At 37.9% G+C, this 70,449-nt stretch overlaps 1 protein-coding gene across 1 annotated transcript; it reads right to left on the minus strand.

The window, feature by feature from the left end:
• Positions 1 to 402: 402 nt before the first annotated feature.
• On the minus strand, positions 403 to 48,834 carry ZFYVE16 (zinc finger FYVE-type containing 16). The gene is made up of 18 exons (XM_080678097.1): positions 48,672 to 48,834; positions 35,384 to 35,489; positions 32,483 to 34,725; positions 31,231 to 31,327; positions 28,159 to 28,323; positions 26,044 to 26,186; positions 23,554 to 23,935; positions 22,208 to 22,330; positions 21,328 to 21,483; positions 20,395 to 20,619; positions 16,900 to 16,982; positions 15,300 to 15,404; positions 14,770 to 14,917; positions 10,822 to 10,902; positions 8,654 to 8,816; positions 7,673 to 7,778; positions 6,380 to 6,547; positions 403 to 3,385 (listed from the first exon to the last, which is right to left on the minus strand). The coding sequence occupies exons 2-18, from the start codon at positions 35,451 to 35,453 to the stop codon at positions 3,224 to 3,226; spliced, it is 4,620 nt and encodes a 1,539-aa protein (XP_080534223.1). The 5' UTR covers positions 35,454 to 35,489; positions 48,672 to 48,834; the 3' UTR covers positions 403 to 3,223.
• Between the last annotated feature and the right edge of the window lie 21,615 nt (positions 48,835 to 70,449).

Below are 70,449 nucleotides of genomic sequence, written 5' to 3' on the forward strand. Positions count from 1 at the left end.
ATGCCCGAGGTGCAGGCAAACCTTGGATGGCAGCTGCCCAGCTGCCCAGGGCTGCCTGAGGCTTGTGCTGCCAGCAGTGGCAGCAGCAGAGGTGTGATGGGGGCATCGCCTTCCCCTGATCACCGGGTCGCCTCCCACCCCTGAGGGCTCCTGGACTGTGAGAGGGGGCAGGCCGGGCTGAGGGTCCCCCCCTCTAGTGCATGAATTTTCATGCACTGGGCCTCTAGTTTACTTATAAAACAGTATCTAAATCCAAGCTGTTATAAACTTGGGCATTTGATACCATGTCAGGCTACTACTTTTATAATAAATTATAAGGTAAGACATTCACACAACACAGAAGACTTTATTTTAATCCTCACCCAAGGATATTTTTCCATTGACTTTTTTTTTTTTAGAGTGTGGACGAGAAAGGGAAAGACAGAGAAATATCGATGTGAGAAAAACACATCAATTGGTTACCTCCTGCAGGAGCCCTGACCAGGGTGCCAGGGCCAGGGAGGACCTTTCAACCAAGGTACATGCCTGTGACTGGAATTGAACCCGCGACCCTTAGTTCCACAGGCCGATGCTCTATCCACTGAGCCAAACCAGCTAGGGCACAAAAGACTCTTTAAAGTAAATTGCCTTATGAGGGAAAGTTTGGTCTTTTTACATATTACTTTTTAGATTTTCAATTCTTGCCTAGACAAGTTTAGTGCCCACCATCTAACAGGTTCTCAGGTTGCCTTCTCATTATTGGTATAGTTATCCTCCTGGGTTATTTTTCAACCACCTAGACTAGATCTATATTTCTATTACAGCAATTACTTTAACTTTGTTAATGATCTGCTTCACACATTCAGCTTCAAGAGGGAAAGAACTATTTATTCATCTTTCAACCAGTGAAGGCTAATAAAGTGCTCTGCAGATAGCGAGTATATATACGCAAAGTTTGTTCGATGGCTGCATAAAACAATGAGCTGGATTTTATTTCACATTTCAAAATTCAGAGAAAGAGAGTAGTATTAAAAGGCATAAGACCAAAAACAGATAGTTGCAGACTGAATACAAAGAACCATTTCTATTTTTTCACCTTTAAAAATTAAAAATTTTAAGTACCAATATGAAGAACATGACCAAAATAAGCAACAATGCATTCAGAGACATACTCTACAAAGAATACTTTATTTTCTTTTTATCCTCACCTGATGATATTTTTCCATTGATTTTTAGAGAGAGTGGAAGGGAAAGGGGAAGACAGAAACATCGATGTGAGAAATACACATCGATTGGTTACCTCCTGCAGGAGCCCCAACCAGGGCCCGGGGCCCGGGAGGAGCTTGCAACCAAGGTACGTGTCCTTGACTGGAATCTAACCCGGGACTCTTTGGTCCACAGGCTGATGCTCTATCCACTGAGCCAAACCAGCTAGGACTACAAAGAATACTTTAAAAGATGCCTCCAAAGGCACATAATTCCAATTTTTATGAAATGTAGATTTTTTCAAAAAACAAATCAAAAGCTATCCCATCGTGGAAGAGCCCTCCATTTATTTTAAATTCAGTATTCACAGATTGTGCAATAATTTATATTGCAAAATAAACACACTATATAAAGAAAACATAAATTGAGTTTGATATGTGATTGCTTTTACCTTATACTATTGCAACTAATTTCACAAGTTATGTGTTATTATTTTATTTAATATTTGCAACATTTCACACTGTTTTTGAAGTAGCTACTTCCATACGACTGATATTCTCCTCTATACTGTCTTTGGCTAATACTACAGATGTGATTTAGTAGGAACCATATGACCAATCTGATTAAAATTCTTAGCCTCTCCTAACGTAAGACCTCTCAGTTCCTGAGTTATAACCGTTTTTTGGTCTTCAAGTTAAGATACTTCCTAAATATTTTTCTTAAAACAGGGCTCTTTAGTGTAATTTCTTTTTCTTGAGATAAACAAGTGTTTTATGCAAAAACATATATATTTCACTTAAGAATAAAAAAAGCATCAAAATATGATTATATTTTATATAACTTAAATGACAGGACTAACTAAAAATATACTCATTACTCTCTTTTTTAACACAACATTTCTTATTTTGCTGTTTGAAGTAAAGAGGAAAGTTCTGTAATAGTTTTAAATACATAGAATTTAACTTATGTTAATATTCTGTTATAAAAAATAACTACCATATAAAGAATTTAAAATATGCAAAAGTAATTAGTTCATTAAAGTTTATAATAAATACATTAGTGTCAATGAAAATATGTAGACTTGCCAAGAAACTTCTAAAGTTTAAAGGCAAAGTAATAAAAATCTGTTTCATGCTTCATTTTATTGCTACATAATGACTATTTCAAGGGTCATCTGGCCTGTTGTCAATCACTTTTTATATAAGTGGCAAATATAGTGGTATACTTTGGAAAGAAATGAGGAAAAATAATATAGTGCAATACAAAAATATTGCCTATTTATAAATTATTAAAGATTTATAAAACACATACCAAATCACATGTTCTCACTATAAAAACAATATACTTAAATATAGAAGCACAGAATCCTGAAGCACCCACAATTATTTTAAGAATACCCATTTAATCAAGAGAAAACCATATATGGAATAATTTGAGAAGAAAAAGGGAAAATTCTGATTTTAATCCAAACAATCAGAGTTTATCTAGTCACGGAGGTAGGTCTCCACTCCAATTATATAAATAAGTTGTCTGCCTTATTCAAAGAACATCATATTAAGTCTAATATGGAAACTGGTCTGCGCCATTGAAGTATATTTTTAACAGACTTTAGAAACCAGTAATCTAACTGGCATATACAGAAAACAGATATTTCCCTTTATAAGGTTACATCTGAAAAAGAGCCTTCATTAAAATTGATCTTGGCATAAAGAGGTATTACTAAGTGCAGATACTTGGCATAGCATTTAAATAACACAATAAATGCTACAAATTTCTTGAAGACAGAAATAATCCTTGTCTTTTTAGAGTTTTTATTAAGTGTAAATCTTCAAAAACTGGATCGCATAAATTTTTAGAGATTGGAATTGTGCTAATGATTTTAAAAAGATCATTCCTGCCTATAAAGCAAAACTTCTATGTGTTTCAAACATTAAACATATTTACTTTTAGTGTTCGTGGCATTTTAGATTTAGTGCTGGAGTTAGTTTTAACAAATCAGTTTGCAATATAAATAATATGATTCACTAATATCTTTTCACTAAAAAAGATTTTCTATAATGAAAAATACTAATTCTATTTCTAATGGTAAACTAGTAGAGTTGGAGGTTCCGCCATGAATCACAGGTATTAGAGCACTATCAAGATCATTTAGATAATGCTGAGGAAGAAGTTGGCCTTCAGATCCTGCCTGAAATTCAACCTGGAAAAAAAAAAAATCTTGATAAGTCAACTCTAGAAAGTGAGCAATCTTGTTTAGCTCAGCAGATGAATGTAAAATAACTAAACTAAAAATATCATCCAGTTAAAGCATGTTAAGAAAATAATTGACATTTTATATCCATCTATCACATAAACTGTAATTGTTCCTCCCACATATCATTAAAATAAAAAAATTGCCAGTAATTCATATTTTAAGTTTCTTCTCAATGAACATGTAAACACATTGAAGGGCTAGAATTTGAATGATTACCAACATGACTTAAATGCAAACCCCATGGTATTAATAAAAATAATCTACTTAAAAATATTTTTAATTTGTTGTTGCATAATATTTAATATTTGAATTTAATGTTGCTGATGAAAATTGTATTTTAATTTGCCTAAAGAAATATTAACAGTGCTTACTCAAATACACAAATGTCAGACATTTCCTTGAAAAAGGAACTTTTAACAGTGAGTGAGATGAAAATATAAGTTCTTTCCAGTAAGAACTCGGAGTATAACACATCCTGACTGAAGTAAATCTTCAGCATTTGATCTCATTCATGTTTAGATAAACCATTCTAAAGAAGAAACTGCTTTGAAATTTATTATGTTGGATGTTGGAAACAGAAATGTGCATTACAATAATACTGGAGTATTATTTTTTACCTATCAAATTGGTAAAGTTCAAAAGTTTGATTACATACTGCTTGATAAGTATGTGAGGGGAAAGAACACTCTCACAAATTATGGTAGAAATATAAATTGGTATAACCTCTATTTTAGACAGTATGGTAATACTTATTGAGTACATTTTCGGACCAGACAATTCTAAGAATGTTTCTGATATACTCACACTTACACAAAGGCAAAATATTGTGGGTAATCTAAATATCAATCAGTACATATAAAAAATGTATAAGAATCCTATCTAATAAAGAGGGAATATGCAAATTGACCATCACGCCATCACAAAGATGGCGGTGCACAGTCCCCTCAGCCCGGCTCGAGTCCCCCAGTCCTTTCAGCCCCGCAAGGGGTGGGGGGGTCATAGGCGCACGGTGCGGCTGGACCTGCCCTCAGCCCCCCAGCCACCCAGGGCCAGCCCAAGGCGTAGGCAAGCCTCGGATGGTGGCTGCCCAGCCAATGCCCAAGGCTTAGGTAACCAGGGCTGGCCGAGGCTTGTGCTGCCGGCAGTAGCAGCAGCAGAGGTGTGATGGGGGAGTTGCCTTCCCCTGATCTCCGGGTCACCTTCCGCCCCTGAGGGCTCCTGGACTGTGAGAGGGGGCAGGGCAGGCTGAGCGACCCCCTGCTCCAGTGCATGAATTTTCACGCACCGGGCCTCTAGTTAGTTAAATAAGAGTACACTTATATAATAAACTACTACTATGCAACTTAAAAAGAATATGTGGTAACGTGAAATCTCTCTTAAGGAACATTAAGTTAAAGAAGCAAGGTAAAAAAATACACTGTAAAAGGGGACATGAAAAGGACACACACTTACTTGCTTGTACATGCTATAAAATCACAAAGAATACATAAAAATGGGTATCATTTCATTGCCTCATCAGGAAGAATAAGAGGGAGTATTGAGGTGGATAAAAGGGTTTGGAGTTAAGGATGGAAGGAGATCTTTCCAAGTCTATTACTCTACTGGGCATCATTTACATTGTAGCCAGGAATTAAGGCGCCAATTACATAGACTACAAAGGGAATGCTGTATTCTAGAGATGTCCAATGAAGTTGTACTGTTATGTATACGCTTTTAGAGTAAGTTTAAATAGTTTGAATATAGAATCTACTCAGAATAATAAATTGAAAAAAAGAAGGACTGTTGTGGGGCAGGGTGTCAGCAAACTATGGCCTGAGAGCCAGTCGGCCCACTGTTTTTTATAACAAAGTTTCATTGGAATAGAGCCGAGTCTATTAGTTCACATTCTATCTATGGCTGCTTCTGCACTATAATAGAATAATTGAGTAGTTGTGAAAGAAATCATTCAGCCCACAATGCCAAAAATATTTACTGTGTAGCCTTTTACAAAAAAAGTTTGCTGACCCATTGTGGAGAATCCTAGCTAATAAAAGAGTAATATGCAAATTAACCATCACTCTGCTACACCCACAAGCCATGCCCACCAGCCAATCAGGAGAGAGTATGCAAATTAACCCAACCAAGATGGCTGTGGCCATGGAGCCAGCAGTAGGCTTGGGTTTCCCCGGCAATGGAGGAAGCCAAGCTTTCCGCACACCCTGGTGGGCCCAGGCCTCCAATCAAGGCTACAAAGTTTCAATTATAGAAGATAAATAAATCCCAACAAAAATGGCGACAGCCACAGAGCTGGAGAGAGCAGGAGGCTTGAGTTGCCCCTGGCGATGGAGGAAGCCAAGCTTTCCGCAGCCCTGGCCTGCCTTGGCCTCTGCTTAAGGCTACAAAGTTTCAATTATAGAAGATAAATAAATCCCAACCAAAATGTCTGCGGCCACGGAGCAAGCAGGAGGCTTGGCTCTGCTCAAGGCTACAAAGTTTCAATGATAGAAGATAAATAAATCCCAGATCCCAGGGCCTGTGCTTGGGTGGCTGGGGGGGCATGGCCGGCCTGCAAACCACCACAGGCCCCTCGCCCAGGCCATCCCACGCCCCAAGGGAACCCCCACCCTGATCTGGGACACCCTTCAGGGCAAACCAGCCAGCCCCCACCCGTGCACCAGGCCTACCGGGATCGGGCCTAAACGGGCAGTCGGACATCCCTCAAGGGGTGCCATATTGGAGAGGGTGCAGGCTGGGCTGAGGGACACACCCCCTGTGCACAAATTTCATGCACCAGGCCTCTAGTAAAGGAGATAATGTACATGAAGTGTGTGCACACACTGATATTCAACAAATTTTCATTGTCTTCATTCATCCCAAAATAAAAGGTTAAAGAAACATCTTTTGATTATTTTAATATATGATAAATTCATTTTAAAAATACATCGCAAAAACATGCCTCACCATATCAGTGTCAATGGAAACTCTGAGGCCAATTTTATTCATCCCATTACTCTTTAAAGTTTTCAGGTGAGGGCACAGTGCAGCACTACAAGCCATGGCTATTTCTTTTGCAAACTGGTAACGAGTTGCTGAAATAGATACATCCTGGTCCTTTAGAAAGTAGAACACCTGAAATTAGGAAACAAGTCATGATTTAAAAATGCAACAATTGCTACTTTCATTTCAACTTTATTAATAAAATTCTAATGCTAGTACCATGAAATTCATTAGCTTAAGAGCAATATATATATGAGCATTACACATGCACACACACCCCATGATCTACACACACAAACAAACCATGATCTATATTATATATAAGTTAACTTAAAACCAAAGGTTATGGAATTTGGAAATGACTTAGCTATTTTTGCCTAAAGTTAGCCTGTAGCAACGAGAGCCTTGTTAACTCAGTTTAGAGAAGGGTACTAATGAATCTACCCTGTAAGATAACCTTCCTATAAGGACATTTTAATAAAGTTAAGATTGAACAAAGTAATAATGTTCTATAATTTCTATATCCTCTATAGTTTCTATCTTGTGCATGCATAAAATAAAGAATACATATGCAGTAAGTAACACTGATTGCCTGACCTGGGAGGTAGAGAGAGGGTGAGTATGGAGGTAGACTAAGGGTTTAGAGGTCTATAATTTCATGTCCCCTTCTTAAAATAAAAGAAACTTTTAAAAATAACTTGTATATGTGATTATAAATTAATGTCAACAAAATCTTTTAATTTTTGTTAAATAAGAGAAAAATGAAAATAATATGATCAAACAATATATTTATTTATAAACAAAAATGGAAATGCTGCCAAAACTTAACTGTGAGCTGGCAGGCAGTGTCATCATACAATAGCCTGAAATAAATAATATGGAAAACCAAATTTGGCATTATAAAAGTAAGTCTGGTAAGAAATATGTGTCTCAAGATATAATGTAAAAAGTGTAATATGCTGTACTTAAACATTCAGAACAGCCTTGGGCAAACTACAGCCCGCGGGCCGGATCCGGCTGTTCTATCCGGTTCTCTTGCTTTCCCCTCCGCTCCTTTACTTTGAATTTATATTAGTTCACACAAACACTCCATCCATGCTTTTGTTCCGGCCCTCCGGTCCAGTTTAAGAACCCATTGTGGCCCTCAAGTCAAAAAGTTTGCCCACCCCTGATTCAGAAGTTGAGTAGTGCAAAATCTCCCAGTTAAAAAAACAAAATCCCAGCATGTAAAGGGAAGGCATTTTCTTCCGCAGTTACCTCAGTACACTTTACAATCTTCTCATCAGTTTCAAAATCTGCTTCCAGTTTTATTTTTTCACTTGGAAATCCTTGTAATGATATTCCATCCACAGAACTAATAACACTATAGAATAAAATGAAATACAAAAGAATTATTACTACTACGGTACTTCTTATGACATGAATTATTAGATTTGAATAAATGGAATAAGGAGAAAAATTATGAAAGCTATAAATTTAAAACAGCAGTAAGATATCTCAATTACATATAAAATAATTAAAACTAGTTTATATTCATTTACCAAGATTTCTTGATGTGTAGCAAATTTTATCTACTTTTTCATATGCCCAGTTCATACCTGAGGTTTAAAATATCTTAGTCTTTTAACAGAAAAGCTGTCTCATGAAATTTTTTAAAAATCTATTTTAGAATCCTTCAGCATTAGCCCTCTTCTTTCTTTGCTCCAGACCCCTTAGTGATTCGCCAAAAAAAAAAAGAAAAAAAAGAAAAAAAAAGAAACAAACAATTGAAAAGAGGAAGGAATGAATGGCAGTAATATTCTGTAAGGCCTCTAAAGTATATATTATTAAATTCAGTTGTTTGAATTTACAGTGAGTCAGTATAAAAACAGAATAAACATCCAACGGGAATCCTTTACTTACTTGACAAAAATAGGTATCCTACCACAGAAAAAGTGTCTTGCCTTTCTCAGCCCTGGCATCAAGCCCACACTGCTACACAATGGACATATTGTCATTGGCCCCCTCCCAATTGACCACCCTTCAATAACTGACAGCATCCTGGCCAAGAAAACACACATGAGACTGGTTAGGCATATGTTTGAAAAACAGATTGAATTCATTAATTGAAGTATAAGCACTGAAATTCATGGTATAATTCTATATTTATTCATAAAATAATTCTTTTTATTAAGAAGATGTTTTTATCCTTCCCTTTTCCATCAAATCAATTACATTTTAGTAACAAAAAGTTCCTACCCTTTGTTTCCTTTTTCTTCAGGATCTACCCAGCAGATGTCCACATATTCTCTCAGGTCTACAGCATCAACTTTCCCACATGTAATCTTAAAGTCTTTTTGTTCTCGTAGAGCTAGTCGCAAGCCATCCATGGTCTCTGGAGTTATTTGCACCATTAAGCCATCTGAAAATGAGAGTTATGTTTCATATTTATTTTACTAAATATCAATTTATATGTCTAAGCCATAAAATTTATACCAAAATACAAATGTGTTTTGTTCTTTGCAAAATTTTTTAACTCATCTGTTAAATCATTTTAATCATTGTTTGCTATTAGGAAATAAGAAAACTATTTCACAAAGTTAAAGATTTATTTTTTAATGGTAAATAATTTTTTTTAAATGAATGGTTAAAAATTTTCCACTTCTGGCTGTGATACCAAACTAGCTCTTTCATAATAACCAACCATAAAACTAGACAAAATGTATGAGGCAACTGTTTCAGTAGTAGACAGTAGGAAATGCAATACCGTGATCCCTATAGAAAAATTCAACAAATGAGCCCACAATTGCCCAGGCAAAGTCTTGGGACAATGTCTACATGGTGATCCATTAAGCTGCAATGGCCCTACTGGCTTAAGAAGCCAAAAATAACAGACTGGAAAGTCCTTGAATCTGAGGTCAAGACACTAAAGAAGGGGCACCAAAAGACTTTGTGTAAGGGTCACTTTGCATCCTTGGACTAGAACTGGGGAAGAGCGATGGAGGTTGAGTTCAATTAGCAATAGCCGATTACTTAATCAAGCATGCCTACATAATGAGACTTCTACAAAAATCCACAAATATCAGGGTTCATGGAGCTTCATGTTGGGGAACACATCAAGGTGTTAGAAGGGTGATGTGAAGGAAGGGTGGTGGTGGTACACCTGGAGAAGGCATGGAATCTTCATGACCCTTTCCCCATACTTTGCCCTGTGCTTATGTTCCATTTGGTTGTTCTTAAGTTATATCCTTTATAATGCTTTATTATAAACCAGTAAACATAAATAAAGTGTTTTCTGAGTTCTGTAAGCTATTCTAGCAAATGTTTGAACCTGAGGCAGAGGTAGTGGGTCCTCTGATTTATAGCCAGTTAGAAGTATAAGAAGCCCTAGACTTCTAACTGGTATCTGAAGTGGGGGGCAGTCTTGTGGGACTGAGCCCTTAACCTATGGGGTCTGTGCTAACTCTGGGTGGTTAATGTCAGAATTGAATTGTTAGACACCCAGTTGGTGTCAGAGAACTAGAAAATTAACTGAAGTGAGGGAAAAAACCCACACATTTGCTGTGAGTAAAAAACCTCTCTCATTGGGAGAACTGAATCACTGATGCTGTATCAATTCCTATTCGAATGCAGAAAAATGTCAATGGGTCCCTATCTGACACATGCATATTAAAGGCAGAGCTTTAAATCTTTTGGAACAAAACAGGAGACCATCTTTTTAACACAGGATGGAAAGATTTCTTAAATAAAAAACATTAACCATAAAAGATTAATAAATTACATTGTATTAAAATGAAGACTTTCTATTAAAAATGCGCTATAAAATGGTGTAGGAAATCTACAGTTTATAAAATATATTTAACTATAAATCAGAAAAAGATACAAAACGGGCAGTCGGACATCCCTTGAAGGGTCCCAGATTGGAGACGGTGCAGGCTGGGCTGAGGGACACCCCCCACCCCCATGCATGAATTTCATGCACTGGGCCTCTAGTATTTAATAACAGTGAAAATACACCATAGTTGCTGGCAACAACATGGATAAATTTTAGAGACATAATATTGCATAAAAATAGTAAGCTCCATAAGACTGTGTGAAGAATGATATCATTTTTATAAATCTCCAAAATAAACATAAACAATATATTATTTAGGCATATTTTTATACAGTGTAAAAAAATTAGCAAGAGGATAATAAACAGTATTTAGTCTGGTAGTTAATTTTTGGAGAGAGAAGGAAGAAGGTGTAAATAAATCCAAATATTGATCATGTTTTGGGGCTGCAGAATGATTTCACAGAAGTTTGTAGTACTATGGAGAATATGACTTATAATTTACATATATCCTTTTACATAAATATCAAATATAGTTTCAAAAAGAAATCTTTACACCTTTAAATTAAAACAATCTTAAAGATGAAACTCCTACCTTCAACTATGCTGGACTTAGCAAGAAATCCTGAGGATGATTTTAGAGCTCCATTGAATACTACAAAACTTGCACCTGTCACTGATAAAAAAAAAAAAAAATACAACAATTATGTTTTAACCTGCTCTATTTTATGTTATATGATATTTGTTAAATATATAATGTGGAGCATGGCACATTTTAAGTACCTGATAAATGTCATGCCCACACCACTTAAATTAGAAAGCTAATAAATAAATAAGAAATTAATGGTATGGATACAATGTTATTCACAGTATCCTATATAAAAAAAAGTAATATGCAAATTAACCATCACTCCACGACAAAAATGGCGGCCCCCATAGCCACAAGATGGCGGCGCCCAGTCCCCTCAGCCCCGCTGCTGGAGTGTCCAGGCCTGTCAGCCCCGCGGGGGTTTGCGGGGACCAAGCGGCGAGGCTGGATCCGCCCCCAGACACAGCAGACAGAGCCCAGATAGCAGGGCTTGGGGGCTTCCTTAGCGCAGCGGCAGTGGGGAAGCCCCAGGCCCAGCAGACAGAGCCCAGACAGCAGGGCTTGGGGGCTTCCTTAGCGCAGAGGGGCGGGAACACCCCCAGGCCCAGCAGACAGAGCCCAGACAGCAGGGCTTGGGGGCTTCCTTAGCGCAGAGGGGCGGGAACACCCCCAGGCCCAGCAGACAGAGCACAGACAGCAGGGCTTGGGGGCTTCCTTAGCGCGGCGGCAGCGGGAAAGCCCCAGGCCCAGCAGACAGAGCCCAGACAGCAGGGCTTGGGGGTTTCCTTAGCGCGGCAGTGGCAGGGAAGTCCCCAGACATGGCAGACAGAGCCCAGACAGCAGGGCTTGGGGGCTTCCTTAGCGCAGAGGGGCGGGAACACCCCCAGGCCCCACAGACAGAGCACAGACAGCAGGGCTTGGGGGCTTCCTTAGCGCAGAGGGGCGGGAACACCCCCAGGCCCCACAGACAGAGCACAGACAGCAGGGCTTGGGGGCTTCCTTAGCGCAGAGGGGCGGGAACACCCCCAGGCCCAGCAGACAGAGCCCAGACAGCAGGGCTTGGGGGTTTCCTTAGCGCAGAGGGGCGGGAACACCCCCAGGCCCAGCAGACAGAGCCCAGACAGCAGGGCTTGGGGGTTTCCTTAGCGCGGCAGTGGCAGGGAAGTCCCCAGACATGGCAGACAGAGCACAGACAGCAGGGCTTGGGGGCTTCCTTAGCGCAGAGGGGCGGGAACACCCCCAGGCCCCACAGACAGAGCACAGACAGCAGGGCTTGGGGGCTTCCTTAGCGCAGAGGGGCGGGAACACCCCCAGGCCCAGCAGACAGAGCCCAGACAGCAGGGCTTGGGGGCTTCCTTAGCGCAGCGGCAGCGGGGAAGCCCCAGGCCCAGCAGACAGAGCCCAGACAGCAGGGCTTGGGGGTTTCCTTAGCGCGGCAGTGGCAGGGAAGTCCCCAGACATGGCAGACAGAGCACAGACAGCAGGGCTTGGGGGCTTCCTTAGCGCAGAGGGGCGGGAACACCCCCAGGCCCCACAGACAGAGCACAGACAGCAGGGCTTGGGGGCTTCCTTAGCATGGCAGTGGCAGGGAAGTCCCCAGACATGGCAAACAGAGCCCAGACAGCAGGGCTTGGGGGCTTCCTTAGCAAGGTGGTGGCGATGGGAACACCCCCAGGCCCCACAGATAGAGGCCGGACAACAGGGCATGGGGACTTCCTTAGTGTGTCGTGTCGGCGAAGCCCCCAGGCCTGGCAGACAGAGCACACTGCAGGGCATTGGGGCTTCCTTTGCATGGCGCATGGTGGTAGCAGGCAGAGAGTGGACAGCAAGGCATGAGGGCTTCATCTCCATGGCTGCAGCAAAACCCCCAGGCCCCACAGAGAGCAGAGAACCATGGGAGTGGGCCTAAGCCATCAGTAGCTCCTGGATTGTAGAGGGTGCAGGTTGGGCTGAGGGACCCCTGTGCATGAATTTCGTGCACCGGGCCTCTAATTCTATATAATAAAAGGCTAATATGCAAATTGACCAAATGGTGGAATGACCGGTTGCTATGACACACACTGACCACAGGGGGCAGACACTCAACCCAGGAGTTGCCCCCTAGTGGTCAGTGTGCTCCCACAGGGGGAGCACCACTCAGCCAGAAGCCAGGCTCATGACTGGTGAGCACAGCAGCAGTGGCGGGAGCCTCTCCCGCCTCCACGGCAGCGCTAAGAATGTCCGACTGCCGGCTTAGGTCCACTGGGAGCAGGCCTAAGCTGGCAGTCAGACATCCCCTGAGGGCTCCTGGACTGCAGGAGGGCAAAGGCAGGGCTGAAGAAACCCCCCCCAAGAGCATGAATTTCGTGCACCAGGCCTCTATTATTTTATAAATAGCCAAGGACTGGTAAAAGTTATCTCCACCAATATAAAGGACAATTAAATGAAGTACACATATACTAGTAAAGTGGAAAGTTATGTAGAATATGAAAATTCTTTATATGCTAACATTGAATAATGTCCAAAGTATGTTAACAAAAGAAAAAGCAAGGTGTAGTCTGGAACAAATGACTTATTTAACAATGTCTCAGAAAAGATGTACATACTGAAACTGAAAATACTGGTTTGGTTGCCTATGGGGAGGAGCAGAGGGTAGACTGAGGGTCAAGGAAGAAGAGACTTCGTACTTAAATATTTATATCTTTTGAACTTAATACCTCATAAATATAGTATACCTATTCAATAAATATTAAATACTTGTTAAATTTTAATGTAAAAAATATCAGTGACATGTTAAGTGAAAAAAACACAATACAAAAGTATAAATATCCAGTATTATATCATCTATTTAACACAGATATTAATATAAAAAGGAAATACAGTAAAAATATTAACAATGGCTATATATTGGCACTTTTTTCTTTTACTACTTTTTTCTTCTTTTTTCTTTTGCTACTTTTAAAAACATATTTTCCAAGCTTATTACAAATGAGTATAAATTACTTTTATAATAGAAGAAAAAACTGTATTAGCTGACAGATGTTAGAATATTTTAAATTTGTTATTATATTATTTTTATGGAATATGTACTTCCACATAACTTTCCATTGGTTAGGCTCTCTACTGCACGAGTTTAGTAATCTAGCCATCACTGAGATCATTCAACCAGAACTGAGAGTCATGTCACTCAGACCTGCTATGTACTCTACCACTTTTATCATTTTTATATCCCTAACCACTTCAGTTTTATAAATTATTCTACATTCTTATCTATCCTGTGCTCTCCTTAATTAAGAGAGTTGGAGCAAAATGCATGTAAAGGTAAAAAAACCTCATTCAAGAGACAAATATCGGGGGGGGGGGGGGGGGAGACTCCCACCATATGGGACATACTAAGCCTGAATATCTATACAGTGTTCCAAGTCTTTAAACCTAATGTAGCCTAAAAGAAAAACACAAATCAGAAGCAATTTTAAAATATTTTTGTGTGTTACCTCGTAGGAGTGGCTCAATTGTTGAGCATCAGCCTATGAACCTGGTAAAAGTTATCTCCACCAATATAAAGGACAATTAAATGAAGTACACATATACTAGTCAAGTGGAAAGTTATGTAGAATATGAAAATTGTTTATATACTAACATAGAATAATGCCCAAAGTATGTTAACAAAAGAAAAAGCAAGGTGTATGGTTCAATTCAGAGCACATGCAGGCTCAATCCCCAGCAGGGGGCATGCAGGAGGCAGCTGATCAATGATTCCCTCTCATCATTGATATTGCTATCTCTCTCTCCCTCTCCCTTTCTCTCTGAAATCAATATATTCATATATATATGTTTATGTAGATAAAATTTTAAAGCATGTTTTATCACTGTCAATTCAGCAAACATGTGTAATATATATATATATTTCCCCTTTGAAAAGAAATCTATTTATTGAGGTGGTTTAATGGATCAACACTAGGAACCAACACTCACCTTTTCTAGCGTGGCCAGTGGCACTGTTGGCCTGTGTTTGATAAACTCCATCATTCTGTACACAGACTAGATGAGAATCTGCTTCTGTACTAAAACTAGCTCCAATGCTAATGACATGCTCATTAGAAGAATTTATTACTTTCATTACCTAGGGGAAAAAACAACACTCATTTAGAAACACTTATACTATTTCATGCCTTTATTAATTACACTAATTCAAAGAGTCACAGTTCTGACCAGCTTCATAAATCTCAAACTTTGGTCTGGAAAACCCCCAAGAATGTGATAGAAACAAATGTACTAAGATAAAATTACCTCAATGAATAAACAGTAAAAAAAAAAAAAAAAAAAAAGATGAAAGAATAGAATTAAACAAATGCCTTGTTAGGAAGCAAATCGAAAACTTCAAAAATAATATATTTTGCCATTATATATTAGTCTGATTCAAAACAAAATTAATTGACATACTTCTAAGGAAATCTAATGTTCAATGATTATCTTCAAAATTTTAATGAAGCAATTATACTTACATCATTGTATTTTTTCCGAGGTATTTTTATGCAGCTCTTCCCCATTTCCATATGAATCAATAGCTGATCTATATTATGCAAGGTATACTGGTAATTTCGAAGGTCCTATATAAGATAATGACATTTCCATAAACCTTAAACTACTATTCATGCACATTTAACCATTCATTAAATCCATTAAAAGTATCCACCATTTTAAAACTTGTGATACATAACTGAAAATGCCATCTAAAAACTAGTACTAACTTATAAAACCAACTAATCCAGCTACTCCACCGAGTAGTAAACAATATAATTCCCAGGAAGAATTCTATAGTATTTGGGGGTGATCTCCTCTTTCTATTTAAAGATCATTCAAATAGGTCTTCAAACTGAGTATTATAAACTAGAGGCCCAGTGCACGAAATTCGTGCACAGGGGTGTGTGACCCTCAGCCTAGCCTGCACCCTCTCCAATATGGGACTCTCTAGGGATGTCCGACTGCCCGTTTAGGCCCGATCCTACCAGGGCAGTCGGACATCCCTCTCACAATCCAGGATTACTGGCTCCCGATTGCTCGCCTGCCTGCCTTCCTGATTGCCCCTAACCACTTCTGCCTGCCAGCCTGATCACCCCCTAACCACTCCCCTGACAGACTGATAGATGCTTAACTGCTCCCCTGCCAGCCTGATTGCCCCTAACTGCCCTCCCCTGCAGGCCTGGTCACCCCTAACTGCCCTCCCCTGCAGGCCTGCCCCCCCCCCAACTGCCCAACTGCTCTCCCTGCAGGCCTGGTCCCCTCCCCCAACTGCTCTCCCCTGCAGGCCTGGGTCCCCCCCAACTGCCCTTCCCTACAGGCCCGGTCACCCCCAACTTCCCTCCTCTGCCAGCCTGGTCACCTCTAACTGCCCTTCCCTGCAGGCTTGATTGCCCACAACTGCCCTCCCTTGCAGGCCTGGTCCCTCCCAACTGCCCTCCCTTGCAGGCCTGGTCCCTCCCAACTGCCCTCCCCTGCTGGCCATCTTGTGGTGGCCATCTTGTGTCCACATGGGGGCAGCCATCTTTGACCACATGGGGGCAGCCATCTTGTGTGTTGGAGTGATGGTCAATTTGCATATTACTCTTTTATTAGATAGGATAAAACTAAGTCCACTGAAATACTTTTCTCTGGTAACAGGTAAACACAAAATTCTAGAAATCTGAGGTGGGAGGGAACCTGAGATATGGTCTATTCCAATCCTTCCTAAAGCAAATGAGGAAACTTAGGCCACACTTTGCTCACAGTCACCAAACTTACTAACTTTACAAACACTTTTACATCTTCAAAAGCTTCAACATCTGTGTAGATCTCACATTACGTAAATATGTAAGCATCCCAGCAGAATGAATTGAAAGGCAATTACAATCAGGTACATATAAATTAGATGTGCTCTAAAAAGCAATTCATTAGAAACAGCCCATTTGTGTTAAATGAACTAGGATATATTTATAAGTAAACTTTCATTATACCAAATATGCCAAATTAAAATAGGAAAACATACCAGTAAGTGTGTAAAATTTACTAAACACATTTTTAAAGTAACAATATAAGAACACTTAATAAAATAGTTCAATTACTCACAACAAGTAAATTCATTATAGTGTGTCCTATCTCTCCAAAAAGAGGTTTTCGGCCTCTGATACTTGTTAGAGGAGCAGGGTATGCTATACATAAGAAAGAAAAACTGGTTACTGCCAAAAAAGCCCACACAAACAAACAAACGAGTCTTGAATGTATTACCTTTAATTTTTATTTTCCAAACAGTATGAATAAATTACCCCCAATCATTTCTTTGGGGAAAATTAACCCATACTGAGTACTAATCAGGTGCTGCATTGAACTGGGAACTCTGCATACATTATTTTATTTAAACTCTGTAACAACCTGATGAGGCAAGTATATCTACCCCTACTTTACAAATGGGAAAGTAGGTCACTAAGTTAATGTAACATGGATTTGAAATTTGGTTTGCCTGATTCCAAAGCATTTAATCTTTTCACTATATGTGTCCACAAAATTATGATGGTTGGAAAATTACAGTAATTGGCTAGAGCCCCCTATCAAGTTCTGAATTTAAAGAAAAATAAGAAGAATTAAATATTTTAATGACGTGTACAACTAATATTCAACTGTGCTAATTTACAGATTTATATAGTAAACTTCTATAGTTCCTGGGTCAGCATGATAAAAGCACACAGAGTCAGAGAAATCAACCCAGAGAAGGATAAGGGACATGGAGCCTGTCACCTAACAACTTTCCTCTTTCTTTAGGGCACTATAAATACTGCACACCAGAAAGAAAAAGGTAACTTGCTGGCAATGTAGCAGAACCTCTGGAAGGAAAGGAAGGTGAAAAAGGAAGGTAAGACTATTTCTATGATGATAAAAAGCAGGTACATTTTTAACCTTCAGCTTAAATAAGGAGCAAACCTCTCTAATACCTATTATACAAATATAAGTTCTTAAAATTCTAAGACAACACACCTGACATTATCTATTTTCAGAGCTTAAGTCAGGGGAACTCACATCTTTGCTATTACATGTTTTGTGGTGTTTAAAAGGGTAAGTTATTTAGAGGACAGGGGATGTTGACTAGAAACAACATAAGACATAGTGGTAAGTGACATTAAGGTAAATGCTGACTTTTTACTTCATCTCTTACGAATCAGGGAGCATCCTTGTAATTAGATAGAGGTAATTTTATTTAAAACTATTTTCAAAGGTTCTGACTTAGAATGACATCCTGTCAGTTTCAAAGGGACCTCACAAATCATCTAATCCAACATTTAATGATATTTTAACCAAATGATCTCAACATAAAAGCATAGATAATCCCCATTTGAAAATTACTCATTTCAGACAGTTATTTTCAGTTTTTAATCATGGGACTCAACTTCTGTCATTAATTTTTACATATGTACATTATCTCTATTGTAGAGAGTGCCTGGGAGGGCACATGGGCATTCCTTTAATTATTGTCAGCTGAATTCAGTGGCATTGGCAAAGCCACGCCCTGGAAACACACTTTGCCAGAGGCAGGACTGTTGTCAGCTTGACCTTCAGCCCAGGTGCCAGCAGGTGGGTTTTGTTATTTAAATCCAGCCAAGCACCAGGAATGCACATAATCTCCTTTGTCTTGACTTTTAGTAAAACTTCCTGTTTTTTGCTGTATAAAATAAACACACTGTATTGGCTTGGGGTCACTGTTCCTGTCCCTGTCCATATCAGAGGACAGTGGTCCCACCCAGCCCCAGCTTTTTCCTTCTATCTCTGTGTCTGTCTCTTTCTTTCATTTTCTCAGTCCCCAGCCACCCCTACTCAGGAACTGGACTGCTCTCTAGCCACGCTGGATGCGGAAAAGAGAGAAATATTTATACTCTATAACAATATAAACACACACACCACACCACACTTCCAAGTTCATTCCTAAAGAGTCATGGGCACCAATAACACTACAATGCTAATCTATCTAAAACCCAGCAGAACATAAAGAACTCAGAAAAAATAGCTGAGACTAGTTAACTTCCATGTATAACTGCTGATATGCCCTCATCACTACTAAATAGCTACCATAGCTTTGCAGCTCTGATCCTTGTGTATCTTTTGAGAAGTCCCTCATTTGCCCCATGATTTTCCTTTCAGTGTGTGAAAACAGACTTGGTATCTAGAAGTGATACAGGCCAAACTTACGGATTATATGTTACATAATTACTTGAAATTAGCTAGTACAAGTATACTGATCTAACCTTCCATAAAAATAGCATTCAAATATTAACATCAGAGACAAAATATTAGGTTGAATGGATGTAACACTTGGCTCAGAATGAAAATTTTTAAGTTCTTTGGTTTACACAGCACAAAACCTGAGATAAAAGTTAAATTTTGTTACTTTTTATGGCAATTTAATAGCATCACATACTTAAATCCTAAATGATAAGGACCCCCTCCCAAAAATCACAGTTTAATAAAATTTGCCAAATAGAGGAATTTAGTGACTCTCTCACTGAATTTGTCCATTTTGAAATAGTAAAGGTCACTTTATAATATTCCTACATTTAATTTTCCTCCAAAAATATCTATTAAATTATATTAGAATGAAATGTATAAAATTTCATTAGATGTACTTCACATGCAATAAATAAACTATTTCTTTAAAAAAAAAGGGGGGGGGGAAGAGCCCTGGCCAGTGTGGCTCAGTTGGTTGAACTGTTATCCCATGCACCAAAAGTTCTCAGGTTTGATTCTGGGTCAGGGTACATACCTAGGTTGTGGGTTCGCTCCTTGGTCAGAGACAACCAATCGATGTTTCTCTCTCAGATCTACCTTCCTTCCTCCCCCTTTCCCCCTCTCTCATGTAAATATATATATTTATATATTTAGTTTAACACTAGAAATAACCATACATATAAACCTCTTTAGAATCTCCAATTGTATCAAGGGTAGATATGTAAAGATACACACAAACTCACACTCAAATATACATATATACATATACTAGTATTATACATAAATGATACAGTCTACATCACTATTAGATAATAAGCTAAATGTCAGGAATATAAAAATAAGAAAAAGGGACCTCACGCTTAACAAAGATGGGAGCCACTATTTTCAAGTATTTCCTTCTCTAAAAATAGTCAACTCTTGATTATAGTCAGTAACTGAAAGCAGTAGCACAGATAATCCAAAAATCCTTTAATTTTGACTCTCTAATGTACACAAATTAAGGGGGGCAATAATTTGTCTTCTTAACACGTAAGCAACATAAAATGAACTCTCTACAGTACATGCTTTTAAGAAAACTTCGTTTTTGTGGGTTTGTTCTAAAATTTAAAAAATATATTTTAAGGTAAGTTTATATAATAATTATGAACATCTAGAAACTTCATGACATATCAAGGTTTTGTAGACTAATTTGGTAGTAGAGGAGGGTTGTTTTGGAATTTTAAAAGTACAGTGAAACAGAAGTGGTTCCATTAATCCATTAAAAATTTGATTTTAATGATACTCCTGAATTCTTATTTTACATTAGTCTATTTGAACCTATAAAATTTAACTTAATATTCTAAAACTTACCTTTATATTCTGCACCCAATCTCAGCATTAAACGCATAGGGAAAACCTTTGCCCAGGGAATCTCTAGCTTCTGGATAAGAATTCCACAAAGAAAAGGATTACTTGGTAAGGGGAGATCATCAAGTTTCTGAAAAGTGGGTGTAATAAATAGGAATCCTCCGTGGTCTTTGCTACCGAGAAAACTCTCAGTAAAGGTAATATTGTCCAAGTTTTCTATGTATTTTCCTGGAAATAAAATCATTTAAAAAAGATTTTAAGTTGTTTAAAGAGGCTTTCTGAGTTTGAATGTCGCCATATAAACTTGCTTATATAAAGGCAATGTAGAATTTTTTTTTATTTCCACTCTAGTACAAGCATCTATTCAATACCTTGTGTGCATAAAGCTCAGTTATTCCTGGAGATAGGAATAACCATAAGCTATTTAAAAAATTTTCTCCTTACTGCATGGTCAAGTAAAATCAAAATGTCCCCCCAATCTTATACAAACAGTAAGAAAAACTATAGACACATAAAAAAGAAAGGCAATAAAATAAAGAAGGCAAATATATTTTACTTAAAAATTTGTTTCAAATCTGTGTAAAGACACTAATCAGATAAAGTGCTAGATTTAAGGAGACTGAAAATGATGATTAAGACCTAAAAAAGTAATAATCTCTTCACAAAATAAATCTTTAGTACAGTTAGCATAACCAAAAGCATAAATGCCTTTAATTAATTTGTCCATCCCCTAATCTAAGAACTTGTATGCATGCATATAAGAATAACCAATGGACACAGACACTAGAGGGATGAGGGCATATGCAGGGGGGTGGGAGAGGCCAGGGGGAGGTCAATGGGGGAAAAAGGAGACATGTGTACTACTATTTGTAATACTTTAAACAAAAAAAAATTAAATGAAAACAAAAATAAACAGTTCAAAATAAAAAGCTATACCTTTTAGAGCATCCTTATATATGGAGATAAATAGTCTGAAGATGTCCTTAGGAATAGTATCTTCATTTGGCAAACATAACAATAGAATAATAATTTCTGCCTGTCCCAAGCCATGTAATCCATTGGTTGAGAAGTACCAATATTTGTCTGAGGAATCTTAAGTGATAAAAGCATACAACTATCAATTTCCACTTCTATTAACCAAAAAAACTAAATATAATTGTCCTTTGCATGAAGCACAATTTTCAAATTCCTTATTTTTCCAGAGTTCTCACAAAAACTTTGAATTGCGTAAGATTAATGTAGAAAAGAGAAAAGATTATCTGATGGAGTCCATAATAAATAACACTAAAATAAAAGATGCACTAATATGATTAAATGTAGTGGGTAAGAATTAGGTAAGTTTCAAAGAGAATGAAAAGCTAAGAGACCCATTGTTGAGATCTGAGGATTATTTATTACTGAAGATTATTTACTTTCTTACTTTTAATTAGATTACAAGTCATTGACTTTAAACTGTCTTTATTGCTACTAAATCAGGATTCTTGCTTACCTCAATTACCAAATTTCAATTTCACTAAAAGCTAAATGAATGAAATGTATTTAATTGTATCATGAACATCAAAATACAGTTCAGCTATAAGCCCATGACTTTAACATAGCACTTACTGAGGGACACTAGTAAAAATCTGTAAGCTTGTATTTCTAGTCCCACTGAATATAAAATTGCAAAATTTATTTATATTCATATTTGGCTAAAAAACCCAATATCCAGTGCTGCTTATTTTCCATGATTGCCAGTCTATATCAAACCTAAAGATATAATTAATTCAGATATCCTGCTTACCAATTAGGCAAAGAAAGATGAATCATTACTTACAAAATACTAACTTGATATTCACGAGTAGATTAGCATTTAGGACAAATGTAACAGGGTGAAAAGCTTTGTCTTCAAGAAGCAAAATGATCTGCTCATGAGATGGGTGTTCTTCTACTACAGGCACTAAATCATGAAAATGACATATAATTAGAAAAAATATGACATCCTGTTAAATATGCTTTCAGTGAAAAAACAACAACAGATTTATAAATCTACCAATGTCTTGAGCAAATTTAAACAAAAGCAAACATGTTTCATAACGTCAATCAATATCCTGGACAACTGTTATATACTTATTTTTACTTTTCTATGTATGTAAAGAATTAATACTGTAATACATATAAATCCTGATATGTTGTGTATACACAAAAAAATGTTGATTAAACAGCATATTTATATAATTTTAGCACCTTTAAAATGTTAAAACAAACATTTTTGTAAAGTGGATTCTAGTCTGCCGGCCACTCCAATTATAAATTCTGAAATTTACCCTGGTACAATGCTGGGAAAGTAATCTAGACCCAAGTTGTACATGCTGCTTGCTGACATATGGCCTATGCCAGCGACAAGTGGCAAAAAAAATTTTTTTTTAAATAAAAATCTTGACAATCAATAGAAAAATATCCATGGCCTGCAAAGAACAGGGCTTGAAGGTATTTTTGCCACTATAGCCAGGTTTATGAAATAGCACCTACTGACATAAAGAGGTCTAAGCTCCATTCCCCTACATTGCCATGCACAGAGCATAATCACTTCATGTTGCAGGATGCAGCATAATGCAAGTATCCTAGGTAACTACTATGAAGTAGGAGCTAACCACAGGATCTCCAGTTTGGAAAGGACCTTATAGATCTAGGTTCTCTTCTCTTAAAAAGAAACTGAAGCCCAAAGAGATTATATACCATGCTTCAAGTCATATACATATTAAATAGCCAATGACAAACTAAAATTCCTAGCTTTGTCATCTAATCCAATACTCTTTTCTTTAGGCACCACTCTCCTTTAAAAAAAAAAAAAAGTGATATGTAATCAAAACTCTAATACAATGGAAATATTTTCAGAGCTAAAAGTCTATGAGTTTCCTGTTGTATTGGCCTTTTGTCTCACTCTAAGTTAGGAAGTCAGATATTATAAATGAATCATCTTCATCTCAAAAGTTCAAATCTTTTTAGAATTTGTTTTTATATATAATAAGACTCTGTAAACTAAAGTTACCAAGACATAATACATGTTTCAAATTGTCCAAGTTTAAAAAAATGCATTTCACACAACACAGACAAAATTCATCAGTACATTCTTTAAAAAAAAACCCACAACTTTTAAATTTAAATAACTGCTATTCCTACCTAATTCCTTTTCTTCAGATGCAACCAGAAGAGGGGGCAAGCTGTCCTCATCACTAGGTAGAAGACTAATCTTATTGCCCACATTCTTGTCAATACCACATAGTAACCTATAATCTGAAGTATTAGCAACAGGTAAATTGCTGTTCACTAAAACACCAGCTGTTGGACTAGATGGTTCCTCAGTTCCTGCAAAAACATCATCATCTAGTGTAAAAGATCCAGAAGTAGGTAACCCCTCAGTTCCTGTGCTTATGGGCAGTTTTTCCACAGATGAAACCTCAGAAATAGGACTCTGAATTATCTCATTTCTTGTAATATCTCCTATCTCATTGTTTGGTTTTTCCACTGTAGCAGAATAGGCATGATCCACTGTGTTTACCATCTGTAAAATATGTAATAAAAAAAATCAGTTTATAGTCTCTGTTCAACTGTGAAATGTTCATCTCTATAGCCAAACATACCGTTTTAATAAGGATAAATAAAACTGAAATGGGCTCAGAAATTCTTCAGAAGCCAAATTTCCTAAGAAATAGTACCATTTGGCTTCTTCAAATTCAGGAGCATAAGGTTTAGCTTTACTGTATTCTCAGGTAGGTACTAATGATTTTAATTTTATAGATTAGATAAAGGAAGCAAGGAGAACTTCAGGATCTTATACCATATCACACAGTGAGCAATTTAGTTTAACCCAAGGCTCTCCTCATGACAGTCAAAATACCTTGGGTAAGCAAGTGAGAGGAAAAGGGGAAAAGACAGAGCGGGGCTGGTTAGGCAACAGTATGGTAAATATAGTCCACAATAGTAACCACCAGTAATATACTACATCTCACATATGTTTTAAAAAGCCCTTTCTTTTAGACTGGCCAAACCTGAGTCAATATTAAATGATATCACTTATGAATTCAAATAATACTTACTAACCTATTTAGAACTTTCATTTTGTTAAAATATTGATTAGGGTAGGTGCTAGCTCAGAAACACTTTTGGTAATAATGGCTACTTGTAAAATCTAGCTCCCAAACTCTTAATGACAAACAGCATTTGGTATGTGAACTTGAACAGAGCATGATACATATCCATCTTGTCCAATGTATATACCCGAAATAAACCAGGTAACTGGCACAGAGTAAATACTCAATAAATATTTGTTTAATGAATAAAACATTCCTACTTCGTATATTAATATTTGCTTCTAGGAGCATTTTGCTACTTTACAATGAGAATTCTTAGTGGACTAGGAGTCTGTATTATGTTTCTTCTACTTAACACCTAGCACATTTGTGTAAATGCAAACATAAATACACCACCACATACTTTACTAAGTCCTTGAAAATCATTAAACAAATATTAGCCTAAATCTCAGTTCTATTTCCCTATAACAGTGTTTCTTAAGGTGTGGTCCAAGGATTCCTGGGGTCCCAAGACCCTTTCAGGGAGTCAGTGAGGTCCTAGGATTTTCTTCATATAATTTCACCAAACAACATATCACAACAGACTGAATATACATGCAATTATGAGAATTTTTCTTCTACTAAGTCAGACATTAAGCTGAAATGTAAAATAATGTTATCCTTGCCCGGCCGGCATGTCTCAGTGGTTGAGCATCGACCTATGAACCAGGTGGTGAAGGTTCGATTCCCGGTCGCTCGATCCCCAGTGTGGTGCATGCAGGAGGCAGCTAATCAATGATTCTCTCTCATGATTGATGTTTCTATCTCTCTCTTTCTTTCCCATCCTTTCTGAAATCAATAAAAAATATTAAAAATAATGAAATGTTATGCCTGATTAAACTTTTGTTTTGGAATTATTCTCATAATAGTATTTCTATTAATATTAGTTTATTTTTTAAAATATATTTTTATTGATTTCAGAGAGGAAGGGAGAGGGAGGGAGAGATAGAAACATCCATGATGAGAGGAAATCATTGATTGGCTGCCTCCTGCACGCCCCCTACTGGGGATTGAGCCCGCAACCCAGGCAAGTGCCGTTGGCTGGAATTAAACCTGGGACCCTTCCGTCTGAAGGCCAACGCTTTACTACTGAGCCAAACCAGCTAGGGCAATATTAGTTTATTTTAACTAATGAATTTTAAATTTTCTCAATTTTAATATTGCTATAGTAATTATTAATAGTATAATCCACAAAACTTATAGCTTTTTTATTTTATTGCTTAAGGTATTACAGTAATATTAAAATTGAGAAAATTTAAAATTCATTAGTTAAAATAAACTAATATTAATAGAAATACTATTAGTAGAAAAAACTTATAGCTCTTTTGAATTCTCAATAACTTTTAAGAGCACAAAATGGCATTGAGACCAAAAGTTTGACAATGAAAAGGTAAAACCTAAAATATATTCTCTATATCATATATTTCTCATTTTAGGAAGCTCATAGTGTTCAAAAAAAACACACTCTAATAATCACATAAGGAATTATCTACAAAATAAAATTTTATTAAATTAACAAGTCATTCTTTAGATTCCTTACCAAGGGCAGATCTGGTAAGAGAGGACTAAAGTCTTCAGAACATCTTTTACTTCCAGATGATAATTTTGCTGTATCTGCAACTTCACCATTAGGCAATATACCATCTGCAAACCATACTCTCTTCTGTTCTTTGGAACATAATCCTAGATTCAGTTTAAAAAATAAAGCATTTTAACTTGGCAATATTGCAATGATTTAATATAAAAATGGGTCAGAAAATGTTTTCAAAAGCTTTTGCTACCTATTATCAAGCCTAGAGAAATGGCCTTATGTGCAGCTACCCATAGTGGAAGTCTTTTTCTAATTCATACTAAGGCAGGATGAGCCTGGGAAGCACGTCCTCAGAAAAAGAGTGGACAGGAGAGGTTATTTCTTAAAGACAAAGGGGGCAGATTTAAAGCCTATATTATTAAAACTAATTTGTGAGTGTAGAGTGGAGACTGAATAAAATTTAGGAACTAAGGCGCAGGAAAGAAAAATGGACTATACCAGAGCATGGCAGATAAGCAAAGAAAAACATTTGGAGAACAGAAAGAGGCATAAAAATTTTAAAAAATGAAACAGGTGCACTTGTGCATCAGACGTCATTTCTTTTAATTTATTTGATGAGAGAAGCATAATATATTTTATTCTTATAATGTAGATATTAAACTTTATTAATATTTATTAACATTTTCATCCCATATTTGGAGGAAATAACTAGATATCAGCATGAATATTTGTTATTTTGTTATAAAGCATCTACAAAAGAAGGTTATGAAAATTTCTGCCAGATGATTTTAGAACAATATGAAGATTAAAAGGATTAATATATCTAGTTTCCAAAATACAATACAGAGTAACACTGAAAAAACTAGAATCATATATAATTTTTGCATTATGAGTATACAAATTAAATAAGGTATCTTCCTTATATTTGCAATACTTTTATAGTTTAATAATTCAGGATGTCAATATAAGAAAATATATAAATATTTCTAAAAACAAATTTATTCAGCTTTAAAACTATAATATGTAAGCATACATTTGTTCAGATGGAAAAAGACACATGGGATATGATTATTACAATAGCTTTATTAACTCTGTTTCGTGCACTTATAACTGTAAACCTACTTTTGCCCACTCCTATATATGCTGAATCTCCTTATTTAAGTTATAATCATAAATAGAACATAGCTATCGAGAAAGAAACTAAAATCCAAAATAATTGTCACAAGTATCTGAATTTGCCTTTAACTGACAGGTAAAGTCACTTTATAGCACGCAACAGACTAATAGTTGATGTTTAAAAATATGAATGGACTTGACTCAAGATCCTAACCTACAACAGGTTGTAAAAAAGAACAGAGTCCAAAGATTTAAAAACCATTTTTATTCTGGTAAAACATACATTTAAAAAAGATTTTTAAGGAAGTGGCCAAGTTTTTACCTATTGTTTCTCAAACCCAAGCCTACCTTCTCCACCAAGCTCTCTGATGTCATGCTGGAAGTCTGCAAAGTGCAACTCCCAGACCCTCTTGCTAGTTGGGCCTAGTTAGGTTCCACCAATGGTAGGCACAGGTAGGAGATTAGAAGGTTAGAAGAGAAGGAATTCTTTCCTTTGAGTTCCTGCCAAGATTCTTGAAGTAGCAGCACCCCCAGATATAGCTGCATGCCCCATGATTTTCAGTACTCCTTTACATCAACCCCAGAACACTCCTTCAGTCATCTGAGCACAAAGCTCATTAGTCTCCTTGATGGTTCTACCATTTGCTTGTTGGTGTTCCCCAAAGATCACAGCACCAACCACATGGTATCCCAACCCCTGAATCCCAGGTCTGAGAACCAAGTACCTTCTGGTAATTCTGTACTGTACTCAATACTGCTTCTCACTTTTTGTTCCCTCTGCCCTAGCGTTGGTGGTTGTTTCCTGCTGTTACTAATCCCTGAGTCACTTGAGCATAGCCTTTTTGCTCTTCCTGTCTTCTAATATACATGTATAACCAGTTTCCTGTATTAAATTCCTTCTGATATCTAGTCTGGCTTCTCTTTCCTCACTAGACCTTGTCAACACTAGTAATTTTCTATTTTAGTAATTTATCTTTAGTCTAAGACACAGGATTTTCTTCTAGTTACCTTCAACACTTGGTTGTTTAAGGGCTGAGATTGGTAGGGTTGTAGGTGAAGAAGGTACACTGGATGTCTGGGTCTCCTGCAGAGGCTGGATGGTGGCACATTCATCAGAATGATTAGATTTAAGATTAGAACCAGTTGGGCTCATCATCCTTTCAAATGCCTGAGCTATAACGGGGAGAAAATAACATTAAAATCTCAGATTTTTTAAAATTTCAAAGTAAATATGATAAATATTCAATTTTTCAAGTTGTAAGAAGTAAGAAATCAATGGCTTAGCAAGAAAAAGAAGTGGCACTTGACAAAGATCATGCCCTTCCTTTGGTTGGCAGCACTCCACTTCAGTATAAGCTACCAATTATTTATTTTAATATTATACTTAGCTTATGTTTGATATCTATTAAAGAAAACTATTGTTATTTAATATGACTATTTTTGCCTTTTACCCTTGGAGTCTATTTATAACGTAGTACAGAGTGATTCTTTTAAGAAATAAATCATATATCATTACTCTGTTTAAAATCCTTTAATGATTTCCCAACCCTTGGAGTGAATAATTTAAGTTTTACAATAGCTCACAAGACCCTACACAGCCTACATCCCTCCTCTGCCTTCTGTTACTGTCTGACCTCATCTCTCACTACAATTCCACTTGCTCATTATGATCCAGCCACCTAGGCCTCCTTGATTTTCAACAAATCAAGAAGCACTCTTCTAGCTTAGGGTCTTTGCTCTTATTGTTCTCTCTGCTTAGAATGTTCTTCCCATAGGTATTCACTAGCTTTATTCTCTTACTTCCTTCAAGTCTCTGTTCACATGTCATTATCATAAAACCTTACTCTGACCACCTTATAAAAAAAATACAGCTTCTTGCCGAAACCGGTTTGGCTCAGTGGATAGAACATTGGCCTGCGGAGTGAAGGGTCCCGGGTTCGATTCTGGTCAAGGGCATGTACCTTGGTTGCGGGCACATCCCCAGTGGGAGGTGTGCAGGAGGCAGCTGATCGATGTTTCTCTCTCATCGATGTTTCTAGCTCTCTATCCCTCTCCCTTCCTCTCTGTAAAATATCAATAAAATATATTAAAAAAATACAAATAAGAAAAAATACAGCTTCTTGCCTCCAATCTGTTACTATCTACCCCTCTTACACTCTTTTATTTTCATTTAGGATATTATCATCATCTGATATTCTCTTTGCCTACTGTCTGTCCACTTTTCCCAAATTTGTAAGCTCCATGAGAACAGGGAGTCTATTTGTTCTCAGCTAGTGCGCCAGAATACAGAATGGCACCTGAATATTGCTGAATGATTTTTCACCTGAATAACATAGAACAGAACTGGTAGCTCTCCCTTCAGCATATCTCCAAACTGACCTGCTATAAATGCTGCCACTACAAATTGCCTTCCTTAAGTGACAGTAAATAATAGCATTCTTATGAAATGGCTTCCACTAACCAACTGAAATCCAAACATCTTACTCTGGGTTTCAAAATAATTTCCACCTTACCCTAAATCAACCTAATGGCACTCACACACATGCTGCCTTGAAACTTAACAGTCTCAGCACAACTTCCTCAATGTCCATATCTGTATTCAAATTATTTTTTCTTCTAATACTTCATGAAATGTGTCTCACAACGTGTGAGCCATCTTTCTCCTCTTATTTAATAACATTATCTTAAATGATCATTTCTACCATTTTCAATGCTAAAGGTGATATGAAAACAAATTATTATGTTTTCTTGTGGTATATAAAGCAATGATAAAGAGAACCATAAATGAAATTACATGCTATAAGATATCAAAACAGAATAAATAAAAGATAGCTAAGTAAACAAATTGTTTTCAAAAGAATTTCTTTGATAAACCAATGTTTGAGCTCAATAACCTACTGAGAGTCTTTAATGACTCTTGATCTTCTCCCCTTCTGGATTCTTACAGTCAGAATATGTATTAATGTCCACCTAAGAATCTGACCTATCTACTCAAATGTTTCAAATCTTCATGGCTAACAGCAGGAGCAGTTGTCTTCTAGGCTATTGAAGCAGTGTAAGAAAAAACAGAACAACTATAAGCACTTAAGCTAACCTCATAAACAATGGTGATAATATAGAAATGTAAAAAGATTTATACTCTATTATAATCTTCCAGAACACATGTCAACAGCAGGGAGTAAAGCAGCTTACCTCAAGCTAACAGACTCACATCAGAGCTTTTTGAAGAACTGCTGAAAAAATTTATCTTCATTCAAAAGAGAAAAACAAATTATTATCAGGTATTTACTCTCCTGGCTAACAGGAAGCACTGCCTGAGCTAGTACACAGGCCTGGTCTTTAAAAAGTCCCAAGTAATATTTGCTGGGAATTAAATTGTCAACCAATTTTAGAAAATGCCAAGAAGTACTCAAAAGAACAAATGTGTATTTGAGGAAAAAAACACAAAACACACAACACACACACACAACTGTGAGAATTCAAGACCACAAAGATTATTGCTCATAATGGTAGCTAGCTAGGGAGCCCGAGAAACAGTAGGAACACATAAAAACAAAATTCTAAAATTGAGAAGGGAAAAAAATATGGGACAAAAATATACAAATAGTGTGGCAGTCCTATAAATTTATCTATAAGACAGATATCACTATCTTATCTTTTATACCCATTTTAGGTTGTAAAGGGTAAGAACTATTATCTTGCCTGGTGCTATTAATATATAAGATTAAATATCATTTATTAGTAGGTATTCGATAAATGTTTAGATTAAGATGATAATGATGACAATGATGATGGCAAAAACAATAGGCAGATGAAATGCAGCACTTAGGGACTTGGTACCTGTTAAAAGTTAATGAAATGCCACTCCAGAAATTGAATGCTTCCTTTCCAAACTGGTAGCATTAAGTGTGACAGTGGAACAAAAAGAAGAGAAACCAAGCCTTGGGATGTCCCACCTAAGCCAGATAAGTCAACACTAGGTCCTCGCCTTAAGAAAATAAAGAAGTTTATCTTTGTCACAATCCAATTGTTTTTAAGACATACTCAATTACTTAGAGAAAATGTCAGGTTACTACTCACCTTTACTAATGGTTTCATAGCAGACCACACAGACTCTTGCTTCCTTTTCTAGATACTGCAGTTTACACTTCCTATTACAACAAACACCACAAAATACCTATAAAGAATAAAATATCAAATTTGGTTCTATTTCATGCATACTTATACCTACTGGAGGTAGGGGGAGGGGAGGCCCAAAATCTAATTAACCAAAAACCATTTTTTCTGATTATATAATTTTTTGAATCACTATATTCAAATATAGTTATTAAAATACTTTTATCTAGCCCTGGCCAGTATGGCTCAGTTGGTTGGGGTGTCGTCCTGTACAACAGAAGGTCTCTGGCTCGATTGCTGGTCAGGGCATATGCCTACGTTGTAGGTTTAGTCCCCACTCAGGTCACATGCAGGGCAACCAATTGATGTCTGTCTCTCTCTCTCTCTCTCTCTCTCTCTCTCTCTCTCTCTCTCCCTCTCCCTCCCTCCCTCCCTCTGTCCCTCTCTCTCTCTAAGCATGTACTCATCTGAGGGTTTTTTTTAAAAAAAAAGCAATGTTACTTCTTTTTTTTTTTTTAATATATTTTATTGATTTTTACAGAGAGGAAGGGAGAGGGATAGAGAGTTAGAAACATCGATGAGAGAGAAGCATCGATCAGCTGCCTCCTGCACACCCCCTACTGGGGATGTGCCTGCAACCAAGGTACATGCCCTTGACCGGAATCGAACCTGGGACCCTTCAGTCCACAGGCCGACGCTCTATCCACTGAGCCAAACCGGTTAGGGCAGCAATGTTACTTCTATAGCCAACTCTCAGGAGTTTACAGATAATTAAGGCAGCCGAACACAAATGAGGTCAGCTTCACTGTTCAGAATCTTGTGTAAGCCAATTGTTTTCACTGTTTACCGAACCACAACATTAACTACAGAGTAGTTCTGAAAGTATACTTATTCAAGGATAAATGGAGATCTGGCTGAATTGAGAATATCTGATGTGTTAATGTTAGGCAGATAAAGACAAGTATTCTTAGATTTCACAAAAATTAGTAAATAGTGTTCCTCATTCCCATTGTGTAATACCCATGATGATTTGACATTTATTCAATTCTCAAACAATCTATAAAATGATAATGCTTTCTATATTTCCATGTAGGTGACAAACAATGATTTTAAATTAATTGAATTTTTAAATAATCTATTAATAAGGTTTTCATCACATAGAATTTCATTTAAAATGTCTCAAAAGAATAAGACTTAAAATTTTTGTATAACTTACCTTCCCACATGCTCGGCAGTGGTGCCGCCGTTTTGTAAAGGTAAATTTGACTTGGCAGTTCATACAGTTTGGAGCTTCTGAATCAGGAACCCAAGTAGGCTGTTTCTGGCCCAAAACCAAGCCTTCTTTGCAAGTGTTTACAGGTAGAGATTCTTCATTTGCAGTTACAAGACTGGATCCACTTTCAAAATTACTTTCTATATCAATATAATTAGAGTTAAAACTAACCTGAGGATCGGTTATAGAATTTGTAGTACAAGTTGTTGGATCAATGGTTATGCTGGGTTCACTTTCAGGCACAGGTGGAACATCTGGCTTATTTAGTTCTTTTGAACTCCTTGTTCTTGATGGAATGCTAAACTGCTTAGGTCTGGCCCCTCCAACATAAACAGATTGACTGTTAAAATCAGAGACTGACAATTCACTAGTAATCTCAGATTTACTGCTAACTAATGCTTGTTCAATTGGAATTATACTTTTTTCCCCTAAAGAAAGGCTACCAATTTCTGTTGTATTTTGTTTATCAACTGTTTCACCAGGACTTTCCCCAGTAGCTCCTGCTTCAGCATTGAAATACATATTACTGACATTTCCATCATCTAGGCTTTTCAAATCTGTCTCATTCATTTGAGATTTGGAGTCACTTACAGTTTCTTCAAACGACTTTATGTTACTTGTCTGAAGATATTGTTCAGTTAGAAAGGCATCAAGTTCAGCATCACTAACTAGTGTGCCACTTTTTATGCCTTCATCAATATTAAAGTAACCTAAGTCTTGTCCGTCAATATCATTGCTTAAAAAAGTGAGACCTTCACAATGATTGGAAGACTCTGGGGCATTTGCACCCAAAAGCTCCATTTGAGATTCTGCTGCTGTAGAAGAACTGGTGTTATTAGAGTAATCCAAAGAGTCAACTCTGATTTCCTTGTGGTCAGGATCTGCCTTTTCATCTCCTATCTTTTCAATTAATGGCCGAGGAAGTATGTTTTTACATTTTTCTTGTTTCAAAAGATCAGTCTCCTTCAATGGTTCCCCACCCAGAATAACACTCTTCTCTATTTCTTCACGCACAGCCACTGCTTCTTGTATATTATCTTTATGCTCATCCTGATGTAAACAATCACCATGTGTTTTACTTTCAATCAATGATCCACACAAAGACCCAGGTACTGGAAGAGAGGACAATGAGGAATATATATCTTCACTTGAAACATGTAAAGCTGAAGAAGAATCTTGGATTACATCTGTATTATCTTTAAGATCTAAATTTGAGTCTTCTTTTGCAGATTGTTTTATAAATATAGCAGTCCTATCTTCTTCAAAGAAGTCAGGTAATTTGAAATTTTCATCTCTTGAATTTGAATCATTTAAGGATAAACTTTCATTTTTTGGAAGACTGCAAGGCAAAGCATTTGGGCTGCCTCTTTCTTTTAAACATTCTGTGGCAGCTATGACCGCCACATGTACCTCCTCTTTTACCACACAGCCATCCGCTTTTACTAATTCACATGGCTGGTTCTTGTGTTGTAGGTTGTCTTTGGCGTCAAACATTTTGGAACTTTGTTGAGTCAAGGCAGATGGCATGTTCAAATCATCAACTGGTTCTAACTGATTAGAGATCTTTATATCCTTTAAATTTTCTTTTCCACTATAATTACATGAATCTGAAAGAGTTGTATCTATGTTTATATTCAATTCGTTAGTTCCACTGATTTCTCTATTTTGTAATTCAGAGTTGACATAATTTTGTTCTTCTCCGACAGCATTATTACCATGGTATGTTGATGAAACACAAAGAGTTTCTGACACTGAAGATAAATCCAATTCAATCAAAGAATCTGCACTAGACTTAAAATCATCTGGCAATAATTTTTTAATATATTCTTCATTATTAGTTACATGAACTAAGTTACCCATGTCACTTATCAGATCACAGACCGGTTTACTACATCGTCCCATATATAAAGGCTGGATTTCATCTGAAGTGCCACCATCCACAGAAGAAAGGAGATCAAGTCCTGTTACGTTTTTCTCATTTTGTATAGAAGTTAGTCCCTCATCTGTTTTTTCGTTCAGTGAAATCTGATTTGTTTCATAGCATGTTTCTGATGCGACACAACAATTAATGCATTGCTGATCCTTTGGTAACAGTGAAGTTAACTGTGAGGAAGCCAACTCTGAAGAAACTGAACAGTGGTTAGAATCATATGCATTTTGTGCATCCTGGAGATAATCTTGTTCATCTAATTAAAATAAAGATACAGTGTTATTCAGGAGACCCAAATAAAAATTATTACAAAGATGTCATGTTTCAAAGACTTCCAAACTAACAACATTTTTAGAGATAGAGTACTCTCTTGCAAAATAGTAATAACATCCAAAATTATTTTTATTTGGATTTAAAGTACTTGGGGTTTTTACTTTTGACTGTCAATATCATTAAGTGATAGAAATTCACTCAAAATAACTCAGTTAAACTATAAAAATCAATCTAAGGAATAACTGAAAAAACAATCTACTTTCATTGTTCCACCTTCCAGTTTCCTAGTCTTCATTCTAAGATGTGGAAAATACCATCTCTCATAGTAATGAAATACAAACTTATGTAGAGCTTTCAAGTTACTTTTAGCTGATTCATATGTTGGTTTTAAAGATCCTTCTTTTAGCTAAATTTATATCTGGAGAAAAACTTCTAGTTACCTTACTTTATTTCTGGCTATTTGTTCCATTCAGTGTAAGAATAAACTAATATGTTATAATGAAATACGTGAATCTTTTATAGAAGATATCCATGTGACCAAAATTGAAACCAAATTTTGCTAAGAGTACTCTATATCTGATATAACTGAATTAAAGACATTTTTAAATTTCATTAGTGACAAAAATAAAAAACTAACAAACCTGGATTCTGTTCAAAATCATCAAGGAGTTTGTCCAAGTCACTGACTGCTGCTTTAAAATAACTGTCCATCCTACTTGTAGACTTATTCAGAATTTTCTTGTATACCTAGAAAATAAAAAGTATGATAGTTCCTTTAATTCTCTAACATATAAGTATTATGCCATCTACTGTATGCCAAAAAACATAGTCAGGATATAGACACAAATAAAATTTGAGAGTATTGCTTTTGAGGCATCTATAATTTAGTTGGGAAATTTGCTTCTATATATATATAAAAAAAAGACATGAAAACCAACTCTAACAACATAATATGCAAACATTAACTATTATAAATTTTGAAACATTTATATAAATAATTCATGGATCAAAGAAAAATTCATAAATGAAAGCTAAAAATAGTTGTAAGTACCATATATTAAATAATCCTATCTAATAAAAGAGTAATATGCAAATTGACCATCACTCCAAAACACAGGATGGCTGCCCCCATGTGGTCAAAGATGGCTGCCCCCATGTGGACACAAGATGGCCGCCACAAGATGGCCTGCAGGGGAGGGCAGTTGTGGGCAGTTAGAGGTGACCAGGCCGGCAGAGGAGGGCAGTTGGGGGAGACCAGGCCTGCAGGGGAGGGCAGTTGGGGGGGGGGCATGCCTGCAGGGGAGAGCAGTTGGGGGGACCAGGCCTGCAGGGAAGGACAGTTGTGGGGGACTGAGGCCTGCAGGGGAGGGCAGTTGGGGGGGACCAGGCCTGCAGGGGAGGGCAGTTGTGGGTGATCAGGCCTGCAGGGGAGGGCAGTTAGGGGCAATTGGGCCGGCCAGGGAGCAGTTAGGTGTCGATCAGGCTGGCAGGGGAGTGGTTAGGGGTGATCAGGCTAGCAGGCAGAAGCGGTTAGGGGCAATCAGGCAGAGGCAGGTGAGCGGTTGGGAGCCAGCAGTCCTGGATTGTGAGAGGGATGTCCGACCGCCCGTTTAGGCCGGATCCTGATTGAAGAGGTCCCAGATTGGAGAGGGTGCAGGCTGGGCTGAGGGACACTCCCCACCCCGTGCACGAATTTCATGCACCGGGCCTCTAGTATAAATATACTACATCCAGAAAATATACTGCATATAAAAACTTGTGAGACTCAGCAAAAGTAGTACTTCAACAGATACCTAGGGCCTTAAATGCTTATACTAGAAAAGAAGAAAGATTGAAAACTTATAAGCTTAGAGCAGAAATTAAAGAAATAGAAAACAAGCATTCAAGAAAGAGGAACAAGAAAACTAAAAGTTAGTTTTATGAATAAAGATGAACCTCTAATCTGTGTCAGGAACTCCATCAAATGAGCCTGAGGCACCCTAAAGAAATCTTATCAATGACTAATGTGATAATATCAAAAGGACATGGTAAACAAGTTGAAGGGCTCCCACTGGCTTAAATGGGACAACTGGACATCAAATGAATGAAGACTGCAAAGGACTGAATATAAATCAAATAGATAAAAAACCAAGAGATCATAATGATGCTTAAAGCATAAACAAAACAAACCCCCACCCATTGGAGGGTTGCTAGGGTACTAACCCATTAATTCTGAAATTAATACATTAAAGGAAAAGAACCAAGAATTTATCCTATCCTTTATTTACAAAACATGCTTTACCATAACAAAATAGTTGCTGAGGGAAAGTCCTTTAGATAAGAATGCCAGTTAATAAATAAAGAAGGATATTAAAATCATGTCCTCACAGACCCTAATACCATAAATGGATTAGGCAAGGGCTATCAATGGGTGAAATTTAGATGAAAGGTTGGAGGGTAAGTATAATGGTGGGATCAGTCCAACACATCTGAATCCAGTGGCCAATTTCACCATCAGTAAATACAGACAAACCACCCTGGCTGGTGTGGCTCAGTGGTTGAGCATCGACCTATGAACCAGGAGGTCACGGTTCAGCTCCCAGTCAGGGCACATGCCCGGATGCAGACTTGATCCCCAGTGGGGAGCATGCAAGAGACAGCCAATCAATGATTCTCTCATCACTGATGTTTCCATCTCTCTTTCTCTCTCCCTTCCTCTCTGAAATCAATAAAAATATATTTAAAAGAAAAAATCATATCATTACAAATAGAGGCAGTTTTATTTGTTCCTTTCCAAAAAGTGTACCTTTTATTTTTTTTTCTTACTGAATTAGAGAGGATTTCAATACATACTAATTAAGAAATGAGTAAAAGTTCTGAACAAACACCTCACCAAAGAACACATACAGATAGAAAATAAACATATGAAAAAATGCTCAACATCAATTTTCTTTAGGGAACTGCAGACTAAAACATTGAGATACCGTTTCATATCTATTACAATGGCTAAAATCCAAAAATCTGACAAAACCAAATGCTTCAAGGATACTGAGCAGTAGGAACTCCCATTTATTGCCGGTGGGAAGTCAAAATGGTACAGCTGCTTTGGAAGACAGTTTGGCAGTCTCTTACAAAACTAAACAAATTCTTACTATATAATCCAGCAATCATACTATTAAGTATTTACCCAACTGATTTAAAGATTTATGTTCACACAAGAACTTGAATGTTTACAGCAGCTCTATCCATAACTGCTAAAATTTGGAAACATCAAAGATCCCCGTAAGTGAATAAACTATGATACAACCATGCAATGGAATATTATTCAGTGATATAATTAAATGAGCTATGAAAGCCACAAAAAGACATACATAAAACTTAAAAGCTTATTTCTAAGTGAAAGAAGCCAGTCTAAAAAAATCTATATACTGTACAATTTTAATTGTATGACATTCTAGAAAAGGTAAGACTACAGAGATAGTAATAACATCAGTGATTGCCAGTGTTCTGGGGCAGGAGAGGGTTAAACAGGTAAAAGCACAATGGATATTTTAGGGTGATGAAACTATTCTGTATGACACTGTAATAGTGAGTACAAGACATTAAGCCTTTGTCAATACTCATAGAATTTATAGCACAAAGAATAAACCTCAGTGCATGCTAATTTTTAAAAAATTATTAAGAAGGTCAGGGGATCATCCAATGGAATTCAGAATGTGACAAAAGAATCTATCTAGATGTGTTACAAATGTATAAAACAAGCTCACTGGAGTGGAGAAATAAAGTGCTATCTTTGGAAACGAGTGGAGTATGTAATACTAAAGGCAAAAGGAACACGAGCATTGTACTTTAGTTGATAAAGTTGTTTCCCATGAGTATACAGGTTAACAATTCTGAAATCACCATACATGTATACTGGAATTCAAATTAAATAATTTGATGGCTGATGGTGGGAGCCAGTTTTCTCTTTGTTAGAGGGAAAGGTTATAAATAACCAAGGAAAGGAAGCTACAATGATCTATGTAGTAATGAATTTGAGTTTGAGACATCAGTATAAACAAACTCATTTACTTTAAAATGGCACAGATGATTACACATAGAAATATTTATAGATATTTGTATATAGATAGTATATATATATACATATACATATATACACACATATACATATACACACACACACATATACACACACACACACACACACATATATATATATATATTGCTCTGTCATTTGGGAGAGCATAGAAGCAAGACATCTCAATGGTAACAATCACAGTTGATGCCCAGATCTTGGTTTCTCCAATAAAAGGAATCAAGATTCCTCGGAGAAATGGCTGATTCTAAGACTGGGGCAGGAAATATACAAGATGAGCATGGAGCATCTTGTAATGCCAAGAAGTAAGAAAGTACAAGCACATGCATGAGCAGAAGTGCGCACACGCATGCACGTGCACACATACACACACAAAATGTAGGGAGTATGTCAAAGGGATATATGAGTCAACTGAAAGAGCTCCCCAAAACCAAAGCTGGAACAATTTGGATAATAAAATAAAGTAGTTAGTGGATTATAATCCAAAACTTTAAAAAAATCTATGAGATAAATAAATGATTAAATAAGTAAATGGGGGAACAAGACAAATTTCCCATGCAAGAAGATTCCAAATAATTTATGTAGATACTTTGTTCTTAAGGAAGTGGAACATAACTCGCTACGCAGGTGTATGCTGCACACAGTGACTTTCTAAAGAGTACAGTATGAAAAATAACTTCACAGAGAAACCTGACAAACACTACCTCAAGCCAAAGGACCAAGGTTAAGATCAACAGTGACAAGTCATAATGATAGTCTGTACCCTCGGTATGATGTGATGAGAATGGCACTTTATCTCTGTTGTCTTCCTCCCAAAACTTATTACCACAATCTAGTCATGAGAAAAACATCAGACAATTCCCAATTGACATTCTACAAAATAACTGACTAGTAATCCTCAAAACTCAAGAGGATCAAAATCAAATTATGTCTGAGAAACTATTACAACCATGAGAAGCCTAAGGAGATGAAACTACACATTATAATGTGGTATCCTGGAACAGAAAAAGTCTATTAGGAAAAAACTGAGGTAATGAGAATAATGTATGGACTTCAGTGGTTCCTTAATCATAACAAATGTTCTATATTAATGTAAGCTGTAATAATAGAGAAACTGGGTATGGGGTATATGGGAATTCTGTACTATCTGTACAATAATCCTTTAAGTCTAAAATGGTTCTAAATTTTAAAAAAATGAAATTAAAGCATTGGAAAATAAAGTTGAGAAAATGTTCTAAGAAGTAAAACAAAAAGAAAGGGATGGAGAATAAGTGAAAATATTAGAAAATTAGAGAACCAATCTAATAAGGTCTAATATTCAAATTACAAGGAGTCCAGAAAGTATAGGGGGGTAAGAAAGAAAGTGTCAAATAAAATATCCCAGAACTGAAGGATATGATTCCTAGGTGAAAAGGGTCCATTTAGGGCCAAACACAATTAATGAAAAACCCTTACCAAGCCACATCATTATGAAATTTCAGAATACCTGAGTGGTTTAAGGGAAGATCACACCACTTCATACTGCAATATGCATCCCCCACCTTTCCTTTCCCCAACACTCTTGACCACCCCATCCCATCCTGCTTTCCTTTTTCTCTTTTCTAGGCACTTATTTACCTTACAACCTTCTAACATTTTGCATAGTGTATTTATTACATTTATTGTTTACCATTTAGAACAACTCCCTCTGCAAATTTAAGCTCCATGAAGGTAGGAATCTTGTATTTTTGTTCACCCATATATTCAAAGTATCTTGACCAGTGCCTGCCACATAAAAATGCTTAACACATACTTAGTGAATAAATATAAAGCTTCCAGAGAGAAATAACAGGTCACATACAAAGGACTGATTATCATTTTGGAAGTAGACTTCATGATAGCAAACTAGAAGTGAGAAAACAATGGAACCATGCCTCCAAAATTCTAAAAGTAAATTATTACAACCTAGAATTCCATATTCAGCTAAGCTATCAGCCAAGTATAAGGGTATAATAAAAACACATGTATAGACATGTAGAACCCTGAAATTTTGCCTCCCATTCAGTCTTTCTCAGGAAGCTACTAGAAGATGTACTCTACCAACATGAGGGAGACAGCAAGGAAGTGGAAGACCTAAAATCCTGGAAACAGGCTACCCAATACAAAGAAAGACAAATGGAATTCACAGATCATAAAAGGACACACTCTGGGAAGAAAGCTCTACAACTGGCCTAGAGAGGAGAGCAACCCATCACGATTGACACAGAGTGACAGACAATTACAGGAGAAATATTGCAAAACAAACAAACATTATCTGATGTGTTTCAATCTACAAAAAGGAGATTTATCTATCTTATCTGAAGGACTGTTAATAGGAACTCTAGGAAAAACAGAAAATCATATAAAAAAGTAAATCTATAATAATAAAAGATTATATGCTAATTAGACCGAACATCCTTCCAGATGACCTTCTGGATGAAGCCAGGGCTGCAAGGGAAGCCCGGGTCCCGGGTGCCAGAGGGAAGCTGGTGCCAGCAGCTGGGGGAAGGAAGGCCTATGCTTGCACGAATTTCATGTATCAGGCCTCTAGTATCATCATAATATACTACCAGGCTCAGCTGTATACAATATTTACACAATGATGTCAACACTAAATAATGATTTAACTAAAAATTAACATAACTAATTTATGAATATAGAAAAGAGGGGAGGAGCAGTGCAATGCAGTGTTTATAGGTGGAGGTGTTTATAACAAACCTATACTCCCATCTTCTATAACAGAAATTGGTACATAATATCTAAAACTGTGGTAAGATGGGAGCAGAGTAGGGAGACATCTGTATAAGTAAGCATGCTATTTTAAAAATTAGAGGTAAAAAAAAGAGTTGAATAATCATTTATTTCAGGAGCAGCCTTCCTCAATAAGGATTCTATGAGAGAATTAAGCCTTAATGCCCTAAGGCATCCACCTTATGTAATAAATTAACTGCTCTTCCATGCATCTAAAGTATAACTAGTTATATACCACCCTTGGGGGAATTGAGAAAATAGTTACTCAAATATTTTCTGTATTTTGTGATTCTGATGATGAACGTTGATTGAGAAGGGACACTTCTGGAGAATGGGATGCAAGAAAGAGAAGAACTGATGCAGAGGACTATTAGTTTTCATTATAAGTCTTATAATAGTACTTAACTCTTTAAATTATGTACAGGTATCTCTTAGATAAACAAAAGCATTACATTAAAAATAAATAAAATAGTAAAAAGCAGTAAGGGAACTCTGAATATAGAATGTACAAAAAAATAAACCACAACTAAAAGGTCTAGAAATAGTTTTTCATTAGAAAAAGCTAAGGAATTTTTTAAAAATTATGCAATTCAATAAATACTATTCACAAAGTATCTCCATCTATATAGCAATGTACTAAGCATTATATTATTTGATGCCTAAAAATATACAATAAGGTAAGATAATTACAAAATAATAGCATAACCCAACAATTCATAGGTTTGATAATGCAAATTCTGTACACTGAAACCTTTTAACATGAAATGTTATTAAGCTGCACATACTTCCCATTTCAGTCCACCAAGATGTACATATTGTGCCAGTAATCTACCATGGGCAGTAGAAGATACAAAAGAAATATAAGATATACTCCCTATTCTAAATAAGTTTATTATATGTATATATGATAACCTGTTTTAGATAATATGTTTACTCACTGGGTCATTTATATACTCTAAGATTTACAAACAAATATTTACCATGTTTACAAAAAAAGTTTTTTAAAAATGTCTTCATGATTTTAAAAATTGGCAGCAACATGGAAGATTAATAAAAAAATCAACAAAACAGTAGTAAGGAGACTCCTAAAATGGTTAACGTAACAGATGATGAGGACCTGACCTTAGACAGTGCAGTGCAGATGGAAATGAGATAGATATAAAAGTGGTTAGAGAGTAGGAACTATTGGAGAGTGAAAGCAAGGGAGAATGCTAGGGTTACTGCCAGGTTTCCACTGTGGGTGACAGTGCAGTACCACTGGCCACGACAGGCAATACAAAGAGGAGCAGAACTAAGGAAAAACACGAGTTCATGTTTGGACTGTTATTTGATGTAACTTGAATACATCCTGGGGGACATGTCCAATAGGCAGTTGGATATAAGGATCTAGGCTTCAGGAAAGAAGACTAAGATAAAGAATTGGGAATTGGCCGAAACCGGTTTGGCTCAGTGGATGGAGCGTCGGCCTGCGGACTGAAGGGTCCCGGGTTCGATTCCGGTCAAGGGCATGTACCTTGGTTGTGGGCACATCCCCAGTGGGGGGTGTGCAGGAGGCAGCTGATCGATGTTTCTCTCTCATCGATGTTTCTAACTCTCTATCCCTCTCCCTTCCTCTCTGTAAAAAATCAATAAAATATATTTAAAAAAAAAAAAAGAATTGGGAATTGGCAGCAAGAGATCACTTAGGAAGAAAATATAAAAGAGGACAGGAGCCTAACATTAGATAACTAAAGATCACAATTAGTATTGCTAAAGTCACTTTGTGTACTTCTATAGAAAAATATCCAATATATAATATTAAATGAAAAAAAAGCAAAATACAAAACTTCATGCTTAGTACAAACCCATTTTTACAAATATGTTGTAAAAAAAAAATAGTACTAGCAAATGCACAGGAAAAAAAAATAGAGAGAGAGAAGCAAATGCCAAACTGTTAATAATGGTATCTATCTGAGAATTCGTGCACGGGTGGGGTCCTGACGACCAGCCCCAGTGGGGGCCAATCAGGCCAGGTTGGTGGGAGGAGGGGATGTGGGAAGTTGGCTGCTGGCCACGAACCCGACTGGGGCCCGATTGGGGGCTGGGCTGGCCGGGATGGGATGCCACAGCAGGTCAGCCGGCCCCACCCCCAATGGGGGGGCCAGTAGAGGACGGGCCAGCTGGGGGGGCCAATGGGGGTGAGGCTGGCCAGAGGGGAGAGCGTGTGGGCGGTTGGCTGGCCGGCCCTGCCCCCAATCGGGGTGGGGGGGCAGTAGGGGGCGTGGTCATCCAGGGGAGGGGCCACAGGCAGTTGGCCAGCCAGCCCCGCCCCCATCAGGGTGTGGTGGGGCTGATCAGGGCCACAGGAGGTTGGGGGGGGGCCAATCAGGGCCCCAATTGGGCACGTTGGCCACGGCAGTGGGCGTCATAGCAACCGGTCATTCTGTTGTTCCAGTCACTTGGCTTTTATATATATAGATTATATGTCTCTATAGCATTTTACTTAAAAATATATACAATTTTTGTAAACAGCAAAAAGAAAGATTTTATCCTTTTCTAAAAAAAAATATAGCATGTATCCTTATAAAAAGATAATAAAATCTGTTAGAAAAACAGTTCAATAGTAGACTATTTATTAATGGGCAAATAACATGAACAAATAACTAGTAAGATTATGAAAGAATTTTCAATACACAATTTGCACTCTCAAAATACTGTGAATTAAAACACATACTGCCTGACTGGCAGGGCTCAATGGTTGAGCGTCAACCTATGAACCAGGAGGTCACAGTTCCAGTCCCAGTCAGGGGACATGTCCAGGCTGCAGGCTCGATCGCCATTGGGGGAGCATGCAGGAGGCAGCCAATCAATGATTCTCTCTCATCACTGATGTTTCTATCTCTCTCTCCCTCTCCCTTCCTCTCTGAAATCAATAGAAATATACTAAACACACACACACACACACACAAAACCACATACCATTTGTTGCCTACTAAATCAGAAGATATATATATATTTTTTTTTTCCAAAATTATCCACTCTTATCCACTGAGCCAAACTGGCTAGGGCCGAAGATAATTTTTTAATTTCTCAATGTTGGTAAGGGTGTGTAGAAAGAGCATCTCAGGCCCTGGCCAGGAAGCTCAGTTGGTTTGAGCATCGTCTTGATACGCTAAGGTTGAGGGTTCATACTAGGTGTACCGGTTAATAATGGTGGATTTTGTAATCAAAGAAAACACGATAATTTCAAGAGAAACATCAAAAGTGCTTTATTCAAAATAATGTCGATCGCTAGCTACACATTTCCCCCATCTTTCAGGTAATTTGTGGATACCGTCCCAATAGATCTTTTCTTGTTTTGAGGCCACCATTCAGAGACCCAATTTTCCACTTCTTCATATGTTTTGAAGTGCTGCTCAGAAAGTGCGTGTGCCATTGATCGGAACAAGTGGTAATCTGAAGGAGCAAGGTCTGGTGAACACAGTGGGTGGGTTAATACTTCCCAAGCAAGATCTTTTAACATGTCTTTAACTGGTTTTGAAGTGTGTGATGGTGCATCATCATGAAGCAAAATTACTTTGCCGTGTCTTCTGGCACATTCTGGTCATTTCACGATCAAAGTGTGGTTCAAATTGAGTATTTGTTGTCGGTAGCGATCAGTATTAACGGTTTCACCTGGTTTTAGAAGCTCATCATACACCACACCTTCCTGATCCCACCATTTAAATGCAGAGCATTGTCTTCTTTCTGAAGCGATTTGGCCTTGCAGACGATGTTGATGATTGACCTGGATCAACCCATGATTTTGTGCATTTGGGATTCTCAAAATAAATCCACTTTTCATCGCCAGTCACAAGTCGATGCAAAAAAGACTTTCTTTCGTGCCGTTGAAGCAATGTTTTACTGATGACTTTTCAGTTTTCCGTTTGTATTTCGTTCAGTTGATGTGGCACACATTTTCCTTCCTTTAAAATCTTTCCCATTGCTTGTAAATGATTGGAAATTGTTTGCTGAGCAATGTTTAATCTTTCTGCAAGTTGTTTTTGAGTTTGACACGCATCTTCATCCAATAATGCTTGTAACTGTTGGTCTTCAAACTTTTTCAGTTGACCTGGACATTCTTTGTCTTTCCCATAGAAATCATCACTTTTAAAGCATTTAAACCAGTGTTCACAAGTATCTTGAGATGGCACATATTCACTATAAGCCTCCCGAAGTATTCAGCAGCACTTTTCTTCAAAATAAAGTAATGAATTAAAACTTCCCACCAAATCGCATATATATCAACATATGTGTAACTCCATCTATTGAAAAAACTCCGCATTATTAACCGGTACACCTAGTACAAGAAGCAACCAATGAATGAATAAATAAGTGGGACAACAAATCAATGTTTCTCATTCTAAAATCAATAAAAATAAGTAAATAAAATAAAAAGAGCATCTCAGCTCTAGCTGGTTTGGCTCAGTGGATAGAGCGTCGGCCTGCAGACTGAAGGGTCCCAGGTTCGATTCCAGTCAAGGGCATGTACCTTGGTTGCGGGCACATCCCCAGTAGGGGGTGTGCAGGAGGCAGCTGATCGATGTTTCTCATCGATGTTTCTAACTTTCTATCCCTCTCCCTTCCTGTCTGTAAAAATCAATAAAATATATTTTTTAAAAAAAAAGAAGAGCATCTCAGACAAACTAATAGAAGTAAACTGGCACACTCTTCCAGGTAAACAATGTGACGATATGTATCAATATTCTCAAAAAGATTCCTAAAATTGTATCTAAATTCTTTTTAGAAATTTATGAAAACAGTCCTAAACAACCAAAAATATGCAAAGATATTTCATCAAATAATTAATTGAAACAATCTAAATACCAACATTAGGACATAGCATAAAATTATGCATCAAAAGTAATGTTCATGTCTATCAAAACTTTTTTAAAAGTACATACTCTATAACCTAGCAATTCTACTACTATAGAAACACTAGCACTTGTACAAAGAACACATCACAAACAACTTTCATTGCTGCAATATTTGTAATAGTATAAAATTGCAAAGAATCTAAAAGCTCCTTCCCTTTATCTAGGGGAATGATTAAATCAACTTTCTCAGACTGGGGGTCCAAGAATCCCTGAAAATCCCCAAGAACTTTTTAGGGGTTCTGTGAGGTTGTTCCTTTCCCAAATATCTATCTGTGTAAAGCTGAATTTTTTAATATTCTTCAGCCTAAACAAGATAGCACACCAGACTAACCAAAGAAGCAAATATGAGAACGCAACTGTCTTCTATTAAGCCAGACATTCAAGTTATTTGCAAAAATGTAAAACAATGCCACCTCAGTAAATTTTTTAAAGGAAACAGTTATATTTAATATATAATGGATTTGTTATTGTCATTTTTAATGAACAAGTAATTTTTTTAATGTTTTGAGTTTTCATTTCTAAAATGGTAAACACACTGCATTGGAAAATAAAACTCTTTCAGTCTTCAATAATTAAAAAAAAATTTTTTAATTTATTTTAAGGGAGAGAGAGAAACATTGATGTGAGAGTGAAACAGTGATAGCCTCCTGCATGCCCCCTACCAGGGATCTGAGATGGAGCCTGCAACCGGAACATGTGCCCTGACAGGAATCCAAAGAGCCACCTTTCAGTGCACAGGACATCGCCCAACCAACAGCCACGCTAGCCAGGGCTTCAATAATTTTTATGATGACAATTAAATGGGAATTTATCTTTATTTATAATGTACCTGTTTCAAAAGAGATTCTGTTCACATATTATTTGTGTAATCAAAAAAATCAAAACGTTATGTTTAGAAAGTTTTAACACATGGGAAAATTCTTAAAATATAATTTTAAGCAAGAAAAGCAAGAAACCAACTGTATACAAAAATTTTATCTTAATTAATAAAGTATCATGGCCCTAGCCGGTTTGACTCAGTGGATAGAGTGTTGGCCTGCGGACTGAAGGGTCCTGGGTTCAATTCTGGTCAAGGGCATATGCCAGCGTTGCTGAGCTGGATCCCCAGTAGGGGGTGTGCAGGAGGCAGCCGATCAATGATTCTCATCACTGATGTTTCTATCTCTCTCTCCCTCTCCCTTCCTCTCTGAAATCAATAAAAAAATATTTTTTAAAAAAATGAGTTTTGAAAAAATATTAAAAAAGCTCGAAGATGAAGTCAAAACATTAACTGTGGTTAATTACCTTTAAATAATGGGAATATCATTGATTCTTTTTCCTTATTCATTATTATACTTAGAATTTTTTGACATTAGCATATAGTTTAACATGGGGGGAGGAAATAAAGGAAGAAATTGGATGGAAAATTATATAATACTTCTAGATCAAACCATTAAACTTCTGCCAATTCAAAAAACGACCAGTTGAAAACAATAAATGAAGGAACCTAATTCGACCAACAAGTTGCCTGTTTTGTTAAGTAAAAACATTAACTTATCAAATTTATGAGCTGGTTTCCATAAGAGTCTAACAAGAACATTCTTAATCTGGAAAACAATGATTTGCAATCACGGAAATACAAATAAATTACTAGTTTAAAAGTTAGGTCATCTTTCAGCATTTTTCAAAGGTACCAAAGAAAAGGTAGTGGAGAAGGAACACTACCGCATCCTTCCGGTCTAAAATGATGAGAACATGGACCGGGGCGGGAAGCACCCGGGGCGATGACAGATTCGTAGGCGGGGGTCGAGTCCTTTCAGAGCAAAGACTACCACTTCGCGGGGACAACAGTCCCTGCAGCCGGCGCAGCCCCTCTCCTGGAGCGACCGGCGGCCCGGGGGCGCTCCCTAGACAGTGTTTAGCGCTCCAGGCGACCCGAGTCGGCAGCGCCGGCCAACAGCCGCCGAGATTGCCCTCCAGGCCTATCCGGCCTTCCAGGCTTTATCTAGGGGACGCGAGGCTGGAGGGTCGTGACTCCCCGGCGCGGTCAGGGAGATCAGAAAAAGAACCCGTCCGGGCCCAGGCTCTGTCCCCGGAGGAAGAGGGCCAGACCCAGACCCTGGGGGCAGAGCGTCCAGCAGCACCCCGCCCCCTCCGGGAGGGCAGCAGGGCTGAGGAGACGCCAAGATGCAGGTCCCTATGGCCTCTTACCTCCCCACGCCCCAGCGATGCTCTCTGGGCACTCGATGCGACGCCGCACTGGAGCGAGGAGCTGCCGGACCGGAGTCCCGGGAGTGTGCGACGTCGGCTCCAGGTTAGTTTCCCGACCTGGGAGAGAGCGCCCGGCGCAGGCGCGGAGGAGGCTTTCCTCGGCTCACACGCCCCTCCTCCGGCCGCGGCCGCCGCAGTCCCGAGGCGCCTGCGCGCTGCGCTGTGGGGTCTGAGCCCGAGGCCCAGTGAGGCCCCAGTGAGGCCCGAGGCCACTTACCGGAAGTGGCTGAGGAGGACGGGGAACAGGTGAAGATCGGCCTTAAATCTGGACTCCGTTTCCCACTAGATGCTTTCAAACCGGGATCGGGCCACGACCCGCGTCAGTGTCCGGCTTCCTCTGCCCTTGGCTGACCTACTCGCAGCTTCCTCCGCCCCAGCCTCCGGAGTCCTTGGAGCCAGAGCAGCGTTCCGGCCTGCACCGGGCACAGCCGCCTGCCGGATGGCAAATCCGGCTTTCATCCGCGCAGCTATCCTCGAAAACCTAGCTTTTTTTTACATTAGATTTGTTTGCAAACCCCCCGCGCTTCCCCGGCCGCAACGAAAATGCCTCTAATCCACCCCGCGCTTCAGGCCCTCCCGCTGACTGGCCATTTCCTTGGCAGCTCGGTCCTTCCCTCTCCTTGCGTTAGTTCTGCTTTTCTAACACTGGCCACGGAACAGCTGCCTCCCCTTCCAAAACCAAAAGCTAGCTAATCTGACGGAGCGGAAAACAAAACTCTCATGCATGTGCTGCATACGTGTGCTTGTTGAGCTTTACTGTTTGTACCACACGTTTCCTGTACATTTAAATGAGGGAAGAAGAAACATCTCTATATGAGATCAAGGTATCATTACAGGCTGGAGGGGAAAGAACCCAACAATGGCCAAAAGGTTTCTCCAGCTCAGTTTTCATACTGGTCCTTCAAAAACTCCACTAGTCACAATATCTTAGAGAAGTATTTCAGTCAGATGTGATTATGAAGAGAGATTTGAGAATTGGTGTTCATATCCTAAATCTTCAATTTACAACTATAAGTTTATCTTTCAAAGATAGTTAATGTTGATTTTCTTTCTCTAATCTTGATTTTCCTAAACTCTGAAATGCAAGCGTGTGATTTAATTCAACAGTGAAACTTACTAGTTGCTCAGAATAATTTATTGAACATCTATGTGATGGGCACTGTACTAGATGCTTTGCTTATTATCTCATTTAATCCTACAAAGGAAATCACAGAAAATTCTATTACAATTAAGAATAATTTTGCAGCCGAAACCGGTTTGGCTCAGTGGATAGAGCGTTGGCCTGCGGACTGAAAGGTCCCCAGTTCGATTCCGGTCAAGGGCATGTGCCTTGGTTGCGGGCATGTCCCCAGTGGGAGGTGTGCAGGAGGCAGCTGATCGATGTTTCTCTCTCATTGATGTTTCTAACTCTCTATTCCTCTCTCTGTAAAAAGTCAATAAAATATATATTTTTTAAAAAAGAATAATTTTGCAAAATACAGGCTGTATTTTCTCTTCTTTGTGTTAGGTGTTGTTCACAGATTAATAAAATGAGGTCACTGTGTTTATCGAACCATAGTCTAATAGCAGAGACATACATATATGTGTGTATATGTGCATATTTGGGATAAAAGTATATTATACAGTGTGAGGATAAATAATAGAAATAAAGCACACTAAGACCTTAAATAGGTAAATGGGAAATGTATATTCATGAATTCAATTCACAAAATAGGAAATTTAAGTGCGTACTACATATTTTACTACTATTCAACTCAATAATGAAATGAAGACCAAAGAGATATTTCCCATGGATCTAATTAGTCAGTTTGTTTAAAATATGAATAAACTCCATTGGTGAGGGTAGAGTGAAATAAGCACTCATATCCTGTTGGGGATCTAAATTAGGACAAAGATTTTGGAAACTTATTTGTCAAATTATATTAAGATGTGTTCAGGTGACCTAATTCAGTAATTTTCTTCTGGAAATTATAAAGAGATATTCCAGAAAACAAAGGCTTATATCGAATAACAATAAGGAATGTAAACAAGGTATCCAAACAAATGCCTTTCATATACAAATGAAATTGTACTTTCTATCACATTTATTTGTTAATGGATGTTTTCCTCTGTGCAGTGCATTGTTATAAGTTGTAAAGATTATAAAAATGGATAAATCATTATTTTTGCCTTGAAGTTCACAATCCGCTGTTATTCTTTTATTTAGTAGTATAAGTAGTTGAGAGATTGTTGTAATATAACATTGTGAGATCTTTGTATAGATTCTGGGTCAGTTAAATTTTCTGTGATTTCCTTTGTCGAGTGTAATAAAGAAGAAATCTGCATGTCAAATGCAGTGTCAAAAAGAGTCCTCAGAAAAGTTTGAGTAATTTCTGAAAAATCCTATATACCATCTTTAACCTCTAAAGATCCAATTTATAACCAAATTGTTTCTGGACTTGAAGAGATCATCCCAATTGTAACATATTTGGCCAATCTATTTCTTGGACTAGTCATTGCTTGAATCAGCATTTTATTATTTTGAAAGGTAACCAGAATCTTGATGATTTTAAGAAGCTTAACCAGAATCTTGATGATTTTAAGAAACTTCCAAAGCTGTTTCCTTTTCATAAGTAATCTGGGTGGAGAAAATACCAGAAACAAATGAAAATAACTATTACAATTACTCATTTGTTCCATGGCTGATCTTACACTAACAAGCGATTTTAGAAGTAGGGATTCATTGCTATAAAACACAGAATGTAGCCCTACCTGGTTTGGCTCAGTGGATAGAGCAGTGGTCGGCAAACTCATTAGTCAACAGAGCCAAATATCAACAGTACAACCATTGAAATTTCTTTGAGAGCCCAATTTTTTAAACTTGAACTTCTTCTAACGCCACTTCTTCAAAATAGACTCGCCCAAGCCGTGGTATTTTATGGAAGAGCCACACTCAAGGGGCCAAAGAGCCGCATGTGGCTCGCGAGCCACAATTTGCCGACCACTAGGATAGAGCATCAGCCTGTTAACTGAAGAGTCCTGAGTTCGATTACTACTAAGGGCACATGACCGGATTGCAAGCTCAATCCCCAGTAGGGGGTGTGCAGGAGGCAGCCAATCAATGATTCTCTCTCATCACTGATGTTTCTATCTCTCTCTCCCTCTCCTTTCCTCTCTGAAATCAATAAAAATACATTATAAAAAAATAACACAGAGAATGTAACCTGGAACTGTTAATTAACCATTAGTATTTAAGTGCTACATACCCATGTGTAATGTTCATGTTTTGAGAAAAAGGGCTAAAACATTTTTTTAAAAATCTGTTGTTCCAGGACCAGTCAAATCAGGTATTCAGAGCAATGTCACTAATAAATAGTTATAGTTTTGTTGACCATGAAAGCTAGTTTTTTTAAATAATAGAAAACTTTGGAAGAAATACACTAAAATATTAACTGGATTATATTTTGAAGATGATATTATGGGTGATTTCTCCCCTTTTTAGCTGTCCATATTTTCCAAATTTTTTACAATAACATTACTTTATAATCCAAGAGGGAAAAATGAAACAATTCCTTCTAAAAAAAAAAGTGTTGCTGAGTGCATAGTTGAATCAACCACTTACCTTGCATTTCTTTTGCAATTTCTGCATACAATATATTGCATGACTGTGAGTCATAGGAGAGAAATAACCAAAAAGCATAGATGAGCACATATGTCTGAATACTGTGTTAGAGGTGGCAACAAGGTACAATCATTACCAGGACTAAAGTATGATGCAGCTTCAACATCATGACACAGGTTCTCTTAACAAGAAAGTCAATAGAATTCTTTGCCAAATATTTCCAGTTCTTTCTCTTCTGGGCATGTGATGCCAATGTACTTCCTGGCCTCCTTGTGGTTGAATAGGGTCATGTGATTGATTCAAGCATATAAATTGTGAGAAGTGCCATGTCATTTCTAGAGTGGATCCTTTACTCACCAATGTGAGACACTCCAGGGCCTGCTTTCCCTCTGGCACAGCAATAGGCAAGACTTGATATTGCGGCTGCGCCATCAGTTTGAGTCCTGAAGGGATTTCAATTTTCAGAGCACTTCTGGAACAAGAAATAAAAAACACTTGGTTATGATTTTTACTGCAGCCTAACTTACTAGTAGCCTGTCGTGGCAGATAAACTTTGTTTTGTACCTCTGAGATTGGTGGGTGGCCATTCTGCATTATGCACTGAGACAATGTCTCAAGGAGGCTTTGTGCAGCAGCATTGTTTCCTACTGTTTTCCCAGGTGATTTGCTCTATACTCATAATTATTATAATTTGCCAGGTAAATAAATACATTTTGTTGCAAGAGTAATAGTGACTTTTTTTTGTCCTGCAAAACACTTTATTATTTCCATTTGGTCCAATGCATGGGAGGGGGCTCCAGGGTGGCTAAAAGAATGCCTAGTTGTTTCAGGGAAAGGCTCAGGCAAAAACCAGACACCCAGGGAATACAGAGGGGCCCCTCAAAGGCCTCTGGGCTCCAATGGCTCTTAGTTGTGCTTGAGGGTGAGCCTTTCAAAAAGATACTTGCCCCCCGTCTCCCCTCCCCCCTCAAAAAATAAAAGATACCCAGCTCAGCCTGAGGGCTGGCCAGCCTGCGGAGGCTAGTCAGGTGTCACCCATCTTCTTGATGAGTTTCACTCCCCACCCGGGAAGTAGTTCTCCAGAGACTATGGTCTGCACTGGCAGACCAGGGCCTGATTCAGGTTTCTCTCCAAGGCCATGGAAGCTTCCATGGCATCCTGAGTTTTGCCCACTCATCTTGGGAAGGCTTCAGCACATCATGGAAGAGAATGTGGCTACCGCGCTGGTTTTGCTTCTTTAAGAGACGTTCAGCGCCCTCACATTTCTCCACCAACTCAAGAAAGAAGTGGCCCACATGCTCCAGAGCCACATCCTTGTGGTTGAAATAGAAGCTCAGAGAGAGGCAGGTGCAGGAGGCCTGCAGATGCAGGTTGGCCAGGCAGTTGACGGCAACCTCCACCTCCATGGAACAATTGTGATGAATTTGGGAGCTCATGGCTATTGGACAATGAGTTAAGGTAAAACAAACAACAAAACGGTGTTGGCTAATCTGGGAGTCTAAGGGTGGCTGTGGTGGTTCAGAAGGTGGTGACTGGAAAAGAGGTTGGAGGCTGTTCGGAGGCTGGAAGAAGGGGCATCCCCGGGTCTGTTCTGTTCAAACACTGTTGAAGCAAGGGACAGATCTGTGGGACCACCGAGGTCACTGCTGATAGAGAATTTTTAATTTAAAATTTTTTATTATGGAAAATGTCAATCACATATAAAAGTAGAGAGAATATTGCAATAAACCATGTACTTACATCTCAGCTTCAACATTAACAACTCATGGTCACAGATCTTATTTTACCTGTAGACTCACCCACTCTACCCCTCCCTCATAGCTGGATAATTTTGAGGCAAATTTCATGTATTACCTTTTCATCTCTAAATTTTTCTACATATATATTTTAAAGATAAGCCCTTTATAAAATAAAAATAATAATGCAATGAGCTCCCTTATATCCTATACCATCACCCAACTTCAGTATGGACAATCTTGTTTTATCCATATCCTTATCCCCCCATATTATTTTGAAGCAAATTCATGCATAAAAAATTCATTTCATTCATAAATATTTCAATATATATTTCTAAAGAAAGTAGCTCTTTAAAAAAATGTAATAACAATACCATTATTACATCTGAAAAATTTAGCAATAATTCTTCAATAATGCTAAATATTTAGGCATGTGTTCATATTTCCAATTGTTTAAAAAATGTTATAACTTTGAAATAATTTGTGAGAATCCAAATTATTTCAAAGTAATATTCCCATTTTCTTTCTTATTCCTTGCAATTTGATTTTTGAAAAATCATGTTGGTCTGTAGAATTTTCAGTATTTGGATTTTCTGCACCTACCTCCCCATGGTATTTTTGTTGTTGTTGTTAATCCTCACCCGAGGATATTTTTCCATTGATTTTTAGAGAGTGGAAGAGAGGGGGAGAAACAGAGAGAGAGAAACATTAATGTGATAGAGACACATTGATTGGTTGCCTCCTACATGCACCCATACCAGGCTGGGGATCAAGCCTGCAACCAAGGTATTAGACCTTGACCGGGATTGAACCTGAGACCCGTCAGTCCTCAGGCCAACGCTCTATCCACTGAGCCAAACCAGCTAGGGCCCCATGGTATCTTTTAACGTGTTTTTCTTCCTGCTATGTTTCCTGTAAACTTTTAGCTAGATTTAGAGACTTAATTTGATACGGGTTCAGTTTTTTGGCAAGGCTACTTCGTATGTGATATAGTAGTCCCCCATTATCTATATTTTGCTTTTCATGGTTTCAGTTACCTGTAGTCAACCGTGGTCTAAAAATAGTAAATGGAAAATTTCGGAAATAAACAATTTATAAGTTTTAAGTTGCTCATTGTTCTGAGTAGCATGATGAAATCCCCCGCCAGCCCAGGAAGTGAGTCACCCCTTTGTCCAGCGTATCCACACTGTACATGCTCCCCTCCTGTTAGTCATGTAGTAGCCACCATTTTGGTTATCAGATCGACTTTTGTATCACAGTGTATGGTTCAATTATCCCTTATTTTACTTAATGGCCCCAAAATACAAGAGTAGTGATGTTGGCAATTCAGATATGCCAAAGAGAAACCATAAAGTACTTCCTTTAAGTAAAAAAAGTGAAAGCTCTCAATAAGAAAACAAAGAAGTCATATGTTGAGGTTACTCATATCTACAATAAGAACAAATCTTCTATCCATGAAACTGCGAAGAAAGAAAAAGAAATTTGTGCTATTTTGCTGTTGCACTCCAAACTGCAAAAGTTGTAGCCACAGTAAGTGATAAGTGTTTAGTTAAAATGGAAAAGACATTAAATGTGTGGATGGGAGACATGAACAGAAAACATTCCAATTTCTGTTTCACCAGAAACCACTGAGCCTATAGGAAGACTTCAGCAAGGGATCTCCCAAAACCAGTGATACCAGGCCATTTACTGCATGTAAAGCATGGTTAAACAGATTCAGGAATAAGTTTGGACTGAAAAGTATAAAATTTACTGTTAAGGCTGTGTCCGCCTATGAAGAAGCCGCTGCCACATTTCTGGCAGCGTTAAAAAGTTGATTAAAGAGAAAGGATCCGGAGGAAGGAGGGACAATGGGGGGATAAGGACACATATGTAATTCCTTAATCAATAAAGAAAAAATAATCAAAAAATAAAATAAAGAGAAAGGATACCACCTAAAAGCAAGTCGTCAATTGCGAAGCTGTTAAAAAAAAAAAAAAGCTGCCCAATAAAAATCTACATTCATAAAAATGCAGCTCTAACCGGTTTGCCTCAGTGGATAGAGCGTTGGCCTGCGGACTGAAAGGTCCCAGGTTCGATTCCAGTCAAGAGCATGTACCTTGGTTGCGGGCACATACCCAGTAGGGGGTGTGCAGGAGGCAGCTGATCGATGTTTCTCTCTCATCGATGTTTCTAACTCTCTATCCCTCTCCCTTCCTCTCTGTAAAATATCAATAAAATATATTTAAAAAAAAAAAGCAATAAAATATATTTTTTTTAAAAATGCAAATGAGGCACCAGGGCATAAAACATGGAAGGACAGATTAACTCTGGTACTACGTGGCAATGCTGGAGAGCATATGATAAAGGCAGTCATAGTTTACAAAGTGAAAAACGCACGTGCTCTCAAAAACAAAAATTATCTGCCTGTATTCTGGCAACTTAATCAGAAAGCATGGGTGATGGCCACTGTGTTTATGAAATGGTTCCACCAATGCATCACAAGAAGAAGGGTGAGTACAGTACAATAAAATTTTGAGAGAGACCACATTCACATAACTTTTTCAGGGGTCCTCAAACTACGGCCCGCAGGCCACATGCAGCCCGCCGAGGACATTTATCCGGCCCGCCAGGTGCCACTGCCTGTCCTGCTTAGCAGCCAATTTGTCCCAGGCCCACAGTGCGCACAGGAATTTGTTCATAGTTTTTTTTTTAAACTATAGTCTGGCCCTCCAACGGTCTGAGGGACAGTGAACTGGCCCCCTGTTTAAAAAGTTTGAGGACCCCTGATTGTATATTGTTATAATTGTTCGATTTTGTTATTAGTTATTGTTAATCTCTTACTGTGCCTAATTTATAAATTAAATGTTATCATAGGTGTGTATGTATAAGAAAAAGCACAATATATATAGAGTTCTGTACTATCTGCAGTTTCAGGTGGAGGGTCTTGGAATGCATCCTCCAGGGATAAAAGAGGACTACTGTATTGTGTACTTCCATCAGGAGGCACATGATATCTCGTTGGCTCTCTTTTAGTGATGTTAGCAACCATTGATTATCACTGCTTTGACCCATTCTTTGATTTGGGGTTTGCAAAATTGTGATACTCTAATCTATTATTAATTTTTATTCATTGGCTGGAATTCCTCTTTAGAGAAAAAAAAATCCTTCGACAACTATTTGGTTTCCTGAAATATAGTTCACACAGGAAAGAGAGGTTAAATTCCTGACCTTTTACTTTACTGACAGTTTTCAGAAGAATGATCTGTTCCCTTGTATCCTCCAAATGAGACCAATGGTGGTAGGGAGGAGGGGTTAATATATATAAATTAAATATATGTAGGTGTATGTATATAGTTATGTATGATACTAAACCAATTCTTTAGATTTATTTTTGTAAACAAATTTAAACATTTTAGCCATTGTTAATCTCGGCGTTTAATACCATAATAAGCCCATATCATATTTATTGCCATAATCATAATACTAAGATATTATTAAACTAGTCAAAGGAATCATAATTAAATTTAAATCAGATTAGGATTTACTTAGAATTCTAATGTTAGATTTCTACTTTTTTTCTTTCAAGTCATAAAACAGGTCAATAAGAAAACTTTTTCAAGCCAAAACCGGTTTGGCTCAGTGGATAGAGTGTCGACCTGTGGACTGAAGGGTCCCGGGTTCGATTCCGGTCAAGGGCATGTACCTTGGTTGCGGGCACATCCCCAGTGGGGGGTGTGCAGGAGGCAGCTGATCGATGTTTCTCTCTCATCGATGTTTCTAGCTCTCTATCCCTCTCCCTTCCTCTCTGTGAAATATCAATAAAATATATTTAAAAAAAAAAGAAAAGAAAACTTTTTCAAAACTACTAGTTGCTTTCATATATCTAAGGATAATCACAACTAAATTCATCTACAAAAATTCAAAGATACAGGCAGATCATATTAATACACAGTTACACTAATTTTATGTTTGGAGCTGGCATAAGGAAACTCACCAGAGCTCAAATGTGTTAAGGTTAAGATGGAATTGACAATATCAGTCCATTTATAAAGAGAAGAACCAACTGTTAGTGATCTAATTCCACCACCAGTTAGTATGTAAACTGGACCCAGAAAGAGAACTGAAATTCAAATCAGAGAAGTGAAATTAATCATTCTATTTGTCACTTGAATAATGAATGATAACTTGTGAGAATAAACTTAAAACAAAGGTTAAGCCCTAGCTGGTTTGGCTCAGTAGATAGAGTGTCGGCTTGCAGGCTGAAGGGTCCCAGGTTCGATTCCAGCCAAGGGCACATGCCCGGTTGTGGGCTCGATCCCCAGTGTGCAGCATGATTCTCTCTCATCATTGATGTTTCTATCTCTCTCTCCCTCTCCCTTCCACTCTGAACTCAATAAAAATATATTAAAAAAACAACAAAGGTTAGTATCCTTTCTGAGTTATGTAAGTTTAACATTGTGCATAATTAGGAGAAAAAATGAACTGGGTTTGTCATCTCTTTTCCTTATGAATATTCAAGAAAAGAGATCATGTTTCCAAACATTGGGAGAAGGAGTTTTAGCTTTCCTCAGCTGGAGAGAAGACAAGGAGTCCACCACTGGGTGGCAGAGACCAAGCCCTGCAGGCATGCAGTAACCCTCTCTGGAGCTTGGGTCTCTTGTCAGAAATTGCTGATAGAATTGAAAGCCTGAAAGAATGTCTTGAATAATAATAGGTAGGCTTCTTCCTTTCTGAAAGTTATGTAATCTGTCTTGATTTTGTCCTGTTTTAGTTTGGTCCTGACTTCCAGGAAGTTAACTTTGCCAGGCAAATCAAATGATCAATCATACTAAGTACACAGGCATTATGATCACTTTTTACCTTCTTTCATGGGTGATTCTCTGTTTCTACTTGGTTGGACATAAACACATAGCTGATAGCTAGCTAGCTAGCTAACTAGCTGGATAGATAGATTTAGGATAAGCCACAAAGATTTTTTAAAGATTTTTTCTTCTGTGTTTCTGTATTTCTTTAATGTTAAAGGAAATTTATCATTCCAGAGAGTCATTGTAAATATATAAGAAATATTGGAATTAGGGTTAAAGAAATTTAATAAGATATTTATAATTATCTTCTCAGAAGTTGAATACTGCAATAACAAACATTTAAATATGTTCAAAATTTCAGTTTAATCGTTCTTGAAAGTGATCAATGAATAGATTTAAATTGTGATTTGATTTGTATTACTAATTTACACATCATGAATTCTATTGAATAAAGTAAATTAGAATTGTTTTTATATATTGAAGACAGCAAAACATGATCTCTAAAGAATATGACCTGCTTTGTTTAAATTGCATGACCTCTTCAATTGTAATTTTATTCTCCCATGCTGTTTTGTATTTTTCTAAGGAAATGCAATGCAAAAAAGCTAAAAGTATTTTTAAAGGGCTATTTCATCAAAATGTTTTAAAATAAATTAGACTTTATGTTTTAAAGCAGTTTTAAATTTACAAAAAAAAATGAACAAAAGTACAGATAGTTCCTACCCATAGTACTAGATATTTCATTTTTAATGAGAATAGCTTTAAAATTTTTAAGTCAAGATTATTTTCTCTCTCCCCTTAATTCCTTTAGAATCTTGTATATTCCGTATTGGCTAAATTAGATAGGTAAATTCAACTGTGAGTTTCATCAACACTACCAATATTATTTCATTCTGGAAAGTTCCCTTTAAATCATTCACATCTTTTGTTACTCCCCCCAACCCCAATAAACCTGGTATTGTTTATATGAGGCAGTAGAGAATAAAGCAGTGATTCTGCTGTTGATTTGAAAAGATGATTTCATTATTGGAAGTCAGCTATGACCTCCAGTGACCTGCATTGTTATCCTATTCATAGATGCTACATGGTTAAATGGAACACAATTGTAAGTGAAACATTATAATCATAGCATTGTTTAAACTGAACATGATTGAAACAAATATACTTATGTTAATGATAAAAATATAAAAATTATATTTAATCATTGTTACTAGAATAATATTTTAAGATCTTCTTTAAGATGCCTCTGTTCTGAAAGTCTTTCTACACATTTCATCCATTTGTGCCAATTTTAGTGTCTGGTTCTTTTTCTTGATCAATTGTTGCTCAGAGGCAATTTTGAGAACATCTGCCATTATAGAAACTCCTCTTTACTCTTACTCCTCTTTACTCTTACTCTTCTTCAGAAGTTACAAGTGTTTTCTTTTTCGAACTAATTTTTTTTTCACCATCATAACCTTTTTTAAGTGTATAGTTCACTGGTATTAAATACATTCTGTTGTTGTATAAACATCACCCCATCCATTCTCATAACTCTTTTTTTAAAATATATTTTATTGATTTTTTTACAGAGAGGAAGGGAGAGGGATAGAGAGTTAGAAACATCGATGAGAGAGAAACATCAATCAGCTGCCTCCTGCACACCCCTACAGGGGATGTGCCTACAACCAAGGTACATGCCTTTGACGGGAATCGAACCTGGGACCCTTCAGTCCTCAGGCCGACGCTCTATCCACTGAGCCAAACCGGCCAGGGCTCTCATAATTCTTTTATTCACTTACAAATTTCTTTTTATTAGCATAACATTCTCAACCCCATTACCTTCCTATAAGAAAGGTTTTTTCCCCCCAGAATATCCACCCCCCCAAATCTAACCTCAGGCCTGTGCAAGGGCTATATATGTACAGTCATATGTTGAGTCTATTTTCCTGCACAGGATCTCAAAACACCTTTCATTTTGTAAAACTGAAACTCTATACCTATTAAACACTAACTCCCCATTCTCCCCTCCTCCCAGTCCCTAGTAATCATCATTATACTTTCTGCCTTTATGATTTTGACTATTTTAACTACCTCATTTAAGTGAAATCATATAGTATTTGTCTTTTCATGACTGGTTTATTTCACTTAACGTAATGTCCTAAGGTTCATTCATGTTGTAGCATGTGTCAGCATTTCCTTCCTTTTAAAGGCTAATATTCCATTGTTTGTATGTACAACGTTTTGCTTATCCTCCATGGACACTGGCTTGCTTCTATGTTTTAGCTATTGTGAATAATTCTGCTATGAACATGGGTCTACTCCAAGTATTTTTGAAAGAATGTTTACCAGGCCGAAACCGGTTTGGCTCAGTGGATGGAGCGCCGGCCTGCGGACTGGAGGGTCCCGGGTTCGATTCTGGTCAAGGGCATGTACCTTGGTTGCGGGCGCATCCCCAGTGTGGGGGTGTGCAGGAGGCAGCTGATTGATGTTTCTCTCTCATCGATGTTTTTGACTCTCTATCCCTCTCTCTTCCTCTCTGTAAAAGAGCAATAAAATATATTAAAAAAAAAAAAAAGAATGTTTACCAGGAATCACAGACAAATGCAGAACAATTCTTGCCTGAATTCTGAGGCGGAGCAAATGTGATCTCCTGGCCTCCACTCTCTCCCAGGGCCTAACACTGTGCCTAGGGTAAGTATGTGATATTTAACTGTCCATTCACAGGGAGTGTGTAGAATTAGCAATATGATGAAAGTGTTCATAATCAGAGCTTGGGGATTTGTAAGGAATTACTTTGGAGTGATTGTGGACTCACTCAGGTATTCCCATGGGAAATCTCTAATTAATGGTATCTGCAGGGATTTTCCTCTTGAGCTGGTCAATTTCCCCAAAGAGTAGCATACCAATCTCGTAGGGTTGGGGAAAGGGCTGGGATCAGGGAATGGGTAAAACTTGGTTGCCATCTTTCTCGGAATCAAAGGAGGGAAGAAAGATGGGCTTTCACCACTAGATGTGTAGGCTTTCACTTAATAATTTTTCTGATTTCAGTTCTGAGCCTCCTGTATTCTGTAAAAAATAAATAAAAGTGTCAGTTTTTAAAAGGACCCTTTGAAAACAAAACATTCTAAATTTTAGCACATAAAAAACCAAACTCTTGCTATTTCCTCCAAACTTTTCACGGTTTGGTCACCTTGATAAATGACAATTTTATCCGTCTGGTTACTCAGGATAAACTTGGGCATCATCCTTCACTCTTTTTTGTTTTTCTTCACACATTTACCAATCAGTAAATCCTCTTGGCTATACCCTGAAAATATATCCACTGCTCACCGTCTGCTGCAAACCACCATGACCTCTAGTCTATTGCAGATTGTTCCATTAACATTAATTTTTGATTTGTTGCCAACAAAGAATCCATTTTATCTACTTGGACGAATAACTTATTACTTGCCTTTGTATTTTTCTGGCATTGCTTTCTGCTCTGGACCTGACCACCCATACTCTGACTTGTGGTACCTGTGAGCCTCCTTCCAGTCTAATCACAGTTTTGGGTCTCACTACCTTTGACCTGCCCTACACCAAGTCCAGGAAGGTGAGGGCACTTTGGCTTTCCCCTACCCCATTCCATTTTCTAACACACCTGAGGCCTGCCTTCACAGCTAATCCTTGTGATTTTAATAAGCACAAGTAGATTTTATTATATACTTACATAGTAATTTTTAGAACCACCTGAAAGATATATGAATTTAGGAAATATTACTTACAAGCATAGGGAACTGATTATGTCTTGATTAGGTCAACAGTTATATAGAGCTTCAAACGTCATTCCAACTACTATTTGTACACTAGAGCCATGGAAACAAAATTTAATTAATGTGTTAATTCTATCATGTACAACCAATCATATATTTCAATATCCCTTGAGCACCACAATGAAGTTAATACAGGTACTTCCATTTGTTCTACAAAAAATGGAGAAACAAAAACAAAGCAGTTGTTTTGTCTAATTACTGAATCTTTCTTTGAAGAAAGCTGCTTTTTTTACTCCTCACCCAAGGATATTTTTCCATTGGTTTTTAGAGAGAGTGGAAGAGAGAGGGAAAGACAGAGAGAAAGATCCATGTGAGAGAAACACATCAACTGGTTGCCTCCTGCTCTTGCCCTCACCAGAGCCTGGGCTGGGAGAGGAGCCTGCAACCACTGAACCACACTGGTTGGGGCAGGAAGCAGCTTTTTTACAAAAACAAACTGTTTTTATTGATTCTAGAGAGGGAGAAAGAGGAGGGCAGAGGGAGAGAGAGAAACATCTATCAGCTGCCTCCTGCATGCCCAGCTCTGGGGATCACAAACAACAGGAATCAAAGCAGGGACCTCTTGGTGCATGGGACTAAGCTCAACCAACTGAGCCACATTAGCTAGGGTGGAGAAAGCTGCTTTTTAAGAGAAGCTGGCATAATTATGTATGGTGCCAGCTGGGTACTGAAAATATCAAGGGGAACACTATGTCGAGTATATGATTATCTGACTACTAAGCTGTTTACCTGAAACCAATACAAAATAATATTGAAAGTAAACTGTAATTGAAAAAATAAAAATTAGCCCTGATTGGTTTGGCTCAGTGGATAGAGCGTCAGCCTGCGGACTGAAGGGTCCCAGGTTCGATTCCAGTCAAGGGCATGTACCTTGGTTGCGGGCACACCCCCAGTAGGGGGTGTGCAGGAGGCAGCTGATCGATGTTTCTCTCTCATAGATGTTTCTAGTTCTCTATCCCTCTCCCTTCCTCTCTGTAAAAAATCAATAAAATATATTTTTAAAAAAAGAAAAAGAAAAGTTAAACCAGTATGGCAGTTCCTTAAAAAATCAAAAACAGAATTACCATATGATTCATTAATTTCACCCCTGGGTTTATATCCAAAAGAATTGAATCAGGGTCAGAGGTATTTCCATGTTCATATAGGCATTATTCACAATAGCCAAAAGATGGATGCAACTCAAGTGCCTATTGAGGAATCAGTGGGTAAACAAAAGGTGGTATATACATGCATTTGAATATTATTCAGCCTAAGAAAAAAAAGTCTAACAAATGCTACAGTATGGATGAATCTTAAAGATGTAAAATAAGCCAAACCCGGTTTGGCTCAGTGGATAGAGCGTCGGCCTGCGGACTCAAGGGTCCGGGTTCGATTCCGGTCAAGGGCATGTACCTTGGTTGCAGGCACATCCCCGGTGGGAGGTGTGCAGGAGGCAGCTGATCGATGTTTCTCTCTCATCGATGTTTCTAGCTCTCTATCCCTCTCCCTTCCTCTCTGTAAAATATCAATAAAATATATTTTTTAAAAAAAGATGTAAAATAAGCTAGTCACAATAAGACAATTACTGTACTGAGAGTACTCAAATGCACAGACACTGGTAATAAAAGGTGGTTAACTGGCTGGTGGGAGAGAAAAATGGAGAGTTGTTTAATGCATATAGAGTTTTGTTTGTTGTTTTTATAATATATTTTTATTGATTTTAGAGAGGAAGGGAGAGGAAGAGATAGAAACATCAATGAGAAAGAAACATCGATTGGCTGCTTCCTACACATCCCCTTTTGGGGATTGAGCCTGCAACCAGGGTATGTGCCCTGACCGGGAATCGAACCATGACCTCCTGGTTCATAGGTTGACACTCAACCACTGAGCCACACCAGCCGGGCGCATATAGAGTTTTGCAAGATGAGAAAAGCTCTGGAGATTGTTTGCACAACACTGTGAATACACTTAACACTTCTAAAATTGTATACTTAAAATGGTTAAGATGGTAAATTTATGTTGTATGCATTTTACTACAATTTTTTAAAAATCTGAACTTTCAAATGTGTTATATAGGAATATGTGGAGGTCATCAACAAATTGATACTTCCTTTGCCAGCAATTCATTTTTGTACAGACTTCCTCTACCATTTGTTTAACTTAAGAGTATCCAGACAGTCAAGCTAATAAATACCTGTCAGGATGTGGGTGAATCAGAATGTTCTCTTCACTTCATAGCCCAAACAAATCCAGACATAAATTGTATGTTAAGGCCATCTACAAACCCTGAATTCATATTTGGACTAATTAAAACAGCCTTCTTGTTCTTGCTGATTGATTTTCTAAAAATAAATGCTATAAACTTGAAATTATAGATTAAATTCACATTATAAAACAGCTCATCATAAAATTTTGTTTGGAGAAAAAGCAAACAGTCCCATGGCTAAAATTATGTAAGTGTTTCTTTTATTTTTTTAAGCATATCTTTATTGTTGAAAGTATTACAGATGTCCACTTTTTCCCCCATTGACCCCTTCTAGCCCACACCCTCCCCCCGGGCCTTTACCACCCTATTGTCTGTGTCCATGGGTTATGACTATCTATATATATAAAAGCCTAAGCGACCAGCCGACTGGCTGACCGGCTAACTGGCCAGTAGCTATGATGTGCACTGACCACCAGAGGGCAGACGTTCAATGCAGGAGCTGCCGAGCGACAGCAACTTTGCAGAGTGCCGTCTCGCACTCCAGAACCCCTCGGGGGATGTCAGACTGCCGGTTTCAGCCCAATCCCCGCAGGCCAGGCCAAGGGACCCTAGTATGCATATAAGTTCTTTGGTTAAACTCTTCCCACCCACCCACCCACCCACCACCTTCCCTCTGAGATTCCACAGTCTGTTCCATGTTTCCTATGTCTTGTTCATCAGTTTATTTTGTTCTTTAGATTCCATATATGAGTGAGATCATATGATACCTGTCTTTCTCTGACTGGCTTATTTTGCTTAGCATAACACTCTCCAGGTCCCTCCATGCTGTCTCAAAGATTAAGAGATCCTTCTTTTTTACTGCTGCATAGTATTCCATGGTGTAAATATACCACAGCTTTTTTTATCCACTCATCTATTGATGAGCACTTGGGCCGTTTCCAGGACTTAGCTATTGTAAATTGTGCTGCTATAAACATAGGGGTGCATATATTCTTTCTGATTGGTGTTTCGGGTTTCTTAGGATATATTCCTAAAAGTGGGGTCACTGGGTTAAATGGCACCTCCATATTTAATTTTTTGAGGAAACTCCATACTGTTTTCCATAGTGGCTGCACCAGTCTGCATTCCCACCAGCGGTGTACTAGGGTTCCCTTTGCTCCACATCCTCACAAGCACTTTTCATGTGGGGAAGTGCTTCTTTTAGATGAACTGTTCAAATGTGTTTAGGATAGCAAAATAAAGGGAAGTCTATTCTATATGTAGAAATTTTTCATTGGGAAAAAAATGCATGAAAATGAATACTAATAGAAAAAAAGAGTTGATAGGATGGATAAAAATAAGAATTTAATAAAGCTTATAGACCACTAGGACAAATGTCTACAGGTATAGCTGAAAAACTGTGTGTGTGTGTGTGTGTGTGTGTGTGTGTGTATACATGTATGTCTACAAATTTAAAATGTAGAATAACATTCAAATCTCTCATATATGGGGTTTAAGACTCCTCTATTTTTTAATCTATTCATTCAAATTCTATTTCCCACTGCAGGACACATATTTACTATAGGGAGACTATATAACCTCAGAAAAATAACTATTAATAAGCTAATCCAATATGTATGACTAGCTGAGGAAAAAATTTAACTACCAGGCAGATATGATTTGGAGCAAAAAAATTATACTTGCTAATACATATTATTCTGTCACATTAGAGATAAAACATGTCTTGAAGCTTCAATAAAGACATTTGTCAATGTCTATAATTTAATATCAGACAAAAAGTTAACATGTTTAGTAATAAATCTTGCAGAATTGAACCAAGAAAGTACATGATATACTCATCTCTCACTCTACAATATTTTTCTTTAAAGTTTGTGGACTAGGTTGATGATTTCCCCAGTGGCATGGACTATTAAAAGTTTATGATTATTCCTTACTTATTTGTGGTCATGAGGCATTGTTGTTAACAGCTAGGCAAGCAGGGTGGACAGTAAAATGAACCAAAATTCCTGGACCATGAAGCAAAATAGCTTTATGATGTGGCTTTAGCACATTAAGACCTCCCTATTTTATTTATCCTAAGAATAGAAGTGAACTGTAGTCAGAACAGTGAAAGAGGAAGTACACAGCTTTAAATATGAATTGTTGCTATTTGTGCTTACTTACAGAGAGGGGTCTTGAGATTGGTTTGGGAACCAAAACTTATGATTTGAAATAAAACATCAAATACACAACCATCATCAAATATACAACCATCAGAAAAAAAGAGCCAGCACACTATAACTTTCTACCCATAAATAAAAAAGTATTATGTTCTTTGAGGAAAATTCTACAGTGGATTTGAATCAAGTCATATGCTACTAGCTTTTGCACATACTTCAAGTCACAAGTTATGTGATAAGGCCAAAAGCCTAGGATTATATTAAATTGAAAAGTGCCTAGAAGAAAGGCATGCATAGCAGGATAAATTAACACTAAAAAGAAGACTTTGAGGAGAAATAATATTTAAACTTAACTGCGTTAAACAGGACTATGTGCAAAATTCTGCTTTAAAATCTTCACCCATATAGTTATTTGTACTGCTATAGAAAAATATTTATAAAATATATTGTCCATGACAAAGGCAGGATACAAAATGGATTACTCAAAAAGAAATAAAAGAAGAAAAACACCTGGACTTCCCACACTGTGTGGCTCGGAGACTGGCCCTTAAAAGAAAAAGAAAAGAAAAACGCAAAATGAATTGTTAATTTTTACAAATATACAAATAAAATGATATTTAGGCCTCAATTAATGACTGTCATTCATTTTCATTAATTTTTTCAATATATTTTTTATTTATTTCAGAGAAGAAGGAAGAGAGAGATAGAAACATCAATGAGGGGAGAGAAAATTATTGATTGGCTGCCTCCTGCACACCCCCCATTGGGGATCGAACCTGCAACCCAAACATGTGCCCTTAATCAGAATTGAATCCAGGACCCTTCAGTCCACAGGCCAATGCTCTATCCACTGAGCCAAATCAGCTAGAGCCATTTCCATTAATTTTAATGGGAATAAATGGTGATACAGTCTCTCCCATCATATGACACCCAAACAATTTCACAAATAGGAAAATCTGCTTGGCTAGTGTGACTCAGTGGTTGAGCATCAATCTATGAACCAGGGGTTCGATTCCTGGTCAGGGCACATGCCCGGGTTGCAGGTTGATCCCTAATAGGGGTGTGCAGGAGGCAACCAATCAATAATTCTCTCTCATCATTGATGTTTCTATCTCTCCCTCTCCCTTCCTCTCTGAAATCAATATAAAAAATATTTATTTTAGTAACAATTTTGTTCTTGATAATATCAACCACATATCTGGTAAAGTGTAGAAATGAACTACACAATGTTTTATTACTCAAAGATGTTTGGAAAATAGAAGTGTAGATGGTAGTTTCCATTAGAGGGAAAGGCAAATGGAAAAACATGTGATTCTTTTAGTTCCTGCAATACTATTTCACTGGAAATGTTTTTCTTTTACTAAGGGCTGGAATAGGAGAATTTTGGCTCTTAGGTTATTAATCAAGTAACTCATATTCCAAACATGAGAACAAAATATTGGTTTATGGAGTAGGAAGCAATATTTCAAATTGCATTTTCAGTACTTCCAACATATGAAAATTTCTTATGCCTATGCTTCATTCATAATAGAACCTGTGGGAGAAGGAAGATGGCGACCGGCAGGAAGGTAGGGAGGGAGAGAGTGTGAGAGAGTGAGGCAACCATAGAGGAGAGTGTAGATGTGTGTGGTGTGTGTGTATGAGCTAGAGACAGTTAGATTCTGCAGGTCCTCCAAGGGGCTGCCAAACCGGACAGTCTTAGATGGCGGAGCCCCGCGCACAAAGCAAACACTTCTGGGTGGCCAGTACGGGCACAGAGACCATGCCATCTTGAGAAACAGAGCTGCTTGAGACTAGGATCCTGGCCTCAGCACCACCCAGTCGCGTCTCAGACGCAAACCAGAACACTGCAGCCACTGGGGCAGAGAACTGCGACCACAGCTTCAGACCAACAGACAACAAGAATCCAGACTTCCTGGCCGCAGATTTCTGTGAGTCAAAGAGCCTATCCCCCTCCCCGCAAGATTGTGGATAGCGCCATAGTAACTGATAGACCAGCCCCTTGCTCGGGCCGTAGTGCCCCTACGGGAATTTGTGTTTGGGAGCACGCGCACCGACCACAGCTCTGTTACAGGAATTTGATCACAGAGACTGGAATCTGCTCCCCACAACGCAATCGGGAGACCAAACCCGAAGCCCACGCAGGGCGGCAGTGCCACCTGACTTTGATTCTGGGCAAACACACACACAAGTCTGTTTTACACAGTGCACACGGAAGTCTGTTTTCCGCAGCGCACACGGAAGTCTGTTTTCCGCAGTGCAGGCACGCCACAGTGCTAATGTGCAACCCAGTCCCCCATGGTGACTGGGACCCAGATTCTCCCAGTGGGAGGCAGCACTGAGCACCACTGACTTGACTCTGTTTCTTACCGTGTGCACCTGGAATCCCTGACTCACAGCGCATTCACACTAAGAGCCAGTAACTCCAATTCTTGGTGCATGCGCACATGGGGACCCTGATTCTCAGCGAGAAGACTCTGATACTCGATTCTTGGTGCAGACACAGGGAAACGCTGACTCCTGGCACACGCTAGGGGACTCATTTTCGGCACACACCAACAGCGCAGTGCAGGCGGGGTCCATGATTCTAGGTGCGCACACGAGACCACACTGAACGCTGGTAACACTGACCTTGGGCAAGCCTGGTAACCACCAACCCACGGCAGCCACATGTCCTAGTGTCGGAGCACTTCAGTGACACTCAAGTGGTGCGAAGCTCCCACGGCACATGACCCAGGTCCACGCAACTCAAAGTTTGAACCTTCTGGTGATACTCAGAATGGGGAGATGACACAATCTCCAGAGGAAAGAAAATGAGGAGTCGCCAAGAAAGGAAATTAGTGAAATTGAAGCATGCAACATGACCGAAAAAGAATTCAGAGTAACAATTGTGGAATTCATACATTGGATGGATGAGAAAATCAACAACCTATGCAAGAATCAGGAAGAAATGAAAAGTGATATAGCTTTTCAAAAACACCATTGAAAGTTTCAACAGTAGACTAGAAGAAGCAGAGGACTGAATTAGTGAGTTAGAAGATCAGGTACAGAAACAAGCCCAATCTGAACAGCAACTGGAGAAAAAAATTAAAAAGCAGGAGGAAAGCCTAAGGGAGCTTTGGGACAACATGAAACGAAGTGACATACGTATAATAGGGCTGCCAGAAGGACAAGAAGAGCAGCAAGGATTAGAAAATCTATTTGAAGAAATAATGACAGAAAACTTCCCAGATATGGGGAAGAAAAATTTACACATGTACAGAGAGTCCCAAGCAGGATCAATCTCAAAAGACCCACACCAAGACACGTCATAATTTCAATGGCAAATATTAACGACAAAAAGAGAATCTTAAAGGGGGCAAGAGAGAGACAAAGGGTTACCTACAAAGGATCCCCCATCATATTATCAAATGATTTCTCAACAGAAACACATCAAGCTAGAAGGGAATGAAAGGA

This window comes from Plecotus auritus, assembly GCF_963455305.1.
Source record: "Plecotus auritus genome assembly, chromosome: 7".
Lineage (NCBI taxonomy): Eukaryota > Metazoa > Chordata > Mammalia > Chiroptera > Vespertilionidae > Plecotus > Plecotus auritus.

Excerpts from the sequence above, each read along its gene's own strand:
- ZFYVE16 (XM_080678097.1), bottom strand. The coding sequence starts at position 35,453 with ATGGACAGTTATTTTAAAGCAGCAGTCAGTGACTTGGACAAACTCCTT. Across the intron at positions 15,405-16,899 it reads CTATAATGAATTTACTTGTT|GACCTTCGAAATTACCAGTA; the intron begins GTGAGTAATTGA and ends TATCTTATATAG. Across the intron at positions 8,817-10,821 it reads TAAGTCCAGCATAGTTGAAG|ATGGCTTAATGGTGCAAATA; the intron begins GTAGGAGTTTCA and ends TCTCATTTTCAG.